Here is a 71,619-nt window from a genome sequence, read left to right on the forward strand (position 1 = left end):
CTTGAGAGGTCACAGCAGTTTTACAGGGTCCCTGCGCACCTGTTCGGCGAAACAGAAGACCTCCCTGCCACTCAGAGGACCGCACGATTTCCCACAGGCCACACTGCCTAGCAGCACCTTCAGCTCCGCACAGACATTGTGCTAAGGACAGACTTGGGTACAGGGGGCGTGGGCGGGGGATTTCCCATGGAACACTCTAAGGGCCCGGTGCCCTGTGTGGCCCGGGGAGTGCCCATGCCATTCCTTGACCCCGCAGGACACTTGCATCCAGCAATAAGCAGCCCTCTGCCTCCACGGGGCTCAAACACCTGCGCCCGGTGTGCGGGCACCTGGCGTACGTGGAGGCAAACCCGCAGACCCCTCTGGCCCGAACCCACCACTGCGAAGATCACCCTTTCTTCCATCCGTAAAAGGGTCACTCTTGAGGAGTGGAGGAACATGGGGAGGCCCCCAGGAGATGGCTTTCCTCCGAGCCGCGGCTGGCTCGTTTCGGGCCTATACGTGGGCCGCGCATGCGCACTCAGGCTCCCAAGCACACACCTCCCTCGGCTCACCTAACCCACCCTTTAGAGGTCACAGCAGTTCCACAGGGTCCCTGGGCACCTGTCTGTGGACACAGGAGCCCCCCTGCCACCTAGAGGACCACGCGATTTCCGCTGGGGAACACTGCCCAGAAACACTCCTAGCCTCGCACAGACACTGTGCGCAGGATAGACTTGTGGACGAGAGGCCTGGGTGGGGAATTTTCCAGGGAACTCTCTAAAGGCCAGGTGCCCTCTGTCGCCCTGGGAGTGCCCACGCCGTCCCTTAACCCTGCAGGACACTATCATCCAGCACTAAGCAGCCCTCTGCCTCCACGGGGCTCGAACACCTGGGCCAGTTGTGAGAGCACCTGGCGTACGTGCAGGCAAACCCACAGACCCCTCTGGCCCGAACCCACCACTGCGAAGATCCCCCTTTTCTTCCATCTGTAAAGGGGTCCTCCTTGAGGAGTGGAGGAACATGGGGAGGCCCCCAGGAGATGGCTTTTCTCCGAGCCGCGGCTGGCTGGTTTCGGGCCTATACGTGGGCCGTGCGTGCGCACTCAGGCTCCCCACCACAACCCTCCCTCGGGTCACGGGACTCACCCTTGAGGTGTCTCCTGACCCACCCTTGAGGGGTCACGTCACCCACCCCTGAGGGGTCACGTCACCCACCCCTGAGGGGTCACATGACCCACCCCAGAGGGGTCACGTGACCCACCCCTGAGGGGTCTCGTGACCCACCCCTGAGGGGTCACGTGACCCACCCCAGAGGGGTCACGTGACCCACCCCTGAGGGGTCTCGTGACCCGCCCCTGAGGGGTCATGTGACCCACCCTTGAGGGGTCTCGTGACCCACGCTTTTCGGGTCACGTGACCCGCCCTTGAGGGGTCCCGTGACCCACCCTTGAGGGGTCTCGTGACCCACCCTTGGGAGGTCACCTGCTCCACCCTTGAGAGGTCACAGCAGTTTTACAGGGTCCCTGCGCACCTGTTCGGGGAAACAGAAGCCCTCCCTGCCACTCAGAGGACCGCACGATTTCCCACAGGCCACACTGCCTAGCAGCACCTTCAGCCCCGCACAGACAGTGTGCTAAGGACAGACTTGGGTACAGGGGGCGTGGGCGGGGGATTTCCCATGGAACTCTCTAAGGGCCCGGTGCCCTGTGTGGCCCGGGGAGTGCCCATGCCGTTCATTGACCCCGCAGGACACTTGCATCCAGCAATAAGCAGCCCTCTGCCTCCACGGGGCTCAAACACCTGCGCCCGGTGTGCGGGCACCTGGCGTACGTGGAGGCAAACCCGCAGACCCCTCTGGCCCGAACCCACCACTGCGAAGATCACCCTTTCTTCCATCCGTAAAGGGGTCACGCTTGAGGAGTGGAAGAACATGGGGAGGCCCCCAGGAGATGGCTTTCCTCCGAGCCGCGGCTGGCTCGTTTCGGGCCTATACGTGGGCCGCGCATGCGCACTCAGGCTCCCAAGCACACACCTCCCTCGGCTCACCTAACCCACCCTTTAGAGGTCACAGCAGTTCCACAGGGTCCCTGGGCACCTGTCTGTGGACACAGGAGCCCCCCTGCCACCTAGAGGACCACGCGATTACCGCTGGGGAACACTGCCCAGAAGCACTCCTAGCCTCGCACAGACACTGTGCGCAGGATAGACTTGTGGACGAGAGGCCTGGGTGGGGAATTTTCCAGGGAACTCTCTAAAGGCCAGGTGCCCTCTGTCGCCCTGGGAGTGCCCACGCCGTCCCTTAACCCTGCAGGACACTATCATCCAGCAATAAGCAGCCCTCTGCCTCCACGGGGCTCGAACACCTGGGCCCGTTGTGAGAGCACCTGGCGTACGTGCAGGCAAACCCACAGACCCCTCTGGCCCGAACCCACCACTGCGAAGATCCCCCTTTTCTTCCATCTGTAAAGGGGTCCTCCTTGAGGAGTGGAGGAACATGCGGAGGCCCCCAGGAGATGGCCTTTCTCCGAGCCGCGGCTGGCTGGTTTCGGGCCTATACGTGGGCCGCGCGTGCGCACTCAGGCTCCCCACCACAACCCTCCCTCGGGTCACGGGACTCACCCTTGAGGTGTCTCCTGACCCACCCTTGAGGGGTCACGTCACCCACCCCTGAGGGGTCACATGACCCACCCAGAGGGGTCACGTGACCCACCCCAGAGGGGTCACGTGACCCACCCCTGAGGGGTCTCGTGACCCACCCCTGAGGAGTCACGTGACCCACCCCTGAGGGGTCTCGTGACCCACCCCAGAGGGGTCACGTGACCCACCCCAGAGGGGTCTGGTGACCCACCCCTGAGGGGTCACGTGACCAACCCTTGAGGGGTCTCGTGACCCACGCTTTTCGGGTCACGTGACCAGCCCTTTAGGGGTCTCGTGACCCACCCTTGAGGGGTCCCGTGACCCACCCTTGAGGGGTCCCGTGACCCACCCTTGAGGGGTCTCGTGACCCACCCTTGGGAGGTCACCTGCTCCACCCTTGAGAGGTCACAGCAGTTTTACAGGGTCCCTGCGCACCTGTTCGGGGAAACAGAAGCCCTCCCTGCCACTCAGAGGACCGCACGATTTCCCACAGGCCACACTGCCTAGCAGCACCTTCAGCCCCGCACAGACAGTGTGCTAAGGACAGACTTGGGTACAGGGGGCGTGGGCGGGGGATTTCCCATGGAACTCTCTAAGGGCCCGGTGCCCTGTGTGGCCCGGGGAGTGCCCATGCCATTCCTTGACCCAGCAGGACACTTGCATCCAGCAATAAGCAGCCCTCTGCCTCCACGGGGCTCAAACACCTGCGCCCGGTGTGCGGGCACCTGGCGTACGTGGAGGCAAACCCGCAGACCCCTCTGGCCCGAACCCACCACTGCGAAGGTCACCCTTTCTTCCATCCGTAAAAGGGTCACTCTTGAGGAGTGGAAGAACATGGGGAGGCCCCCAGGAGATGGCTTTCCTCCGAGCCGCGGCTGGCTCGTTTCGGGCCTATACTTGGGCCGCGCATGCGCACTCAGGCTCCCAAGCACACACCTCCCTCGGCTCACCTAACCCACCCTTTAGAGGTCACAGCAGTTCCACAGGGTCCCTGGGCACCTGTCTGTGGACACAGGAGCCCCCCTGCCACCTAGAGGACCACGCGATTTCCGCTGGGGAACACTGCCCAGAAACACTCCTAGCCTCGCACAGACACTGTGCGCAGGATAGACTTGTGGACGAGAGGCCTGGGTGGGGAATTTTCCAGGGAACTCTCTAAAGGCCAGGTGCCCTCTGTCGCCCTGGGAGTGCCCACGCCGTCCCTTAACCCTGCAGGACACTATCATCCAGCAATAAGCAGCCCTCTGCCTCCACGGGGCTCGAACACCTGGGCCCGTTGTGAGAGCACCTGGCGTACGTGCAGGCAAACCCACAGACCCCTCTGGCCCGAACCCACCACTGCGAAGATCCCCCTTTTCTTCCATCTGTAAAGGGGTCCTCCTTGAGGAGTGGAGGAACATGGGGAGGCCCCCAGGAGATGGCTTTTCTCCGAGCCGCGGCTGGCTGGTTTCGGGCCTATACTTGGGCCGCGCGTGCGCATTCAGGCTCCCCACCACAACCCTCCCTCGGGTCACGGGACTCACCCTTGAGGTGTCTCCTGACCCACCCTTGAGGGGTCACGTCACCCACCCCTGAGGGGTCACGTCACCCACCCCTGAGGGGTCACATGACCCACCCCAGAGGGGTCACGTGACCCACCCCTGAGGGGTCTCGTGACCCACCCCTGAGGGGTCACGTGACCCACCCCTGAGGGGTCACGTGACCCACCCCTGAGGGGTCTCGTGACCCGCCCCTGAGGGGTCATGTGACCCACCCTTGAGGGGTCTCGTGACCCACGCTTTTCGGGTCACGTGACCCGCCCTTGAGGGGTCCCGTGACCCACCCTTGAGGGGTCTCGTGACCCACCCTTGGGAGGTCACCTGCTCCACCCTTGAGAGGTCACAGCAGTTTTACAGGGTCCCTGCGCACCTGTTCGGGGAAACAGAAGCCCTCCCTGCCACTCAGAGGACCGCACGATTTCCCACAGGCCACACTGCCTAGCAGCACCTTCAGCCCCGCACAGACAGTGTGCTAAGGACAGACTTGGGTACAGGGGGCGTGGGCGGGGGATTTCCCATGGAACTCTCTAAGGGCCCGGTGCCCTGTGTGGCCCGGGGAGTGCCCATGCCGTTCCTTGACCCCGCAGGACACTTGCATCCAGCAATAAGCAGCCCTCTGCCTCCACGGGGCTCAAACACCTGCGCCCGGTGTGCGGGCACCTGGCGTACGTGGAGGCAAACCCGCAGACCCCTCTGGCCCGAACCCACCACTGCGAAGATCACCCTTTCTTCCATCCGTAAAGGGGTCACGCTTGAGGAGTGGAAGAACATGGGGAGGCCCCCAGGAGATGGCTTTCCTCCGAGCCGCGGCTGGCTCGTATCGGGCCTATACGTGGGCCGCGCATGCGCACTCAGGCTCCCAAGCACACACCTCCCTCGGCTCACCTAACCCACCCTTTAGAGGTCACAGCAGTTCCACAGGGTCCCTGGGCACCTGTCTGTGGACACAGGAGCCCCCCTGCCACCTAGAGGACCACGCGATTACCGCTGGGGAACACTGCCCAGTAGCACTCCTAGCCTCGCACAGACACTGTGCGCAGGATAGACTTGTGGACGAGAGGCCTGTGTGGGGAATTTTCCAGGGAACTCTCTAAAGGCCAGGTGCCCTCTGTCGCCCTGGGAGTGCCCACGCCGTCCCTTAACCCTGCAGGACACTATCATCCAGCAATAAGCAGCCCTCTGCCTCCACGGGGCTCGAACACCTGGGCCCGTTGTGAGAGCACCTGGCGTACGTGCAGGCAAACCCACAGACCCCTCTGGCCCGAACCCACCACTGCGAAGATCCCCCTTTTCTTCCATCTGTAAAGGGGTCCTCCTTGAGGAGTGGAGGAACATGCGGAGGCCCCCAGGAGATGGCCTTTCTCCGAGCCGCGGCTGGCTGGTTTCGGGCCTATACGTGGGCCGCGCGTACGCACTCAGGCTCCCCACCACAACCCTCCCTCGGGTCACGGGACTCACCCTTGAGGTGTCTCCTGACCCACCCTTGAGGGGTCACGTCACCCACCCCTGAGGGGTCACATGACCCACCCAGAGGTGTCACGTGACCCACCCCAGAGGGGTCACGTGACCCACCCCTGAGGGGTCTCGTGACCCACCCCTGAGGAGTCACGTGACCCACCCCTGAGGGGTCTCGTGACCCACCCCAGAGGGGTCACGTGACCCACCCCAGAGGGGTCTCGTGACCCACCCCTGAGGGGTCACGTGACCAACCCTTGAGGGGTCTCGTGACCCACGCTTTTCGGGTCACGTGACCAGCCCTTTAGGGGTCTCGTGACCCACCCTTGAGGGGTCCCGTGACCCACCCTTGAGGGGTCTCGTGACCCACCCTTGGGAGGTCACCTGCCCCACCCTTGAGGGGTCACATGACCCACCTTGAGAGGTCACAGCAGTTTTACAGGGTCCCTGCGCACCTGTTCGGCGAAACAGAAGACCTCCCTGCCACTCAGAGGACCGCACGATTTCCCACAGGCCACACTGCCTAGCAGCACCTTCAGCCCCGCACAAACAGTGTGCTAAGGACAGACTTGGGTACAGGGGGCATGGGCGGGGGATTTCCCATGGAACTCTCTAAGGGCCCGGTGCCCTGTGTGGCCCGGGGAGTGCCCATGCCGTTCCTTGACCCCGCAGGACACTTGCATCCAGCAATAAGCAGCCCTCTGCCTCCACGGGGCTCAAACACCTGCGCCCGGTGTGCGGGCACCTGGCGTACGTGGAGGCAAACCCGCAGACCCCTCTGGCCCGAACCCACCACTGCGAAGATCACCCTTTCTTCCATCCGTAAAGGGGTCACGCTTGAGGAGTGGAAGAACATGGGGAGGCCCCCAGGAGATGGCTTTCCTCCGAGCCGCGGCTGGCTCGTTTCGGGCCTATACGTGGGCCGCGCATGCGCACTCAGGCTCCCAAGCACACACCTCCCTCGGCTCACCTAACCCACCCTTTAGAGGTCACAGCAGTTCCACAGGGTCCCTGGGCACCTGTCTGTGGACACAGGAGCCCCCCTGCCACCTAGAGGACCACGCGATTTCCGCTGGGGAACACTGCCCAGAAACACTCCTAGCCTCGCACAGACACTGTGCGCAGGATAGACTTGTGGACGAGAGGCCTGGGTGGGGAATTTTCCAGGGAACTCTCTAAAGGCCAGGTGCCCTCTGTCGCCCTGGGAGTGCCCACGCCGTCCCTTAACCCTGCAGGACACTATCATCCTGCAATAAGCAGCCCTCTGCCTCCACGGGGCTCGAACACCTGGGCCCGTTGTGAGAGCACCTGGCGTACGTGCAGGCAAACCCACAGACCCCTCTGGCCCGAACCCACCACTGCGAAGATCCCCCTTTTCTTCCATCTGTAAAGGGGTCCTCCTTGAGGAGTGGGGGAACATGGGGAGGCCCCCAGGAGATGGCTTTTCTCCGAGCCGCGGCTGGCTGGTTTCGGGCCTATACTTGGGCCGCGCGTGCGCACTCAGGCTCCCCACCACAACCCTCCCTCGGGTCACGGGACTCACCCTTGAGGTGTCTCCTGACCCACCCTTGAGGGGTCACGTCACCCACCCCTGAGGGGTCACGTCACCCACCCCTGAGGGGTCACATGACCCACCCCAGAGGGGTCACGTGACCCACCCCTGAGGGGTCTCGTGACCCACCCCTGAGGGGTCACGTGACCCACCCCTGAGGGGTCACGTGACCCACCCCTGAGGGGTCTCGTGACCCGCCCCTGAGGGGTCATGTGACCCACCCTTGAGGGGTCTCGTGACCCACGCTTTTCGGGTCACGTGACCCGCCCTTGAGGGGTCCCGTGACCCACCCTTGAGGGGTCTCGTGACCCACCCTTGGGAGGTCACCTGCTCCACCCTTGAGAGGTCACAGCAGTTTTACAGGGTCCCTGCGCACCTGTTCGGGGAAACAGAAGCCCTCCCTGCCACTCAGAGGACCGCACGATTTCCCACAGGCCACACTGCCTAGCAGCACCTTCAGCCCCGCACAGACAGTGTGCTAAGGACAGACTTGGGTACAGGGGGCGTGGGCGGGCGATTTCCCATGGAACTCTCTAAGGGCCCGGTGCCCTGTGTGGCCCGGGGAGTGCCCATGCCGTTCCTTGACCCCGCAGGACACTTGCATCCAGCAATAAGCAGCCCTCTGCCTCCACGGGGCTCAAACACCTGCGCCCGGTGTGCGGGCACCTGGCGTACGTGGAGGCAAACCCGCAGACCCCTCTGGCCCGAACCCACCACTGCGAAGATCACCCTTTCTTCCATCCGTAAAGGGGTCACGCTTGAGGAGTGGAAGAACATGGGGAGGCCCCCAGGAGATTGCTTTCCTCCGAGCCGCGGCTGGCTTGTATCGGGCCTATACGTGGGCCGCGCATGCGCACTCAGGCTCCCAAGCACACACCTCCCTCGGCTCACCTAACCCACCCTTTAGAGGTCACAGCAGTTCCACAGGGTCCCTGGGCACCTGTCTGTGGACACAGGAGCCCCCCTGCCACCTAGAGGACCACGCGATTACCGCTGGGGAACACTGCCCAGTAGCACTCCTAGCCTCGCACAGACACTGTGCGCAGGATAGACTTGTGGACGAGAGGCCTGTGTGGGGAATTTTCCAGGGAACTCTCTAAAGGCCAGGTGCCCTCTGTCGCCCTGGGAGTGCCCACGCCGTCCCTTAACCCTGCAGGACACTATCATCCAGCAATAAGCAGCCCTCTGCCTCCACGGGGCTCGAACACCTGGGCCCGTTGTGAGAGCACCTGGCGTACGTGCAGGCAAACCCACAGACCCCTCTGGCCCGAACCCACCACTGCGAAGATCCCCCTTTTCTTCCATCTGTAAAGGGGTCCTCCTTGAGGAGTGGAGGAACATGCGGAGGCCCCCAGGAGATGGCCTTTCTCCGAGCCGCGGCTGGCTGGTTTCGGGCCTATACGTGGGCCGCGCGTGCGCACTCAGGCTCCCCACCACAACCCTCCCTCGGGTCACGGGACTCACCCTTGAGGTGTCTCCTGACCCACCCTTGAGGGGTCACGTCACCCACCCCTGAGGGGTCACATGACCCACCCAGAGGGGTCACGTGACCCACCCCAGAGGGGTCACGTGACCCACCCCTGAGGGGTCTCGTGACCCACCCCTGAGGAGTCACGTGACCCACCCCTGAGGGGTCTCGTGACCCACCCCAGAGGGGTCACGTGACCCACCCCAGAGGGGTCTCGTGACCCACCCCTGAGGGGTCACGTGACCAACCCTTGAGGGGTCTCGTGACCCACGCTTTTCGGGTCACGTGACCAGCCCTTTAGGGGTCTCGTGACCCACCCTTGAGGGGTCCCGTGACCCACCCTTGAGGGGTCTCGTGACCCACCCTTGGGAGGTCACCTGCCCCACCCTTGAGGGGTCACATGACCCACCTTGAGAGGTCACAGCAGTTTTACAGGGTCCCTGCGCACCTGTTCGGCGAAACAGAAGACCTCCCTGCCACTCAGAGGACCGCACGATTTCCCACAGGCCACACTGCCTAGCAGCACCTTCAGCTCCGCACAGACATTGTGCTAAGGACAGACTTGGGTACAGGGGGCGTGGGCGGGGGATTTCCCATGGAACACTCTAAGGGCCCGGTGCCCTGTGTGGCCCGGGGAGTGCCCATGCCATTCCTTGACCCCGCAGGACACTTGCATCCAGCAATAAGCAGCCCTCTGCCTCCACGGGGCTCAAACACCTGCGCCCGGTGTGCGGGCACCTGGCGTACGTGGAGGCAAACCCGCAGACCCCTCTGGCCCGAACCCACCACTGCGAAGATCACCCTTTCTTCCATCCGTAAAAGGGTCACTCTTGAGGAGTGGAGGAACATGGGGAGGCCCCCAGGAGATGGCTTTCCTCCGAGCCGCGGCTGGCTCGTTTCGGGCCTATACGTGGGCCGCGCATGCGCACTCAGGCTCCCAAGCACACACCTCCCTCGGCTCACCTAACCCACCCTTTAGAGGTCACAGCAGTTCCACAGGGTCCCTGGGCACCTGTCTGTGGACACAGGAGCCCCCCTGCCACCTAGAGGACCACGCGATTTCCGCTGGGGAACACTGCCCAGAAACACTCCTAGCCTCGCACAGACACTGTGCGCAGGATAGACTTGTGGACGAGAGGCCTGGGTGGGGAATTTTCCAGGGAACTCTCTAAAGGCCAGGTGCCCTCTGTCGCCCTGGGAGTGCCCACGCCGTCCCTTAACCCTGCAGGACACTATCATCCAGCACTAAGCAGCCCTCTGCCTCCACGGGGCTCGAACACCTGGGCCAGTTGTGAGAGCCCCTGGCGTACGTGCAGGCAAACCCACAGACCCCTCTGGCCCGAACCCACCACTGCGAAGATCCCCCTTTTCTTCCATCTGTAAAGGGGTCCTCCTTGAGGAGTGGAGGAACATGGGGAGGCCCCCAGGAGATGGCTTTTCTCCGAGCCGCGGCTGGCTGGTTTCGGGCCTATACGTGGGCCGTGCGTGCGCACTCAGGCTCCCCACCACAACCCTCCCTCGGGTCACGGGACTCACCCTTGAGGTGTCTCCTGACCCACCCTTGAGGGGTCACGTCACCCACCCCTGAGGGGTCACGTCACCCACCCCTGAGGGGTCACATGACCCACCCCAGAGGGGTCACGTGACCCACCCCTGAGGGGTCTCGTGACCCACCCCTGAGGGGTCACGTGACCCACCCCAGAGGGGTCACGTGACCCACCCCTGAGGGGTCTCGTGACCCGCCCCTGAGGGGTCATGTGACCCACCCTTGAGGGGTCTCGTGACCCACGCTTTTCGGGTCACGTGACCCGCCCTTGAGGGGTCCCGTGACCCACCCTTGAGGGGTCTCGTGACCCACCCTTGGGAGGTCACCTGCTCCACCCTTGAGAGGTCACAGCAGTTTTACAGGGTCCCTGCGCACCTGTTCGGGGAAACAGAAGCCCTCCCTGCCACTCAGAGGACCGCACGATTTCCCACAGGCCACACTGCCTAGCAGCACCTTCAGCCCCGCACAGACAGTGTGCTAAGGACAGACTTGGGTACAGGGGGCGTGGGCGGGGGATTTCCCATGGAACTCTCTAAGGGCCCGGTGCCCTGTGTGGCCCGGGGAGTGCCCATGCCGTTCATTGACCCCGCAGGACACTTGCATCCAGCAATAAGCAGCCCTCTGCCTCCACGGGGCTCAAACACCTGCGCCCGGTGTGCGGGCACCTGGCGTACGTGGAGGCAAACCCGCAGACCCCTCTGGCCCGAACCCACCACTGCGAAGATCACCCTTTCTTCCATCCGTAAAGGGGTCACGCTTGAGGAGTGGAAGAACATGGGGAGGCCCCCAGGAGATGGCTTTCCTCCGAGCCGCGGCTGGCTCGTTTCGGGCCTATACGTGGGCCGCGCATGCGCACTCAGGCTCCCAAGCACACACCTCCCTCGGCTCACCTAACCCACCCTTTAGAGGTCACAGCAGTTCCACAGGGTCCCTGGGCACCTGTCTGTGGACACAGGAGCCCCCCTGCCACCTAGAGGACCACGCGATTTCCGCTGGGGAACACTGCCCAGAAGCACTCCTAGCCTCGCACAGACACTGTGCGCAGGATAGACTTGTGGACGAGAGGCCTGGGTGGGGAATTTTCCAGGGAAATCTCTAAAGGCCGGGTGCCCTCTGTCGCCCTGGGAGTGCCCACGCCGTCCCTTAACCCTGCAGGACACTATCATCCAGCACTAAGCAGCCCTCTGCCTCCACGGGGCTCGAACACCTGGGCCAGTTGTGAGAGCACCTGGCGTACGTGCAGGCAAACCCACAGACCCCTCTGGCCCGAACCCACCACTGCGAAGATCCCCCTTTTCTTCCATCTGTAAAGGGGTCCTCCTTGAGGAGTGGAGGAACATGGGGAGGCCCCCAGGAGATGGCTTTTCTCCGAGCCGCGGCTGGCTGGTTTCGGGCCTATACGTGGGCCGTGCGTGCGCACTCAGGCTCCCCACCACAACCCTCCCTCGGGTCACGGGACTCACCCTTGAGGTGTCTCCTGACCCACCCTTGAGGGGTCACGTCACCCACCCCTGAGGGGTCACGTCACCCACACCTGAGGGGTCACATGACCCACCCCAGAGGGGTCACGTGACCCACCCCTGAGGGGTCTCGTGACCCACCCCTGAGGGGTCACGTGACCCACCCCAGAGGGGTCACGTGACCCACCCCTGAGGGGTCTCGTGACCCGCCCCTGAGGGGTCATGTGACCCACCCTTGAGGGGTCTCGTGACCCACGCTTTTCGGGTCCCGTGACCCGCCCTTGAGGGGTCCCGTGACCCACCCTTGAGGGGTCTCGTGACCCACCCTTGGGAGGTCACCTGCTCCACCCTTGAGAGGTCACAGCAGTTTTACAGGGTCCCTGCGCACCTGTTCGGGGAAACAGAAGCCCTCCCTGCCACTCAGAGGACCGCACGATTTCCCACAGGCCACACTGCCTAGCAGCACCTTCAGCCCCGCACAGACAGTGTGCTAAGGACAGACTTGGGTACAGGGGGCGTGGGCGGGGGATTTCCCATGGAACTCTCTAAGGGCCCGGTGCCCTGTGTGGCCCGGGGAGTGCCCATGCCGTTCATTGACCCCGCAGGACACTTGCATCCAGCAATAAGCAGCCCTCTGCCTCCACGGGGCTCAAACACCTGCGCCCGGTGTGCGGGCACCTGGCGTACGTGGAGGCAAACCCGCAGACCCCTCTGGCCCGAACCCACCACTGCGAAGATCACCCTTTCTTCCATCCGTAAAGGGGTCACGCTTGAGGAGTGGAAGAACATGGGGAGGCCCCCAGGAGATGGCTTTCCTCCGAGCCGCGGCTGGCTCGTTTCGGGCCTATACGTGGGCCGCGCATGCGCACTCAGGCTCCCAAGCACACACCTCCCTCGGCTCACCTAACCCACCCTTTAGAGGTCACAGCAGTTCCACAGGGTCCCTGGGCACCTGTCTGTGGACACAGGAGCCCCCCTGCCACCTAGAGGACCACGCGATTACCGCTGGGGAACACTGCCCAGAAGCACTCCTAGCCTCGCACAGACACTGTGCGCAGGATAGACTTGTGGACGAGAGGCCTGGGTGGGGAATTTTCCAGGGAACTCTCTAAAGGCCAGGTGCCCTCTGTCGCCCTGGGAGTGCCCACGCCGTCCCTTAACCCTGCAGGACACTATCATCCAGCAATAAGCAGCCCTCTGCCTCCACGGGGCTCGAACACCTGGGCCCGTTGTGAGAGCACCTGGCGTACGTGCAGGCAAACCCACAGACCCCTCTGGCCCGAACCCACCACTGCGAAGATCCCCCTTTTCTTCCATCTGTAAAGGGGTCCTCCTTGAGGAGTGGAGGAACATGCGGAGGCCCCCAGGAGATGGCCTTTCTCCGAGCCGCGGCTGGCTGGTTTCGGGCCTATACGTGGGCCGCGCGTGCGCACTCAGGCTCCCCACCACAACCCTCCCTCGGGTCACGGGACTCACCCTTGAGGTGTCTCCTGACCCACCCTTGAGGGGTCACGTCACCCACCCCTGAGGGGTCACATGACCCACCCAGAGGGGTCACGTGACCCACCCCAGAGGGGTCACGTGACCCACCCCTGAGGGGTCTCGTGACCCACCCCTGAGGAGTCACGTGACCCACCCCTGAGGGGTCTCGTGACCCACCCCAGAGGGGTCACGTGACCCACCCCAGAGGGGTCTCGTGACCCACCCCTGAGGGGTCACGTGACCAACCCTTGAGGGGTCTCGTGACCCACGCTTTTCGGGTCACGTGACCAGCCCTTTAGGGGTCTCGTGACCCACCCTTGAGGGGTCCCGTGACCCACCCTTGAGGGGTCTCGTGACCCACCCTTGGGAGGTCACCTGCCCCACCCTTGAGGGGTCACATGACCCACCTTGAGAGGTCACAGCAGTTTTACAGGGTCCCTGCGCACCTGTTCGGCGAAACAGAAGACCTCCCTGCCACTCAGAGGACCGCACGATTTCCCACAGGCCACACTGCCTAGCAGCACCTTCAGCCCCGCACAAACAGTGTGCTAAGGACAGACTTGGGTACAGGGGGCATGGGCGGGGGATTTCCCATGGAACTCTCTAAGGGCCCGGTGCCCTGTGTGGCCCGGGGAGTGCCCATGCCGTTCCTTGACCCCGCAGGACACTTGCATCCAGCAATAAGCAGCCCTCTGCCTCCACGGGGCTCAAACACCTGCGCCCGGTGTGCGGGCACCTGGCGTACGTGGAGGCAAACCCGCAGACCCCTCTGGCCCGAACCCACCACTGCGAAGATCACCCTTTCTTCCATCCGTAAAGGGGTCACGCTTGAGGAGTGGAAGAACATGGGGAGGCCCCCAGGAGATGGCTTTCCTCCGAGCCGCGGCTGGCTCGTTTCGGGCCTATACGTGGGCCGCGCATGCGCACTCAGGCTCCCAAGCACACACCTCCCTCGGCTCACCTAACCCACCCTTTAGAGGTCACAGCAGTTCCACAGGGTCCCTGGGCACCTGTCTGTGGACACAGGAGCCCCCCTGCCACCTAGAGGACCACGCGATTTCCGCTGGGGAACACTGCCCAGAAACACTCCTAGCCTCGCACAGACACTGTGCGCAGGATAGACTTGTGGACGAGAGGCCTGGGTGGGGAATTTTCCAGGGAACTCTCTAAAGGCCAGGTGCCCTCTGTCGCCCTGGGAGTGCCCACGCCGTCCCTTAACCCTGCAGGACACTATCATCCAGCAATAAGCAGCCCTCTGCCTCCACGGGGCTCGAACACCTGGGCCCGTTGTGAGAGCACCTGGCGTACGTGCAGGCAAACCCACAGACCCCTCTGGCCCGAACCCACCACTGCGAAGATCCCCCTTTTCTTCCATCTGTAAAGGGGTCCTCCTTGAGGAGTGGAGGAACATGGGGAGGCCCCCAGGAGATGGCTTTTCTCCGAGCCGCGGCTGGCTGGTTTCGGGCCTATACTTGGGCCGCGCGTGCGCATTCAGGCTCCCCACCACAACCCTCCCTCGGGTCACGGGACTCACCCTTGAGGTGTCTCCTGACCCACCCTTGAGGGGTCACGTCACCCACCCCTGAGGGGTCACGTCACCCACCCCTGAGGGGTCACATGACCCACCCCAGAGGGGTCACGTGACCCACCCCTGAGGGGTCTCGTGACCCACCCCTGAGGGGTCACGTGACCCACCCCTGAGGGGTCACGTGACCCACCCCTGAGGGGTCTCGTGACCCGCCCCTGAGGGGTCATGTGACCCACCCTTGAGGGGTCTCGTGACCCACGCTTTTCGGGTCACGTGACCCGCCCTTGAGGGGTCCCGTGACCCACCCTTGAGGGGTCTCGTGACCCACCCTTGGGAGGTCACCTGCTCCACCCTTGAGAGGTCACAGCAGTTTTACAGGGTCCCTGCGCACCTGTTCGGGGAAACAGAAGCCCTCCCTGCCACTCAGAGGACCGCACGATTTCCCACAGGCCACACTGCCTAGCAGCACCTTCAGCCCCGCACAGACAGTGTGCTAAGGACAGACTTGGGTACAGGGGGCGTGGGCGGGGGATTTCCCATGGAACTCTCTAAGGGCCCGGTGCCCTGTGTGGCCCGGGGAGTGCCCATGCCGTTCCTTGACCCCGCAGGACACTTGCATCCAGCAATAAGCAGCCCTCTGCCTCCACGGGGCTCAAACACCTGCGCCCGGTGTGCGGGCACCTGGCGTACGTGGAGGCAAACCCGCAGACCCCTCTGGCCCGAACCCACCACTGCGAAGATCACCCTTTCTTCCATCCGTAAAGGGGTCACGCTTGAGGAGTGGAAGAACATGGGGAGGCCCCCAGGAGATGGCTTTCCTCCGAGCCGCGGCTGGCTCGTATCGGGCCTATACGTGGGCCGCGCATGCGCACTCAGGCTCCCAAGCACACACCTCCCTCGGCTCACCTAACCCACCCTTTAGAGGTCACAGCAGTTCCACAGGGTCCCTGGGCACCTGTCTGTGGACACAGGAGCCCCCCTGCCACCTAGAGGACCACGCGATTACCGCTGGGGAACACTGCCCAGTAGCACTCCTAGCCTCGCACAGACACTGTGCGCAGGATAGACTTGTGGACGAGAGGCCTGTGTGGGGAATTTTCCAGGGAACTCTCTAAAGGCCAGGTGCCCTCTGTCGCCCTGGGAGTGCCCACGCCGTCCCTTAACCCTGCAGGACACTATCATCCAGCAATAAGCAGCCCTCTGCCTCCACGGGGCTCGAACACCTGGGCCCGTTGTGAGAGCACCTGGCGTACGTGCAGGCAAACCCACAGACCCCTCTGGCCCGAACCCACCACTGCGAAGATCCCCCTTTTCTTCCATCTGTAAAGGGGTCCTCCTTGAGGAGTGGAGGAACATGCGGAGGCCCCCAGGAGATGGCCTTTCTCCGAGCCGCGGCTGGCTGGTTTCGGGCCTATACGTGGGCCGCGCGTACGCACTCAGGCTCCCCACCACAACCCTCCCTCGGGTCACGGGACTCACCCTTGAGGTGTCTCCTGACCCACCCTTGAGGGGTCACGTCACCCACCCCTGAGGGGTCACATGACCCACCCAGAGGGGTCACGTGACCCACCCCAGAGGGGTCACGTGACCCACCCCTGAGGGGTCTCGTGACCCACCCCTGAGGAGTCACGTGACCCACCCCTGAGGGGTCTCGTGACCCACCCCAGAGGGGTCACGTGACCCACCCCAGAGGGGTCTCGTGACCCACCCCTGAGGGGTCACGTGACCAACCCTTGAGGGGTCTCGTGACCCACGCTTTTCGGGTCACGTGACCAGCCCTTTAGGGGTCTCGTGACCCACCCTTGAGGGGTCCCGTGACCCACCCTTGAGGGGTCTCGTGACCCACCCTTGGGAGGTCACCTGCCCCACCCTTGAGGGGTCACATGACCCACCTTGAGAGGTCACAGCAGTTTTACAGGGTCCCTGCGCACCTGTTCGGCGAAACAGAAGACCTCCCTGCCACTCAGAGGACCGCACGATTTCCCACAGGCCACACTGCCTAGCAGCACCTTCAGCCCCGCACAAACAGTGTGCTAAGGACAGACTTGGGTACAGGGGGCATGGGCGGGGGATTTCCCATGGAACTCTCTAAGGGCCCGGTGCCCTGTGTGGCCCGGGGAGTGCCCATGCCGTTCCTTGACCCCGCAGGACACTTGCATCCAGCAATAAGCAGCCCTCTGCCTCCACGGGGCTCAAACACCTGCGCCCGGTGTGCGGGCACCTGGCGTACGTGGAGGCAAACCCGCAGACCCCTCTGGCCCGAACCCACCACTGCGAAGATCACCCTTTCTTCCATCCGTAAAGGGGTCACGCTTGAGGAGTGGAAGAACATGGGGAGGCCCCCAGGAGATGGCTTTCCTCCGAGCCGCGGCTGGCTCGTTTCGGGCCTATACGTGGGCCGCGCATGCGCACTCAGGCTCCCAAGCACACACCTCCCTCGGCTCACCTAACCCACCCTTTAGAGGTCACAGCAGTTCCACAGGGTCCCTGGGCACCTGTCTGTGGACACAGGAGCCCCCCTGCCACCTAGAGGACCACGCGATTTCCGCTGGGGAACACTGCCCAGAAACACTCCTAGCCTCGCACAGACACTGTGCGCAGGATAGACTTGTGGACGAGAGGCCTGGGTGGGGAATTTTCCAGGGAACTCTCTAAAGGCCAGGTGCCCTCTGTCGCCCTGGGAGTGCCCACGCCGTCCCTTAACCCTGCAGGACACTATCATCCTGCAATAAGCAGCCCTCTGCCTCCACGGGGCTCGAACACCTGGGCCCGTTGTGAGAGCACCTGGCGTACGTGCAGGCAAACCCACAGACCCCTCTGGCCCGAACCCACCACTGCGAAGATCCCCCTTTTCTTCCATCTGTAAAGGGGTCCTCCTTGAGGAGTGGGGGAACATGGGGAGGCCCCCAGGAGATGGCTTTTCTCCGAGCCGCGGCTGGCTGGTTTCGGGCCTATACTTGGGCCGCGCGTGCGCACTCAGGCTCCCCACCACAACCCTCCCTCGGGTCACGGGACTCACCCTTGAGGTGTCTCCTGACCCACCCTTGAGGGGTCACGTCACCCACCCCTGAGGGGTCACGTCACCCACCCCTGAGGGGTCACATGACCCACCCCAGAGGGGTCACGTGACCCACCCCTGAGGGGTCTCGTGACCCACCCCTGAGGGGTCACGTGACCCACCCCAGAGGGGTCACGTGACCCACCCCTGAGGGGTCTCGTGACCCGCCCCTGAGGGGTCATGTGACCCACCCTTGAGGGGTCTCGTGACCCACGCTTTTCGGGTCACGTGACCCGCCCTTGAGGGGTCCCGTGACCCACCCTTGAGGGGTCTCGTGACCCACCCTTGGGAGGTCACCTGCTCCACCCTTGAGAGGTCACAGCAGTTTTACAGGGTCCCTGCGCACCTGTTCGGGGAAACAGAAGCCCTCCCTGCCACTCAGAGGACCGCACGATTTCCCACAGGCCACACTGCCTAGCAGCACCTTCAGCCCCGCACAGACAGTGTGCTAAGGACAGACTTGGGTACAGGGGGCGTGGGCGGGGGATTTCCCATGGAACTCTCTAAGGGCCCGGTGCCCTGTGTGGCCCGGGGAGTGCCCATGCCGTTCCTTGACCCCGCAGGACACTTGCATCCAGCAATAAGCAGCCCTCTGCCTCCACGGGGCTCAAACACCTGCGCCCGGTGTGCGGGCACCTGGCGTACGTGGAGGCAAACCCGCAGACCCCTCTGGCCCGAACCCACCACTGCGAAGATCACCCTTTCTTCCATCCGTAAAGGGGTCACGCTTGAGGAGTGGAAGAACATGGGGAGGCCCCCAGGAGATGGCTTTCCTCCGAGCCGCGGCTGGCTCGTATCGGGCCTATACGTGGGCCGCGCATGCGCACTCAGGCTCCCAAGCACACACCTCCCTCGGCTCACCTAACCCACCCTTTAGAGGTCACAGCAGTTCCACAGGGTCCCTGGGCACCTGTCTGTGGACACAGGAGCCCCCCTGCCACCTAGAGGACCACGCGATTACCGCTGGGGAACACTGCCCAGTAGCACTCCTAGCCTCGCACAGACACTGTGCGCAGGATAGACTTGTGGACGAGAGGCCTGTGTGGGGAATTTTCCAGGGAACTCTCTAAAGGCCAGGTGCCCTCTGTCGCCCTGGGAGTGCCCACGCCGTCCCTTAACCCTGCAGGACACTATCATCCAGCAATAAGCAGCCCTCTGCCTCCACGGGGCTCGAACACCTGGGCCCGTTGTGAGAGCACCTGGCGTACGTGCAGGCAAACCCACAGACCCCTCTGGCCCGAACCCACCACTGCGAAGATCCCCCTTTTCTTCCATCTGTAAAGGGGTCCTCCTTGAGGAGTGGAGGAACATGCGGAGGCCCCCAGGAGATGGCCTTTCTCCGAGCCGCGGCTGGCTGGTTTCGGGCCTATACGTGGGCCGCGCGTGCGCACTCAGGCTCCCCACCACAACCCTCCCTCGGGTCACGGGACTCACCCTTGAGGTGTCTCCTGACCCACCCTTGAGGGGTCACGTCACCCACCCCTGAGGGGTCACATGACCCACCCAGAGGGGTCACGTGACCCACCCCAGAGGGGTCACGTGACCCACCCCTGAGGGGTCTCGTGACCCACCCCTGAGGAGTCACGTGACCCACCCCTGAGGGGTCTCGTGACCCACCCCAGAGGGGTCACGTGACCCACCCCAGAGGGGTCTCGTGACCCACCCCTGAGGGGTCACGTGACCAACCCTTGAGGGGTCTCGTGACCCACGCTTTTCGGGTCACGTGACCAGCCCTTTAGGGGTCTCGTGACCCACCCTTGAGGGGTCCCGTGACCCACCCTTGAGGGGTCCCGTGACCCACCCTTGAGGGGTCTCGTGACCCACCCTTGGGAGGTCACCTGCTCCACCCTTGAGAGGTCACAGCAGTTTTACAGGGTCCCTGCGCACCTGTTCGGGGAAACAGAAGCCCTCCCTGCCACTCAGAGGACCGCACGATTTCCCACAGGCCACACTGCCTAGCAGCACCTTCAGCCCCGCACAGACAGTGTGCTAAGGACAGACTTGGGTACAGGGGGCGTGGGCGGGGGATTTCCCATGGAACTCTCTAAGGGCCCGGTGCCCTGTGTGGCCCGGGGAGTGCCCATGCCATTCCTTGACCCAGCAGGACACTTGCATCCAGCAATAAGCAGCCCTCTGCCTCCACGGGGCTCAAACACCTGCGCCCGGTGTGCGGGCACCTGGCGTACGTGGAGGCAAACCCGCAGACCCCTCTGGCCCGAACCCACCACTGCGAAGGTCACCCTTTCTTCCATCCGTAAAAGGGTCACTCTTGAGGAGTGGAAGAACATGGGGAGGCCCCCAGGAGATGGCTTTTCTCTGAACCGCGGCTGGCTCGTTTCGGGCCTATACGTGGGCCGCGCATGCGCACTCAGGCTCCCAAGCACACACCTCCCTCGGCTCACCTAACCCACCCTTTAGAGGTCACAGCAGTTCCACAGGGTCCCTGGGCACCTGTCTGTGCACACAGGAGCCCCCCTGCCACCTAGAGGACCACGCGATTTCCGCTGGGGAACACTGCCCAGAAGCACTCCTAGCCTCGCACAGACACTGTGCGCAGGATAGACTTGTGGACGAGAGGCCTGGGTGGGGAATTTTCCAGGGAAATCTCTAAAGGCCGGGTGCCCTCTGTCGCCCTGGGAGTGCCCACGCCGTCCCTTAACCCTGCAGGACACTATCATCCAGCACTAAGCAGCCCTCTGCCTCCACGGGGCTCGAACACCTGGGCCAGTTGTGAGAGCACCTGGCGTACGTGCAGGCAAACCCACAGACCCCTCTGGCCCGAACCCACCACTGCGAAGATCCCCCTTTTCTTCCATCTGTAAAGGGGTCCTCCTTGAGGAGTGGAGGAACATGGGGAGGCCCCCAGGAGATGGCTTTTCTCCGAGCCGCGGCTGGCTGGTTTCGGGCCTATACGTGGGCCGTGCGTGCGCACTCAGGCTCCCCACCACAACCCTCCCTCGGGTCACGGGACTCACCCTTGAGGTGTCTCCTGACCCACCCTTGAGGGGTCACGTCACCCACCCCTGAGGGGTCACGTCACCCACCCCTGAGGGGTCACATGACCCACCCCAGAGGGGTCACGTGACCCACCCCTGAGGGGTCTCGTGACCCACCCCTGAGGGGTCACGTGACCCACCCCAGAGGGGTCACGTGACCCACCCCTGAGGGGTCTCGTGACCCGCCCCTGAGGGGTCATGTGACCCACCCTTGAGGGGTCTCGTGACCCACGCTTTTCGGGTCACGTGACCCGCCCTTGAGGGGTCCCGTGACCCACCCTTGAGGGGTCTCGTGACCCACCCTTGGGAGGTCACCTGCTCCACCCTTGAGAGGTCACAGCAGTTTTACAGGGTCCCTGCGCACCTGTTCGGGGAAACAGAAGCCCTCCCTGCCACTCAGAGGACCGCACGATTTCCCACAGGCCACACTGCCTAGCAGCACCTTCAGCCCCGCACAGACAGTGTGCTAAGGACAGACTTGGGTACAGGGGGCGTGGGCGGGGGATTTCCCATGGAACTCTCTAAGGGCCCGGTGCCCTGTGTGGCCCGGGGAGTGCCCATGCCGTTCATTGACCCCGCAGGACACTTGCATCCAGCAATAAGCAGCCCTCTGCCTCCACGGGGCTCAAACACCTGCGCCCGGTGTGCGGGCACCTGGCGTACGTGGAGGCAAACCCGCAGACCCCTCTGGCCCGAACCCACCACTGCGAAGATCACCCTTTCTTCCATCCGTAAAGGGGTCACGCTTGAGGAGTGGAAGAACATGGGGAGGCCCCCAGGAGATGGCTTTCCTCCGAGCCGCGGCTGGCTCGTTTCGGGCCTATACGTGGGCCGCGCATGCGCACTCAGGCTCCCAAGCACACACCTCCCTCGGCTCACCTAACCCACCCTTTAGAGGTCACAGCAGTTCCACAGGGTCCCTGGGCACCTGTCTGTGGACACAGGAGCCCCCCTGCCACCTAGAGGACCACGCGATTACCGCTGGGGAACACTGCCCAGAAGCACTCCTAGCCTCGCACAGACACTGTGCGCAGGATAGACTTGTGGACGAGAGGCCTGGGTGGGGAATTTTCCAGGGAACTCTCTAAAGGCCAGGTGCCCTCTGTCGCCCTGGGAGTGCCCACGCCGTCCCTTAACCCTGCAGGACACTATCATCCAGCAATAAGCAGCCCTCTGCCTCCACGGGGCTCGAACACCTGGGCCCGTTGTGAGAGCACCTGGCGTACGTGCAGGCAAACCCACAGACCCCTCTGGCCCGAACCCACCACTGCGAAGATCCCCCTTTTCTTCCATCTGTAAAGGGGTCCTCCTTGAGGAGTGGAGGAACATGCGGAGGCCCCCAGGAGATGGCCTTTCTCCGAGCCGCGGCTGGCTGGTTTCGGGCCTATACGTGGGCCGCGCGTGCGCACTCAGGCTCCCCACCACAACCCTCCCTCGGGTCACGGGACTCACCCTTGAGGTGTCTCCTGACCCACCCTTGAGGGGTCACGTCACCCACCCCTGAGGGGTCACATGACCCACCCAGAGGGGTCACGTGACCCACCCCAGAGGGGTCACGTGACCCACCCCTGAGGGGTCTCGTGACCCACCCCTGAGGAGTCACGTGACCCACCCCTGAGGGGTCTCGTGACCCACCCCAGAGGGGTCACGTGACCCACCCCAGAGGGGTCTCGTGACCCACCCCTGAGGGGTCACGTGACCAACCCTTGAGGGGTCTCGTGACCCACGCTTTTCGGGTCACGTGACCAGCCCTTTAGGGGTCTCGTGACCCACCCTTGAGGGGTCCCGTGACCCACCCTTGAGGGGTCTCGTGACCCACCCTTGGGAGGTCACCTGCCCCACCCTTGAGGGGTCACATGACCCACCTTGAGAGGTCACAGCAGTTTTACAGGGTCCCTGCGCACCTGTTCGGCGAAACAGAAGACCTCCCTGCCACTCAGAGGACCGCACGATTTCCCACAGGCCACACTGCCTAGCAGCACCTTCAGCCCCGCACAGACAGTGTGCTAAGGACAGACTTGGGTACAGGGGGCATGGGCGGGGGATTTCCCATGGAACTCTCTAAGGGCCCGGTGCCCTGTGTGGCCCGGGGAGTGCCCATGCCGTTCCTTGACCCCGCAGGACACTTGCATCCAGCAATAAGCAGCCCTCTGCCTCCACGGGGCTCAAACACCTGCGCCCGGTGTGCGGGCACCTGGCGTACGTGGAGGCAAACCCGCAGACCCCTCTGGCCCGAACCCACCACTGCGAAGATCACCCTTTCTTCCATCCGTAAAGGGGTCACGCTTGAGGAGTGGAAGAACATGGGGAGGCCCCCAGGAGATGGCTTTCCTCCGAGCCGCGGCTGGCTCGTTTCGGGCCTATACGTGGGCCGCGCATGCGCACTCAGGCTCCCAAGCACACACCTCCCTCGGCTCACCTAACCCACCCTTTAGAGGTCACAGCAGTTCCACAGGGTCCCTGGGCACCTGTCTGTGGACACAGGAGCCCCCCTGCCACCTAGAGGACCACGCGATTTCCGCTGGGGAACACTGCCCAGAAACACTCCTAGCCTCGCACAGACACTGTGCGCAGGATAGACTTGTGGACGAGAGGCCTGGGTGGGGAATTTTCCAGGGAACTCTCTAAAGGCCAGGTGCCCTCTGTCGCCCTGGGAGTGCCCACGCCGTCCCTTAACCCTGCAGGACACTATCATCCAGCAATAAGCAGCCCTCTGCCTCCACGGGGCTCGAACACCTGGGCCCGTTGTGAGAGCACCTGGCGTACGTGCAGGCAAACCCACAGACCCCTCTGGCCCGAACCCACCACTGCGAAGATCCCCCCTTTCTTCCATCTGTAAAGGGGTCCTCCTTGAGGAGTGGAGGAACATGGGGAGGCCCCCAGGAGATGGCTTTTCTCCGAGCCGCGGCTGGCTGGTTTCGGGCCTATACTTGGGCCGCGCGTGCGCATTCAGGCTCCCCACCACAACCCTCCCTCGGGTCACGGGACTCACCCTTGAGGTGTCTCCTGACCCACCCTTGAGGGGTCACGTCACCCACCCCTGAGGGGTCACGTCACCCACCCCTGAGGGGTCACATGACCCACCCCAGAGGGGTCACGTGACCCACCCCTGAGGGGTCTCGTGACCCACCCCTGAGGGGTCACGTGACCCACCCCTGAGGGGTCACGTGACCCACCCCTGAGGGGTCTCGTGACCCGCCCCTGAGGGGTCATGTGACCCACCCTTGAGGGGTCTCGTGACCCACGCTTTTCGGGTCACGTGACCCGCCCTTGAGGGGTCCCGTGACCCACCCTTGAGGGGTCTCGTGACCCACCCTTGGGAGGTCACCTGCTCCACCCTTGAGAGGTCACAGCAGTTTTACAGGGTCCCTGCGCACCTGTTCGGGGAAACAGAAGCCCTCCCTGCCACTCAGAGGACCGCACGATTTCCCACAGGCCACACTGCCTAGCAGCACCTTCAGCCCCGCACAGACAGTGTGCTAAGGACAGACTTGGGTACAGGGGGCGTGGGCGGGGGATTTCCCATGGAACTCTCTAAGGGCCCGGTGCCCTGTGTGGCCCGGGGAGTGCCCATGCCGTTCCTTGACCCCGCAGGACACTTGCATCCAGCAATAAGCAGCCCTCTGCCTCCACGGGGCTCAAACACCTGCGCCCGGTGTGCGGGCACCTGGCGTACGTGGAGGCAAACCCGCAGACCCCTCTGGCCCGAACCCACCACTGCGAAGATCACCCTTTCTTCCATCCGTAAAGGGGTCACGCTTGAGGAGTGGAAGAACATGGGGAGGCCCCCAGGAGATGGCTTTCCTCCGAGCCGCGGCTGGCTCGTATCGGGCCTATACGTGGGCCGCGCATGCGCACTCAGGCTCCCAAGCACACACCTCCCTCGGCTCACCTAACCCACCCTTTAGAGGTCACAGCAGTTCCACAGGGTCCCTGGGCACCTGTCTGTGGACACAGGAGCCCCCCTGCCACCTAGAGGACCACGCGATTACCGCTGGGGAACACTGCCCAGTAGCACTCCTAGCCTCGCACAGACACTGTGCGCAGGATAGACTTGTGGACGAGAGGCCTGTGTGGGGAATTTTCCAGGGAACTCTCTAAAGGCCAGGTGCCCTCTGTCGCCCTGGGAGTGCCCACGCCGTCCCTTAACCCTGCAGGACACTATCATCCAGCAATAAGCAGCCCTCTGCCTCCACGGGGCTCGAACACCTGGGCCCGTTGTGAGAGCACCTGGCGTACGTGCAGGCAAACCCACAGACCCCTCTGGCCCGAACCCACCACTGCGAAGATCCCCCTTTTCTTCCATCTGTAAAGGGGTCCTCCTTGAGGAGTGGAGGAACATGCGGAGGCCCCCAGGAGATGGCCTTTCTCCGAGCCGCGGCTGGCTGGTTTCGGGCCTATACGTGGGCCGCGCGTGCGCACTCAGGCTCCCCACCACAACCCTCCCTCGGGTCACGGGACTCACCCTTGAGGTGTCTCCTGACCCACCCTTGAGGGGTCACGTCACCCACCCCTGAGGGGTCACATGACCCACCCAGAGGGGTCACGTGACCCACCCCAGAGGGGTCACGTGACCCACCCCTGAGGGGTCTCGTGACCCACCCCTGAGGAGTCACGTGACCCACCCCTGAGGGGTCTCGTGACCCACCCCAGAGGGGTCACGTGACCCACCCCAGAGGGGTCTCGTGACCCACCCCTGAGGGGTCACGTGACCAACCCTTGAGGGGTCTCGTGACCCACGCTTTTCGGGTCACGTGACCAGCCCTTTAGGGGTCTCGTGACCCACCCTTGAGGGGTCCCGTGACCCACCCTTGAGGGGTCTCGTGACCCACCCTTGGGAGGTCACCTGCCCCACCCTTGAGGGGTCACATGACCCACCTTGAGAGGTCACAGCAGTTTTACAGGGTCCCTGCGCACCTGTTCGGCGAAACAGAAGACCTCCCTGCCACTCAGAGGACCGCACGATTTCCCACAGGCCACACTGCCTAGCAGCACCTTCAGCCCCGCACAAACAGTGTGCTAAGGACAGACTTGGGTACAGGGGGCATGGGCGGGGGATTTCCCATGGAACTCTCTAAGGGCCCGGTGCCCTGTGTGGCCCGGGGAGTGCCCATGCCGTTCCTTGACCCCGCAGGACACTTGCATCCAGCAATAAGCAGCCCTCTGCCTCCACGGGGCTCAAACACCTGCGCCCGGTGTGCGGGCACCTGGCGTACGTGGAGGCAAACCCGCAGACCCCTCTGGCCCGAACCCACCACTGCGAAGATCACCCTTTCTTCCATCCGTAAAGGGGTCACGCTTGAGGAGTGGAAGAACATGGGGAGGCCCCCAGGAGATGGCTTTCCTCCGAGCCGCGGCTGGCTCGTTTCGGGCCTATACGTGGGCCGCGCATGCGCACTCAGGCTCCCAAGCACACACCTCCCTCGGCTCACCTAACCCACCCTTTAGAGGTCACAGCAGTTCCACAGGGTCCCTGGGCACCTGTCTGTGGACACAGGAGCCCCCCTGCCACCTAGAGGACCACGCGATTTCCGCTGGGGAACACTGCCCAGAAACACTCCTAGCCTCGCACAGACACTGTGCGCAGGATAGACTTGTGGACGAGAGGCCTGGGTGGGGAATTTTCCAGGGAACTCTCTAAAGGCCAGGTGCCCTCTGTCGCCCTGGGAGTGCCCACGCCGTCCCTTAACCCTGCAGGACACTATCATCCTGCAATAAGCAGCCCTCTGCCTCCACGGGGCTCGAACACCTGGGCCCGTTGTGAGAGCACCTGGCGTACGTGCAGGCAAACCCACAGACCCCTCTGGCCCGAACCCACCACTGCGAAGATCCCCCTTTTCTTCCATCTGTAAAGGGGTCCTCCTTGAGGAGTGGGGGAACATGGGGAGGCCCCCAGGAGATGGCTTTTCTCCGAGCCGCGGCTGGCTGGTTTCGGGCCTATACTTGGGCCGCGCGTGCGCACTCAGGCTCCCCACCACAACCCTCCCTCGGGTCACGGGACTCACCCTTGAGGTGTCTCCTGACCCACCCTTGAGGGGTCACGTCACCCACCCCTGAGGGGTCACGTCACCCACCCCTGAGGGGTCACATGACCCACCCCAGAGGGGTCACGTGACCCACCCCTGAGGGGTCTCGTGACCCACCCCTGAGGGGTCACGTGACCCACCCCTGAGGGGTCACGTGACCCACCCCTGAGGGGTCTCGTGACCCGCCCCTGAGGGGTCATGTGACCCACCCTTGAGGGGTCTCGTGACCCACGCTTTTCGGGTCACGTGACCCGCCCTTGAGGGGTCCCGTGACCCACCCTTGAGGGGTCTCGTGACCCACCCTTGGGAGGTCACCTGCTCCACCCTTGAGAGGTCACAGCAGTTTTACAGGGTCCCTGCGCACCTGTTCGGGGAAACAGAAGCCCTCCCTGCCACTCAGAGGACCGCACGATTTCCCACAGGCCACACTGCCTAGCAGCACCTTCAGCCCCGCACAGACAGTGTGCTAAGGACAGACTTGGGTACAGGGGGCGTGGGCGGGGGATTTCCCATGGAACTCTCTAAGGGCCCGGTGCCCTGTGTGGCCCGGGGAGTGCCCATGCCGTTCCTTGACCCCGCAGGACACTTGCATCCAGCAATAAGCAGCCCTCTGCCTCCACGGGGCTCAAACACCTGCGCCCGGTGTGCGGGCACCTGGCGTACGTGGAGGCAAACCCGCAGACCCCTCTGGCCCGAACCCACCACTGCGAAGATCACCCTTTCTTCCATCCGTAAAGGGGTCACGCTTGAGGAGTGGAAGAACATGGGGAGGCCCCCAGGAGATGGCTTTCCTCCGAGCCGCGGCTGGCTCGTATCGGGCCTATACGTGGGCCGCGCATGCGCACTCAGGCTCCCAAGCACACACCTCCCTCGGCTCACCTAACCCACCCTTTAGAGGTCACAGCAGTTCCACAGGGTCCCTGGGCACCTGTCTGTGGACACAGGAGCCCCCCTGCCACCTAGAGGACCACGCGATTACCGCTGGGGAACACTGCCCAGTAGCACTCCTAGCCTCGCACAGACACTGTGCGCAGGATAGACTTGTGGACGAGAGGCCTGTGTGGGGAATTTTCCAGGGAACTCTCTAAAGGCCAGGTGCCCTCTGTCGCCCTGGGAGTGCCCACGCCGTCCCTTAACCCTGCAGGACACTATCATCCAGCAATAAGCAGCCCTCTGCCTCCACGGGGCTCGAACACCTGGGCCCGTTGTGAGAGCACCTGGCGTACGTGCAGGCAAACCCACAGACCCCTCTGGCCCGAACCCACCACTGCGAAGATCCCCCTTTTCTTCCATCTGTAAAGGGGTCCTCCTTGAGGAGTGGAGGAACATGCGGAGGCCCCCAGGAGATGGCCTTTCTCCGAGCCGCGGCTGGCTGGTTTCGGGCCTATACGTGGGCCGCGCGTGCGCACTCAGGCTCCCCACCACAACCCTCCCTCGGGTCACGGGACTCACCCTTGAGGTGTCTCCTGACCCACCCTTGAGGGGTCACGTCACCCACCCCTGAGGGGTCACATGACCCACCCAGAGGGGTCACGTGACCCACCCCAGAGGGGTCACGTGACCCACCCCTGAGGGGTCTCGTGACCCACCCCTGAGGAGTCACGTGACCCACCCCTGAGGGGTCTCGTGACCCACCCCAGAGGGGTCACGTGACCCACCCCAGAGGGGTCTCGTGACCCACCCCTGAGGGGTCACGTGACCAACCCTTGAGGGGTCTCGTGACCCACGCTTTTCGGGTCACGTGACCAGCCCTTTAGGGGTCTCGTGACCCACCCTTGAGGGGTCCCGTGACCCACCCTTGAGGGGTCTCGTGACCCACCCTTGGGAGGTCACCTGCCCCACCCTTGAGGGGTCACATGACCCACCTTGAGAGGTCACAGCAGTTTTACAGGGTCCCTGCGCACCTGTTCGGCGAAACAGAAGACCTCCCTGCCACTCAGAGGACCGCACGATTTCCCACAGGCCACACTGCCTAGCAGCACCTTCAGCTCCGCACAGACATTGTGCTAAGGACAGACTTGGGTACAGGGGGCGTGGGCGGGGGATTTCCCATGGAACACTCTAAGGGCCCGGTGCCCTGTGTGGCCCGGGGAGTGCCCATGCCATTCCTTGACCCCGCAGGACACTTGCATCCAGCAATAAGCAGCCCTCTGCCTCCACGGGGCTCAAACACCTGCGCCCGGTGTGCGGGCACCTGGCGTACGTGGAGGCAAACCCGCAGACCCCTCTGGCCCGAACCCACCACTGCGAAGATCACCCTTTCTTCCATCCGTAAAAGGGTCACTCTTGAGGAGTGGAGGAACATGGGGAGGCCCCCAGGAGATGGCTTTCCTCCGAGCCGCGGCTGGCTCGTTTCGGGCCTATAAGTGGGCCGCGCATGCGCACTCAGGCTCCCAAGCACACACCTCCCTCGGCTCACCTAACCCACCCTTTAGAGGTCACAGCAGTTCCACAGGGTCCCTGGGCACCTGTCTGTGGACACAGGAGCCCCCCTGCCACCTAGAGGACCACGCGATTTCCGCTGGGGAACACTGCCCAGAAACACTCCTAGCCTCGCACAGACACTGTGCGCAGGATAGACTTGTGGACGAGAGGCCTGGGTGGGGAATTTTCCAGGGAACTCTCTAAAGGCCAGGTGCCCTCTGTCGCCCTGGGAGTGCCCACGCCGTCCCTTAACCCTGCAGGACACTATCATCCAGCACTAAGCAGCCCTCTGCCTCCACGGGGCTCGAACACCTGGGCCAGTTGTGAGAGCACCTGGCGTACGTGCAGGCAAACCCACAGACCCCTCTGGCCCGAACCCACCACTGCGAAGATCCCCCTTTTCTTCCATCTGTAAAGGGGTCCTCCTTGAGGAGTGGAGGAACATGGGGAGGCCCCCAGGAGATGGCTTTTCTCCGAGCCGCGGCTGGCTGGTTTCGGGCCTATACGTGGGCCGTGCGTGCGCACTCAGGCTCCCCACCACAACCCTCCCTCGGGTCACGGGACTCACCCTTGAGGTGTCTCCTGACCCACCCTTGAGGGGTCACGTCACCCACCCCTGAGGGGTCACGTCACCCACCCCTGAGGGGTCACATGACCCACCCCAGAGGGGTCACGTGACCCACCCCTGAGGGGTCTCGTGACCCACCCCTGAGGGGTCACGTGACCCACCCCAGAGGGGTCACGTGACCCACCCCTGAGGGGTCTCGTGACCCGCCCCTGAGGGGTCATGTGACCCACCCTTGAGGGGTCTCGTGACCCACGCTTTTCGGGTCACGTGACCCGCCCTTGAGGGGTCCCGTGACCCACCCTTGAGGGGTCTCGTGACCCACCCTTGGGAGGTCACCTGCTCCACCCTTGAGAGGTCACAGCAGTTTTACAGGGTCCCTGCGCACCTGTTCGGGGAAACAGAAGCCCTCCCTGCCACTCAGAGGACCGCACGATTTCCCACAGGCCACACTGCCTAGCAGCACCTTCAGCCCCGCACAGACAGTGTGCTAAGGACAGACTTGGGTACAGGGGGCGTGGGCGGGGGATTTCCCATGGAACTCTCTAAGGGCCCGGTGCCCTGTGTGGCCCGGGGAGTGCCCATGCCGTTCATTGACCCCGCAGGACACTTGCATCCAGCAATAAGCAGCCCTCTGCCTCCACGGGGCTCAAACACCTGCGCCCGGTGTGCGGGCACCTGGCGTACGTGGAGGCAAACCCGCAGACCCCTCTGGCCCGAACCCACCACTGCGAAGATCACCCTTTCTTCCATCCGTAAAGGGGTCACGCTTGAGGAGTGGAAGAACATGGGGAGGCCCCCAGGAGATGGCTTTCCTCCGAGCCGCGGCTGGCTCGTTTCGGGCCTATACGTGGGCCGCGCATGCGCACTCAGGCTCCCAAGCACACACCTCCCTCGGCTCACCTAACCCACCCTTTAGAGGTCACAGCAGTTCCACAGGGTCCCTGGGCACCTGTCTGTGGACACAGGAGCCCCCCTGCCACCTAGAGGACCACGCGATTACCGCTGGGGAACACTGCCCAGAAGCACTCCTAGCCTCGCACAGACACTGTGCGCAGGATAGACTTGTGGACGAGAGGCCTGGGTGGGGAATTTTCCAGGGAACTCTCTAAAGGCCAGGTGCCCTCTGTCGCCCTGGGAGTGCCCACGCCGTCCCTTAACCCTGCAGGACACTATCATCCAGCAATAAGCAGCCCTCTGCCTCCACGGGGCTCGAACACCTGGGCCCGTTGTGAGAGCACCTGGCGTACGTGCAGGCAAACCCACAGACCCCTCTGGCCCGAACCCACCACTGCGAAGATCCCCCTTTTCTTCCATCTGTAAAGGGGTCCTCCTTGAGGAGTGGAGGAACATGCGGAGGCCCCCAGGAGATGGCCTTTCTCCGAGCCGCGGCTGGCTGGTTTCGGGCCTATACGTGGGCCGCGCGTGCGCACTCAGGCTCCCCACCACAACCCTCCCTCGGGTCACGGGACTCACCCTTGAGGTGTCTCCTGACCCACCCTTGAGGGGTCACGTCACCCACCCCTGAGGGGTCACATGACCCACCCAGAGGGGTCACGTGACCCACCCCAGAGGGGTCACGTGACCCACCCCTGAGGGGTCTCGTGACCCACCCCTGAGGAGTCACGTGACCCACCCCTGAGGGGTCTCGTGACCCACCCCAGAGGGGTCACGTGACCCACCCCAGAGGGGTCTCGTGACCCACCCCTGAGGGGTCACGTGACCAACCCTTGAGGGGTCTCGTGACCCACGCTTTTCGGGTCACGTGACCAGCCCTTTAGGGGTCTCGTGACCCACCCTTGAGGGGTCCCGTGACCCACCCTTGAGGGGTCTCGTGACCCACCCTTGGGAGGTCACCTGCCCCACCCTTGAGGGGTCACATGACCCACCTTGAGAGGTCACAGCAGTTTTACAGGGTCCCTGCGCACCTGTTCGGCGAAACAGAAGACCTCCCTGCCACTCAGAGGACCGCACGATTTCCCACAGGCCACACTGCCTAGCAGCACCTTCAGCCCCGCACAGACAGTGTGCTAAGGACAGACTTGGGTACAGGGGGCATGGGCGGGGGATTTCCCATGGAACTCTCTAAGGGCCCGGTGCCCTGTGTGGCCCGGGGAGTGCCCATGCCGTTCCGTGACCCCGCAGGACACTTGCATCCAGCAATAAGCAGCCCTCTGCCTCCACGGGGCTCAAACACCTGCGCCCGGTGTGCGGGCACCTGGCGTACGTGGAGGCAAACCCGCAGACCCCTCTGGCCCGAACCCACCACTGCGAAGATCACCCTTTCTTCCATCCGTAAAGGGGTCACGCTTGAGGAGTGGAAGAACATGGGGAGGCCCCCAGGAGATGGCTTTCCTCCGAGCCGCGGCTGGCTCGTTTCGGGCCTATACGTGGGCCGCGCATGCGCACTCAGGCTCCCAAGCACACACCTCCCTCGGCTCACCTAACCCACCCTTTAGAGGTCACAGCAGTTCCACAGGGTCCCTGGGCACCTGTCTGTGGACACAGGAGCCCCCCTGCCACCTAGAGGACCACGCGATTTCCGCTGGGGAACACTGCCCAGAAACACTCCTAGCCTCGCACAGACACTGTGCGCAGGATAGACTTGTGGACGAGAGGCCTGGGTGGGGAATTTTCCAGGGAACTCTCTAAAGGCCAGGTGCCCTCTGTCGCCCTGGGAGTGCCCACGCCGTCCCTTAACCCTGCAGGACACTATCATCCAGCAATAAGCAGCCCTCTGCCTCCACGGGGCTCGAACACCTGGGCCCGTTGTGAGAGCACCTGGCGTACGTGCAGGCAAACCCACAGACCCCTCTGGCCCGAACCCACCACTGCGAAGATCCCCCTTTTCTTCCATCTGTAAAGGGGTCCTCCTTGAGGAGTGGAGGAACATGGGGAGGCCCCCAGGAGATGGCTTTTCTCCGAGCCGCGGCTGGCTGGTTTCGGGCCTATACTTGGGCCGCGCGTGCGCATTCAGGCTCCCCACCACAACCCTCCCTCGGGTCACGGGACTCACCCTTGAGGTGTCTCCTGACCCACCCTTGAGGGGTCACGTCACCCACCCCTGAGGGGTCACGTCACCCACCCCTGAGGGGTCACATGACCCACCCCAGAGGGGTCACGTGACCCACCCCTGAGGGGTCTCGTGACCCACCCCTGAGGGGTCACGTGACCCACCCCTGAGGGGTCACGTGACCCACCCCTGAGGGGTCTCGTGACCCGCCCCTGAGGGGTCATGTGACCCACCCTTGAGGGGTCTCGTGACCCACGCTTTTCGGGTCACGTGACCCGCCCTTGAGGGGTCCCGTGACCCACCCTTGAGGGGTCTCGTGACCCACCCTTGGGAGGTCACCTGCTCCACCCTTGAGAGGTCACAGCAGTTTTACAGGGTCCCTGCGCACCTGTTCGGGGAAACAGAAGCCCTCCCTGCCACTCAGAGGACCGCACGATTTCCCACAGGCCACACTGCCTAGCAGCACCTTCAGCCCCGCACAGACAGTGTGCTAAGGACAGACTTGGGTACAGGGGGCGTGGGCGGGGGATTTCCCATGGAACTCTCTAAGGGCCCGGTGCCCTGTGTGGCCCGGGGAGTGCCCATGCCGTTCCTTGACCCCGCAGGACACTTGCATCCAGCAATAAGCAGCCCTCTGCCTCCACGGGGCTCAAACACCTGCGCCCGGTGTGCGGGCACCTGGCGTACGTGGAGGCAAACCCGCAGACCCCTCTGGCCCGAACCCACCACTGCGAAGATCACCCTTTCTTCCATCCGTAAAGGGGTCACGCTTGAGGAGTGGAAGAACATGGGGAGGCCCCCAGGAGATGGCTTTCCTCCGAGCCGCGGCTGGCTCGTATCGGGCCTATACGTGGGCCGCGCATGCGCACTCAGGCTCCCAAGCACACACCTCCCTCGGCTCACCTAACCCACCCTTTAGAGGTCACAGCAGTTCCACAGGGTCCCTGGGCACCTGTCTGTGGACACAGGAGCCCCCCTGCCACCTAGAGGACCACGCGATTACCGCTGGGGAACACTGCCCAGTAGCACTCCTAGCCTCGCACAGACACTGTGCGCAGGATAGACTTGTGGACGAGAGGCCTGTGTGGGGAATTTTCCAGGGAACTCTCTAAAGGCCAGGTGCCCTCTGTCGCCCTGGGAGTGCCCACGCCGTCCCTTAACCCTGCAGGACACTATCATCCAGCAATAAGCAGCCCTCTGCCTCCACGGGGCTCGAACACCTGGGCCCGTTGTGAGAGCACCTGGCGTACGTGCAGGCAAACCCACAGACCCCTCTGGCCCGAACCCACCACTGCGAAGATCCCCCTTTTCTTCCATCTGTAAAGGGGTCCTCCTTGAGGAGTGGAGGAACATGCGGAGGCCCCCAGGAGATGGCCTTTCTCCGAGCCGCGGCTGGCTGGTTTCGGGCCTATACGTGGGCCGCGCGTACGCACTCAGGCTCCCCACCACAACCCTCCCTCGGGTCACGGGACTCACCCTTGAGGTGTCTCCTGACCCACCCTTGAGGGGTCACGTCACCCACCCCTGAGGGGTCACATGACCCACCCAGAGGGGTCACGTGACCCACCCCAGAGGGGTCACGTGACCCACCCCTGAGGGGTCTCGTGACCCACCCCTGAGGAGTCACGTGACCCACCCCTGAGGGGTCTCGTGACCCACCCCAGAGGGGTCACGTGACCCACCCCAGAGGGGTCTCGTGACCCACCCCTGAGGGGTCACGTGACCAACCCTTGAGGGGTCTCGTGACCCACGCTTTTCGGGTCACGTGACCAGCCCTTTAGGGGTCTCGTGACCCACCCTTGAGGGGTCCCGTGACCCACCCTTGAGGGGTCTCGTGACCCACCCTTGGGAGGTCACCTGCCCCACCCTTGAGGGGTCACATGACCCACCTTGAGAGGTCACAGCAGTTTTACAGGGTCCCTGCGCACCTGTTCGGCGAAACAGAAGACCTCCCTGCCACTCAGAGGACCGCACGATTTCCCACAGGCCACACTGCCTAGCAGCACCTTCAGCCCCGCACAGACAGTGTGCTAAGGACAGACTTGGGTACAGGGGGCATGGGCGGGGGATTTCCCATGGAACTCTCTAAGGGCCCGGTGCCCTGTGTGGCCCGGGGAGTGCCCATGCCGTTCCTTGACCCCGCAGGACACTTGCATCCAGCAATAAGCAGCCCTCTGCCTCCACGGGGCTCAAACACCTGCGCCCGGTGTGCGGGCACCTGGCGTACGTGGAGGCAAACCCGCAGACCCCTCTGGCCCGAACCCACCACTGCGAAGATCACCCTTTCTTCCATCCGTAAAGGGGTCACGCTTGAGGAGTGGAAGAACATGGGGAGGCCCCCAGGAGATGGCTTTCCTCCGAGCCGCGGCTGGCTCGTTTCGGGCCTATACGTGGGCCGCGCATGCGCACTCAGGCTCCCAAGCACACACCTCCCTCGGCTCACCTAACCCACCCTTTAGAGGTCACAGCAGTTCCACAGGGTCCCTGGGCACCTGTCTGTGGACACAGGAGCCCCCCTGCCACCTAGAGGACCACGCGATTTCCGCTGGGGAACACTGCCCAGAAACACTCCTAGCCTCGCACAGACACTGTGCGCAGGATAGACTTGTGGACGAGAGGCCTGGGTGGGGAATTTTCCAGGGAACTCTCTAAAGGCCAGGTGCCCTCTGTCGCCCTGGGAGTGCCCACGCCGTCCCTTAACCCTGCAGGACACTATCATCCTGCAATAAGCAGCCCTCTGCCTCCACGGGGCTCGAACACCTGGGCCCGTTGTGAGAGCACCTGGCGTACGTGCAGGCAAACCCACAGACCCCTCTGGCCCGAACCCACCACTGCGAAGATCCCCCTTTTCTTCCATCTGTAAAGGGGTCCTCCTTGAGGAGTGGGGGAACATGGGGAGGCCCCCAGGAGATGGCTTTTCTCCGAGCCGCGGCTGGCTGGTTTCGGGCCTATACTTGGGCCGCGCGTGCGCACTCAGGCTCCCCACCACAACCCTCCCTCGGGTCACGGGACTCACCCTTGAGGTGTCTCCTGACCCACCCTTGAGGGGTCACGTCACCCACCCCTGAGGGGTCACGTCACCCACCCCTGAGGGGTCACATGACCCACCCCAGAGGGGTCACGTGACCCACCCCTGAGGGGTCTCGTGACCCACCCCTGAGGGGTCACGTGACCCACCCCTGAGGGGTCACGTGACCCACCCCTGAGGGGTCTCGTGACCCGCCCCTGAGGGGTCATGTGACCCACCCTTGAGGGGTCTCGTGACCCACGCTTTTCGGGTCACGTGACCCGCCCTTGAGGGGTCCCGTGACCCACCCTTGAGGGGTCTCGTGACCCACCCTTGGGAGGTCACCTGCTCCACCCTTGAGAGGTCACAGCAGTTTTACAGGGTCCCTGCGCACCTGTTCGGGGAAACAGAAGCCCTCCCTGCCACTCAGAGGACCGCACGATTTCCCACAGGCCACACTGCCTAGCAGCACCTTCAGCCCCGCACAGACAGTGTGCTAAGGACAGACTTGGGTACAGGGGGCGTGGGCGGGGGATTTCCCATGGAACTCTCTAAGGGCCCGGTGCCCTGTGTGGCCCGGGGAGTGCCCATGCCGTTCCTTGACCCCGCAGGACACTTGCATCCAGCAATAAGCAGCCCTCTGCCTCCACGGGGCTCAAACACCTGCGCCCGGTGTGCGGGCACCTGGCGTACGTGGAGGCAAACCCGCAGACCCCTCTGGCCCGAACCCACCACTGCGAAGATCACCCTTTCTTCCATCCGTAAAGGGGTCACGCTTGAGGAGTGGAAGAACATGGGGAGGCCCCCAGGAGATGGCTTTCCTCCGAGCCGCGGCTGGCTCGTATCGGGCCTATACGTGGGCCGCGCATGCGCACTCAGGCTCCCAAGCACACACCTCCCTCGGCTCACCTAACCCACCCTTTAGAGGTCACAGCAGTTCCACAGGGTCCCTGGGCACCTGTCTGTGGACACAGGAGCCCCCCTGCCACCTAGAGGACCACGCGATTACCGCTGGGGAACACTGCCCAGTAGCACTCCTAGCCTCGCACAGACACTGTGCGCAGGATAGACTTGTGGACGAGAGGCCTGTGTGGGGAATTTTCCAGGGAACTCTCTAAAGGCCAGGTGCCCTCCGTCGCCCTGGGAGTGCCCACGCCGTCCCTTAACCCTGCAGGACACTATCATCCAGCAATAAGCAGCCCTCTGCCTCCACGGGGCTCGAACACCTGGGCCCGTTGTGAGAGCACCTGGCGTACGTGCAGGCAAACCCACAGACCCCTCTGGCCCGAACCCACCACTGCGAAGATCCCCCTTTTCTTCCATCTGTAAAGGGGTCCTCCTTGAGGAGTGGAGGAACATGCGGAGGCCCCCAGGAGATGGCCTTTCTCCGAGCCGCGGCTGGCTGGTTTCGGGCCTATACGTGGGCCGCGCGTGCGCACTCAGGCTCCCCACCACAACCCTCCCTCGGGTCACGGGACTCACCCTTGAGGTGTCTCCTGACCCACCCTTGAGGGGTCACGTCACCCACCCCTGAGGGGTCACATGACCCACCCAGAGGGGTCACGTGACCCACCCCAGAGGGGTCACGTGACCCACCCCTGAGGGGTCTCGTGACCCACCCCTGAGGAGTCACGTGACCCACCCCTGAGGGGTCTCGTGACCCACCCCAGAGGGGTCACGTGACCCACCCCAGAGGGGTCTCGTGACCCACCCCTGAGGGGTCACGTGACCAACCCTTGAGGGGTCTCGTGACCCACGCTTTTCGGGTCACGTGACCAGCCCTTTAGGGGTCTCGTGACCCACCCTTGAGGGGTCCCGTGACCCACCCTTGAGGGGTCTCGTGACCCACCCTTGGGAGGTCACCTGCCCCACCCTTGAGGGGTCACATGACCCACCTTGAGAGGTCACAGCAGTTTTACAGGGTCCCTGCGCACCTGTTCGGCGAAACAGAAGACCTCCCTGCCACTCAGAGGACCGCACGATTTCCCACAGGCCACACTGCCTAGCAGCACCTTCAGCCCCGCACAGACAGTGTGCTAAGGACAGACTTGGGTACAGGGGGCATGGGCGGGGGATTTCCCATGGAACTCTCTAAGGGCCCGGTGCCCTGTGTGGCCCGGGGTGTGCCCATGCCGTTCCTTGACCCCGCAGGACACTTGCATCCAGCAATAAGCAGCCCTCTGCCTCCACGGGGCTCAAACACCTGCGCCCGGTGTGCGGGCACCTGGCGTACGTGGAGGCAAACCCGCAGACCCCTCTGGCCCGAACCCACCACTGCGAAGATCACCCTTTCTTCCATCCGTAAAGGGGTCACGCTTGAGGAGTGGAAGAACATGGGGAGGCCCCCAGGAGATGGCTTTCCTCCGAGCCGCGGCTGGCTCGTTTCGGGCCTATACGTGGGCCGCGCATGCGCACTCAGGCTCCCAAGCACACACCTCCCTCGGCTCACCTAACCCACCCTTTAGAGGTCACAGCAGTTCCACAGGGTCCCTGGGCACCTGTCTGTGGACACAGGAGCCCCCCTGCCACCTAGAGGACCACGCGATTACCGCTGGGGAACACTGCCCAGTAGCACTCCTAGCCTCGCACAGACACTGTGCGCAGGATAGACTTGTGGACGAGAGGCCTGTGTGGGGAATTTTCCAGGGAACTCTCTAAAGGCCAGGTGCCCTCTGTCGCCCTGGGAGTGCCCACGCCGTCCCTTAACCCTGCAGGACACTATCATCCAGCAATAAGCAGCCCTCTGCCTCCACGGGGCTCGAACACCTGGGCCCGTTGTGAGAGCACCTGGCGTACGTGCAGGCAAACCCACAGACCCCTCTGGCCCGAACCCACCACTGCGAAGATCCCCCTTTTCTTCCATCTGTAAAGGGGTCCTCCTTGAGGAGTGGAGGAACATGCGGAGGCCCCCAGGAGATGGCCTTTCTCCGAGCCGCGGCTGGCTGGTTTCGGGCCTATACGTGGGCCGCGCGTACGCACTCAGGCTCCCCACCACAACCCTCCCTCGGGTCACGGGACTCACCCTTGAGGTGTCTCCTGACCCACCCTTGAGGGGTCACGTCACCCACCCCTGAGGGGTCACATGACCCACCCAGAGGGGTCACGTGACCCACCCCAGAGGGGTCACGTGACCCACCCCTGAGGGGTCTCGTGACCCACCCCTGAGGAGTCACGTGACCCACCCCTGAGGGGTCTCGTGACCCACCCCAGAGGGGTCACGTGACCCACCCCAGAGGGGTCTCGTGACCCACCCCTGAGGGGTCACGTGACCAACCCTTGAGGGGTCTCGTGACCCACGCTTTTCGGGTCACGTGACCAGCCCTTTAGGGGTCTCGTGACCCACCCTTGAGGGGTCCCGTGACCCACCCTTGAGGGGTCTCGTGACCCACCCTTGGGAGGTCACCTGCCCCACCCTTGAGGGGTCACATGACCCACCTTGAGAGGTCACAGCAGTTTTACAGGGTCCCTGCGCACCTGTTCGGCGAAACAGAAGACCTCCCTGCCACTCAGAGGACCGCACGATTTCCCACAGGCCACACTGCCTAGCAGCACCTTCAGCCCCGCACAGACAGTGTGCTAAGGACAGACTTGGGTACAGGGGGCATGGGCGGGGGATTTCCCATGGAACTCTCTAAGGGCCCGGTGCCCTGTGTGGCCCGGGGAGTGCCCATGCCGTTCCTTGACCCCGCAGGACACTTGCATCCAGCAATAAGCAGCCCTCTGCCTCCACGGGGCTCAAACACCTGCGCCCGGTGTGCGGGCACCTGGCGTACGTGGAGGCAAACCCGCAGACCCCTCTGGCCCGAACCCACCACTGCGAAGATCACCCTTTCTTCCATCCGTAAAGGGGTCACGCTTGAGGAGTGGAAGAACATGGGGAGGCCCCCAGGAGATGGCTTTCCTCCGAGCCGCGGCTGGCTCGTTTCGGGCCTATACGTGGGCCGCGCATGCGCACTCAGGCTCCCAAGCACACACCTCCCTCGGCTCACCTAACCCACCCTTTAGAGGTCACAGCAGTTCCACAGGGTCCCTGGGCACCTGTCTGTGGACACAGGAGCCCCCCTGCCACCTAGAGGACCACGCGATTTCCGCTGGGGAACACTGCCCAGAAACACTCCTAGCCTCGCACAGACACTGTGCGCAGGATAGACTTGTGGACGAGAGGCCTGGGTGGGGAATTTTCCAGGGAACTCTCTAAAGGCCAGGTGCCCTCTGTCGCCCTGGGAGTGCCCACGCCGTCCCTTAACCCTGCAGGACACTATCATCCTGCAATAAGCAGCCCTCTGCCTCCACGGGGCTCGAACACCTGGGCCCGTTGTGAGAGCACCTGGCGTACGTGCAGGCAAACCCACAGACCCCTCTGGCCCGAACCCACCACTGCGAAGATCCCCCTTTTCTTCCATCTGTAAAGGGGTCCTCCTTGAGGAGTGGGGGAACATGGGGAGGCCCCCAGGAGATGGCTTTTCTCCGAGCCGCGGCTGGCTGGTTTCGGGCCTATACTTGGGCCGCGCGTGCGCACTCAGGCTCCCCACCACAACCCTCCCTCGGGTCACGGGACTCACCCTTGAGGTGTCTCCTGACCCACCCTTGAGGGGTCACGTCACCCACCCCTGAGGGGTCACGTCACCCACCCCTGAGGGGTCACATGACCCACCCCAGAGGGGTCACGTGACCCACCCCTGAGGGGTCTCGTGACCCACCCCTGAGGGGTCACGTGACCCACCCCTGAGGGGTCACGTGACCCACCCCTGAGGGGTCTCGTGACCCGCCCCTGAGGGGTCATGTGACCCACCCTTGAGGGGTCTCGTGACCCACGCTTTTCGGGTCACGTGACCCGCCCTTGAGGGGTCCCGTGACCCACCCTTGAGGGGTCTCGTGACCCACCCTTGGGAGGTCACCTGCTCCACCCTTGAGAGGTCACAGCAGTTTTACAGGGTCCCTGCGCACCTGTTCGGGGAAACAGAAGCCCTCCCTGCCACTCAGAGGACCGCACGATTTCCCACAGGCCACACTGCCTAGCAGCACCTTCAGCCCCGCACAGACAGTGTGCTAAGGACAGACTTGGGTACAGGGGGCGTGGGCGGGGGATTTCCCATGGAACTCTCTAAGGGCCCGGTGCCCTGTGTGGCCCGGGGAGTGCCCATGCCGTTCCTTGACCCCGCAGGACACTTGCATCCAGCAATAAGCAGCCCTCTGCCTCCACGGGGCTCAAACACCTGCGCCCGGTGTGCGGGCACCTGGCGTACGTGGAGGCAAACCCGCAGACCCCTCTGGCCCGAACCCACCACTGCGAAGATCACCCTTTCTTCCATCCGTAAAGGGGTCACGCTTGAGGAGTGGAAGAACATGGGGAGGCCCCCAGGAGATGGCTTTCCTCCGAGCCGCGGCTGGCTCGTATCGGGCCTATACGTGGGCCGCGCATGCGCACTCAGGCTCCCAAGCACACACCTCCCTCGGCTCACCTAACCCACCCTTTAGAGGTCACAGCAGTTCCACAGGGTCCCTGGGCACCTGTCTGTGGACACAGGAGCCCCCCTGCCACCTAGAGGACCACGCGATTACCGCTGGGGAACACTGCCCAGTAGCACTCCTAGCCTCGCACAGACACTGTGCGCAGGATAGACTTGTGGACGAGAGGCCTGTGTGGGGAATTTTCCAGGGAACTCTCTAAAGGCCAGGTGCCCTCCGTCGCCCTGGGAGTGCCCACGCCGTCCCTTAACCCTGCAGGACACTATCATCCAGCAATAAGCAGCCCTCTGCCTCCACGGGGCTCGAACACCTGGGCCCGTTGTGAGAGCACCTGGCGTACGTGCAGGCAAACCCACAGACCCCTCTGGCCCGAACCCACCACTGCGAAGATCCCCCTTTTCTTCCATCTGTAAAGGGGTCCTCCTTGAGGAGTGGAGGAACATGCGGAGGCCCCCAGGAGATGGCCTTTCTCCGAGCCGCGGCTGGCTGGTTTCGGGCCTATACGTGGGCCGCGCGTGCGCACTCAGGCTCCCCACCACAACCCTCCCTCGGGTCACGGGACTCACCCTTGAGGTGTCTCCTGACCCACCCTTGAGGGGTCACGTCACCCACCCCTGAGGGGTCACATGACCCACCCAGAGGGGTCACGTGACCCACCCCAGAGGGGTCACGTGACCCACCCCTGAGGGGTCTCGTGACCCACCCCTGAGGAGTCACGTGACCCACCCCTGAGGGGTCTCGTGACCCACCCCAGAGGGGTCACGTGACCCACCCCAGAGGGGTCTCGTGACCCACCCCTGAGGGGTCACGTGACCAACCCTTGAGGGGTCTCGTGACCCACGCTTTTCGGGTCACGTGACCAGCCCTTTAGGGGTCTCGTGACCCACCCTTGAGGGGTCCCGTGACCCACCCTTGAGGGGTCTCGTGACCCACCCTTGGGAGGTCACCTGCCCCACCCTTGAGGGGTCACATGACCCACCTTGAGAGGTCACAGCAGTTTTACAGGGTCCCTGCGCACCTGTTCGGCGAAACAGAAGACCTCCCTGCCACTCAGAGGACCGCACGATTTCCCACAGGCCACACTGCCTAGCAGCACCTTCAGCCCCGCACAGACAGTGTGCTAAGGACAGACTTGGGTACAGGGGGCATGGGCGGGGGATTTCCCATGGAACTCTCTAAGGGCCCGGTGCCCTGTGTGGCCCGGGGTGTGCCCATGCCGTTCCTTGACCCCGCAGGACACTTGCATCCAGCAATAAGCAGCCCTCTGCCTCCACGGGGCTCAAACACCTGCGCCCGGTGTGCGGGCACCTGGCGTACGTGGAGGCAAACCCGCAGACCCCTCTGGCCCGAACCCACCACTGCGAAGATCACCCTTTCTTCCATCCGTAAAGGGGTCACGCTTGAGGAGTGGAAGAACATGGGGAGGCCCCCAGGAGATGGCTTTCCTCCGAGCCGCGGCTGGCTCGTTTCGGGCCTATACGTGGGCCGCGCATGCGCACTCAGGCTCCCAAGCACACACCTCCCTCGGCTCACCTAACCCACCCTTTAGAGGTCACAGCAGTTCCACAGGGTCCCTGGGCACCTGTCTGTGGACACAGGAGCCCCCCTGCCACCTAGAGGACCACGCGATTTCCGCTGGGGAACACTGCCCAGAAACACTCCTAGCCTCGCACAGACACTGTGCGCAGGATAGACTTGTGGACGAGAGGCCTGGGTGGGGAATTTTCCAGGGAACTCTCTAAAGGCCAGGTGCCCTCTGTCGCCCTGGGAGTGCCCACGCCGTCCCTTAACCCTGCAGGACACTATCATCCAGCACTAAGCAGCCCTCTGCCTCCACGGGGCTCGAACACCTGGGCCAGTTGTGAGAGCACCTGGCGTACGTGCAGGCAAACCCACAGACCCCTCTGGCCCGAACCCACCACTGCGAAGATCCCCCTTTTCTTCCATCTGTAAAGGGGTCCTCCTTGAGGAGTGGAGGAACATGGGGAGGCCCCCAGGAGATGGCTTTTCTCCGAGCCGCGGCTGGCTGGTTTCGGGCCTATACGTGGGCCGTGCGTGCGCACTCAGGCTCCCCACCACAACCCTCCCTCGGGTCACGGGACTCACCCTTGAGGTGTCTCCTGACCCACCCTTGAGGGGTCACGTCACCCACCCCTGAGGGGTCACGTCACCCACCCCTGAGGGGTCACATGACCCACCCCAGAGGGGTCACGTGACCCACCCCTGAGGGGTCTCGTGACCCACCCCTGAGGGGTCACGTGACCCACCCCAGAGGGGTCACGTGACCCACCCCTGAGGGGTCTCGTGACCCGCCCCTGAGGGGTCATGTGACCCACCCTTGAGGGGTCTCGTGACCCACGCTTTTCGGGTCACGTGACCCGCCCTTGAGGGGTCCCGTGACCCACCCTTGAGGGGTCTCGTGACCCACCCTTGGGAGGTCACCTGCTCCACCCTTGAGAGGTCACAGCAGTTTTACAGGGTCCCTGCGCACCTGTTCGGGGAAACAGAAGCCCTCCCTGCCACTCAGAGGACCGCACGATTTCCCACAGGCCACACTGCCTAGCAGCACCTTCAGCCCCGCACAGACAGTGTGCTAAGGACAGACTTGGGTACAGGGGGCGTGGGCGGGGGATTTCCCATGGAACTCTCTAAGGGCCCGGTGCCCTGTGTGGCCCGGGGAGTGCCCATGCCGTTCATTGACCCCGCAGGACACTTGCATCCAGCAATAAGCAGCCCTCTGCCTCCACGGGGCTCAAACACCTGCGCCCGGTGTGCGGGCACCTGGCGTACGTGGAGGCAAACCCGCAGACCCCTCTGGCCCGAACCCACCACTGCGAAGATCACCCTTTCTTCCATCCGTAAAGGGGTCACGCTTGAGGAGTGGAAGAACATGGGGAGGCCCCCAGGAGATGGCTTTCCTCCGAGCCGCGGCTGGCTCGTTTCGGGCCTATACGTGGGCCGCGCATGCGCACTCAGGCTCCCAAGCACACACCTCCCTCGGCTCACCTAACCCACCCTTTAGAGGTCACAGCAGTTCCACAGGGTCCCTGGGCACCTGTCTGTGGACACAGGAGCCCCCCTGCCACCTAGAGGACCACGCGATTACCGCTGGGGAACACTGCCCAGAAGCACTCCTAGCCTCGCACAGACACTGTGCGCAGGATAGACTTGTGGACGAGAGGCCTGGGTGGGGAATTTTCCAGGGAACTCTCTAAAGGCCAGGTGCCCTCTGTCGCCCTGGGAGTGCCCACGCCGTCCCTTAACCCTGCAGGACACTATCATCCAGCAATAAGCAGCCCTCTGCCTCCACGGGGCTCGAACACCTGGGCCCGTTGTGAGAGCACCTGGCGTACGTGCAGGCAAACCCACAGACCCCTCTGGCCCGAACCCACCACTGCGAAGATCCCCCTTTTCTTCCATCTGTAAAGGGGTCCTCCTTGAGGAGTGGAGGAACATGCGGAGGCCCCCAGGAGATGGCCTTTCTCCGAGCCGCGGCTGGCTGGTTTCGGGCCTATACGTGGGCCGCGCGTGCGCACTCAGGCTCCCCACCACAACCCTCCCTCGGGTCACGGGACTCACCCTTGAGGTGTCTCCTGACCCACCCTTGAGGGGTCACGTCACCCACCCCTGAGGGGTCACATGACCCACCCAGAGGGGTCACGTGACCCACCCCAGAGGGGTCACGTGACCCACCCCTGAGGGGTCTCGTGACCCACCCCTGAGGAGTCACGTGACCCACCCCTGAGGGGTCTCGTGACCCACCCCAGAGGGGTCACGTGACCCACCCCAGAGGGGTCTCGTGACCCACCCCTGAGGGGTCACGTGACCAACCCTTGAGGGGTCTCGTGACCCACGCTTTTCGGGTCACGTGACCAGCCCTTTAGGGGTCTCGTGACCCACCCTTGAGGGGTCCCGTGACCCACCCTTGAGGGGTCTCGTGACCCACCCTTGGGAGGTCACCTGCCCCACCCTTGAGGGGTCACATGACCCACCTTGAGAGGTCACAGCAGTTTTACAGGGTCCCTGCGCACCTGTTCGGCGAAACAGAAGACCTCCCTGCCACTCAGAGGACCGCACGATTTCCCACAGGCCACACTGCCTAGCAGCACCTTCAGCCCCGCACAGACAGTGTGCTAAGGACAGACTTGGGTACAGGGGGCATGGGCGGGGGATTTCCCATGGAACTCTCTAAGGGCCCGGTGCCCTGTGTGGCCCGGGGAGTGCCCATGCCGTTCCTTGACCCCGCAGGACACTTGCATCCAGCAATAAGCAGCCCTCTGCCTCCACGGGGCTCAAACACCTGCGCCCGGTGTGCGGGCACCTGGCGTACGTGGAGGCAAACCCGCAGACCCCTCTGGCCCGAACCCACCACTGCGAAGATCACCCTTTCTTCCATCCGTAAAGGGGTCACGCTTGAGGAGTGGAAGAACATGGGGAGGCCCCCAGGAGATGGCTTTCCTCCGAGCCGCGGCTGGCTCGTTTCGGGCCTATACGTGGGCCGCGCATGCGCACTCAGGCTCCCAAGCACACACCTCCCTCGGCTCACCTAACCCACCCTTTAGAGGTCACAGCAGTTCCACAGGGTCCCTGGGCACCTGTCTGTGGACACAGGAGCCCCCCTGCCACCTAGAGGACCACGCGATTTCCGCTGGGGAACACTGCCCAGAAACACTCCTAGCCTCGCACAGACACTGTGCGCAGGATAGACTTGTGGACGAGAGGCCTGGGTGGGGAATTTTCCAGGGAACTCTCTAAAGGCCAGGTGCCCTCTGTCGCCCTGGGAGTGCCCACGCCGTCCCTTAACCCTGCAGGACACTATCATCCAGCAATAAGCAGCCCTCTGCCTCCACGGGGCTCGAACACCTGGGCCCGTTGTGAGAGCACGTGGCGTACGTGCAGGCAAACCCACAGACCCCTCTGGCCCGAACCCACCACTGCGAAGATCCCCCTTTTCTTCCATCTGTAAAGGGGTCCTCCTTGAGGAGTGGAGGAACATGGGGAGGCCCCCAGGAGATGGCTTTTCTCCGAGCCGCGGCTGGCTGGTTTCGGGCCTATACTTGGGCCGCGCGTGCGCATTCAGGCTCCCCACCACAACCCTCCCTCGGGTCACGGGACTCACCCTTGAGGTGTCTCCTGACCCACCCTTGAGGGGTCACGTCACCCACCCCTGAGGGGTCACGTCACCCACCCCTGAGGGGTCACATGACCCACCCCAGAGGGGTCACGTGACCCACCCCTGAGGGGTCTCGTGACCCACCCCTGAGGGGTCACGTGACCCACCCCTGAGGGGTCACGTGACCCACCCCTGAGGGGTCTCGTGACCCGCCCCTGAGGGGTCATGTGACCCACCCTTGAGGGGTCTCGTGACCCACGCTTTTCGGGTCACGTGACCCGCCCTTGAGGGGTCCCGTGACCCACCCTTGAGGGGTCTCGTGACCCACCCTTGGGAGGTCACCTGCTCCACCCTTGAGAGGTCACAGCAGTTTTACAGGGTCCCTGCGCACCTGTTCGGGGAAACAGAAGCCCTCCCTGCCACTCAGAGGACCGCACGATTTCCCACAGGCCACACTGCCTAGCAGCACCTTCAGCCCCGCACAGACAGTGTGCTAAGGACAGACTTGGGTACAGGGGGCGTGGGCGGGGGATTTCCCATGGAACTCTCTAAGGGCCCGGTGCCCTGTGTGGCCCGGGGAGTGCCCATGCCGTTCCTTGACCCCGCAGGACACTTGCATCCAGCAATAAGCAGCCCTCTGCCTCCACGGGGCTCAAACACCTGCGCCCGGTGTGCGGGCACCTGGCGTACGTGGAGGCAAACCCGCAGACCCCTCTGGCCCGAACCCACCACTGCGAAGATCACCCTTTCTTCCATCCGTAAAGGGGTCACGCTTGAGGAGTGGAAGAACATGGGGAGGCCCCCAGGAGATGGCTTTCCTCCGAGCCGCGGCTGGCTCGTATCGGGCCTATACGTGGGCCGCGCATGCGCACTCAGGCTCCCAAGCACACACCTCCCTCGGCTCACCTAACCCACCCTTTAGAGGTCACAGCAGTTCCACAGGGTCCCTGGGCACCTGTCTGTGGACACAGGAGCCCCCCTGCCACCTAGAGGACCACGCGATTACCGCTGGGGAACACTGCCCAGTAGCACTCCTAGCCTCGCACAGACACTGTGCGCAGGATAGACTTGTGGACGAGAGGCCTGTGTGGGGAATTTTCCAGGGAACTCTCTAAAGGCCAGGTGCCCTCTGTCGCCCTGGGAGTGCCCACGCCGTCCCTTAACCCTGCAGGACACTATCATCCAGCAATAAGCAGCCCTCTGCCTCCACGGGGCTCGAACACCTGGGCCCGTTGTGAGAGCACCTGGCGTACGTGCAGGCAAACCCACAGACCCCTCTGGCCCGAACCCACCACTGCGAAGATCCCCCTTTTCTTCCATCTGTAAAGGGGTCCTCCTTGAGGAGTGGAGGAACATGCGGAGGCCCCCAGGAGATGGCCTTTCTCCGAGCCGCGGCTGGCTGGTTTCGGGCCTATACGTGGGCCGCGCGTACGCACTCAGGCTCCCCACCACAACCCTCCCTCGGGTCACGGGACTCACCCTTGAGGTGTCTCCTGACCCACCCTTGAGGGGTCACGTCACCCACCCCTGAGGGGTCACATGACCCACCCAGAGGGGTCACGTGACCCACCCCAGAGGGGTCACGTGACCCACCCCTGAGGGGTCTCGTGACCCACCCCTGAGGAGTCACGTGACCCACCCCTGAGGGGTCTCGTGACCCACCCCAGAGGGGTCACGTGACCCACCCCAGAGGGGTCTCGTGACCCACCCCTGAGGGGTCACGTGACCAACCCTTGAGGGGTCTCGTGACCCACGCTTTTCGGGTCACGTGACCAGCCCTTTAGGGGTCTCGTGACCCACCCTTGAGGGGTCCCGTGACCCACCCTTGAGGGGTCTCGTGACCCACCCTTGGGAGGTCACCTGCCCCACCCTTGAGGGGTCACATGACCCACCTTGAGAGGTCACAGCAGTTTTACAGGGTCCCTGCGCACCTGTTCGGCGAAACAGAAGACCTCCCTGCCACTCAGAGGACCGCACGATTTCCCACAGGCCACACTGCCTAGCAGCACCTTCAGCCCCGCACAGACAGTGTGCTAAGGACAGACTTGGGTACAGGGGGCATGGGCGGGGGATTTCCCATGGAACTCTCTAAGGGCCCGGTGCCCTGTGTGGCCCGGGGAGTGCCCATGCCGTTCCTTGACCCCGCAGGACACTTGCATCCAGCAATAAGCAGCCCTCTGCCTCCACGGGGCTCAAACACCTGCGCCCGGTGTGCGGGCACCTGGCGTACGTGGAGGCAAACCCGCAGACCCCTCTGGCCCGAACCCACCACTGCGAAGATCACCCTTTCTTCCATCCGTAAAGGGGTCACGCTTGAGGAGTGGAAGAACATGGGGAGGCCCCCAGGAGATGGCTTTCCTCCGAGCCGCGGCTGGCTCGTATCGGGCCTATACGTGGGCCGCGCATGCGCACTCAGGCTCCCAAGCACACACCTCCCTCGGCTCACCTAACCCACCCTTTAGAGGTCACAGCAGTTCCACAGGGTCCCTGGGCACCTGTCTGTGGACACAGGAGCCCCCCTGCCACCTAGAGGACCACGCGATTACCGCTGGGGAACACTGCCCAGTAGCACTCCTAGCCTCGCACAGACACTGTGCGCAGGATAGACTTGTGGACGAGAGGCCTGTGTGGGGAATTTTCCAGGGAACTCTCTAAAGGCCAGGTGCCCTCTGTCGCCCTGGGAGTGCCCACGCCGTCCCTTAACCCTGCAGGACACTATCATCCAGCAATAAGCAGCCCTCTGCCTCCACGGGGCTCGAACACCTGGGCCCGTTGTGAGAGCACCTGGCGTACGTGCAGGCAAACCCACAGACCCCTCTGGCCCGAACCCACCACTGCGAAGATCCCCCTTTTCTTCCATCTGTAAAGGGGTCCTCCTTGAGGAGTGGAGGAACATGCGGAGGCCCCCAGGAGATGGCCTTTCTCCGAGCCGCGGCTGGCTGGTTTCGGGCCTATACGTGGGCCGCGCGTACGCACTCAGGCTCCCCACCACAACCCTCCCTCGGGTCACGGGACTCACCCTTGAGGTGTCTCCTGACCCACCCTTGAGGGGTCACGTCACCCACCCCTGAGGGGTCACATGACCCACCCAGAGGGGTCACGTGACCCACCCCAGAGGGGTCACGTGACCCACCCCTGAGGGGTCTCGTGACCCACCCCTGAGGAGTCACGTGACCCACCCCTGAGGGGTCTCGTGACCCACCCCAGAGGGGTCACGTGACCCACCCCAGAGGGGTCTCGTGACCCACCCCTGAGGGGTCACGTGACCAACCCTTGAGGGGTCTCGTGACCCACGCTTTTCGGGTCACGTGACCAGCCCTTTAGGGGTCTCGTGACCCACCCTTGAGGGGTCCCGTGACCCACCCTTGAGGGGTCTCGTGACCCACCCTTGGGAGGTCACCTGCCCCACCCTTGAGGGGTCACATGACCCACCTTGAGAGGTCACAGCAGTTTTACAGGGTCCCTGCGCACCTGTTCGGCGAAACAGAAGACCTCCCTGCCACTCAGAGGACCGCACGATTTCCCACAGGCCACACTGCCTAGCAGCACCTTCAGCCCCGCACAGACAGTGTGCTAAGGACAGACTTGGGTACAGGGGGCATGGGCGGGGGATTTCCCATGGAACTCTCTAAGGGCCCGGTGCCCTGTGTGGCCCGGGGAGTGCCCATGCCGTTCCTTGACCCCGCAGGACACTTGCATCCAGCAATAAGCAGCCCTCTGCCTCCACGGGGCTCAAACACCTGCGCCCGGTGTGCGGGCACCTGGCGTACGTGGAGGCAAACCCGCAGACCCCTCTGGCCCGAACCCACCACTGCGAAGATCACCCTTTCTTCCATCCGTAAAGGGGTCACGCTTGAGGAGTGGAAGAACATGGGGAGGCCCCCAGGAGATGGCTTTCCTCCGAGCCGCGGCTGGCTCGTTTCGGGCCTATACGTGGGCCGCGCATGCGCACTCAGGCTCCCAAGCACACACCTCCCTCGGCTCACCTAACCCACCCTTTAGAGGTCACAGCAGTTCCACAGGGTCCCTGGGCACCTGTCTGTGGACACAGGAGCCCCCCTGCCACCTAGAGGACCACGCGATTTCCGCTGGGGAACACTGCCCAGAAACACTCCTAGCCTCGCACAGACACTGTGCGCAGGATAGACTTGTGGACGAGAGGCCTGGGTGGGGAATTTTCCAGGGAACTCTCTAAAGGCCAGGTGCCCTCTGTCGCCCTGGGAGTGCCCACGCCGTCCCTTAACCCTGCAGGACACTATCATCCTGCAATAAGCAGCCCTCTGCCTCCACGGGGCTCGAACACCTGGGCCCGTTGTGAGAGCACCTGGCGTACGTGCAGGCAAACCCACAGACCCCTCTGGCCCGAACCCACCACTGCGAAGATCCCCCTTTTCTTCCATCTGTAAAGGGGTCCTCCTTGAGGAGTGGGGGAACATGGGGAGGCCCCCAGGAGATGGCTTTTCTCCGAGCCGCGGCTGGCTGGTTTCGGGCCTATACTTGGGCCGCGCGTGCGCACTCAGGCTCCCCACCACAACCCTCCCTCGGGTCACGGGACTCACCCTTGAGGTGTCTCCTGACCCACCCTTGAGGGGTCACGTCACCCACCCCTGAGGGGTCACGTCACCCACCCCTGAGGGGTCACATGACCCACCCCAGAGGGGTCACGTGACCCACCCCTGAGGGGTCTCGTGACCCACCCCTGAGGGGTCACGTGACCCACCCCTGAGGGGTCACGTGACCCACCCCTGAGGGGTCTCGTGACCCGCCCCTGAGGGGTCATGTGACCCACCCTTGAGGGGTCTCGTGACCCACGCTTTTCGGGTCACGTGACCCGCCCTTGAGGGGTCCCGTGACCCACCCTTGAGGGGTCTCGTGACCCACCCTTGGGAGGTCACCTGCTCCACCCTTGAGAGGTCACAGCAGTTTTACAGGGTCCCTGCGCACCTGTTCGGGGAAACAGAAGCCCTCCCTGCCACTCAGAGGACCGCACGATTTCCCACAGGCCACACTGCCTAGCAGCACCTTCAGCCCCGCACAGACAGTGTGCTAAGGACAGACTTGGGTACAGGGGGCGTGGGCGGGGGATTTCCCATGGAACTCTCTAAGGGCCCAGTGCCCTGTGTGGCCCGGGGAGTGCCCATGCCGTTCCTTGACCCCGCAGGACACTTGCATCCAGCAATAAGCAGCCCTCTGCCTCCACGGGGCTCAAACACCTGCGCCCGGTGTGCGGGCACCTGGCGTACGTGGAGGCAAACCCGCAGACCCCTCTGGCCCGAACCCACCACTGCGAAGATCACCCTTTCTTCCATCCGTAAAGGGGTCACGCTTGAGGAGTGGAAGAACATGGGGAGGCCCCCAGGAGATGGCTTTCCTCCGAGCCGCGGCTGGCTCGTATCGGGCCTATACGTGGGCCGCGCATGCGCACTCAGGCTCCCAAGCACACACCTCCCTCGGCTCACCTAACCCACCCTTTAGAGGTCACAGCAGTTCCACAGGGTCCCTGGGCACCTGTCTGTGGACACAGGAGCCCCCCTGCCACCTAGAGGATCACGCGATTACCGCTGGGGAACACTGCCCAGTAGCACTCCTAGCCTCGCACAGACACTGTGCGCAGGATAGACTTGTGGACGAGAGGCCTGTGTGGGGAATTTTCCAGGGAACTCTCTAAAGGCCAGGTGCCCTCTGTCGCCCTGGGAGTGCCCACGCCGTCCCTTAACCCTGCAGGACACTATCATCCAGCAATAAGCAGCCCTCTGCCTCCACGGGGCTCGAACACCTGGGCCCGTTGTGAGAGCACCTGGCGTACGTGCAGGCAAACCCACAGACCCCTCTGGCCCGAACCCACCACTGCGAAGATCCCCCTTTTCTTCCATCTGTAAAGGGGTCCTCCTTGAGGAGTGGAGGAACATGCGGAGGCCCCCAGGAGATGGCCTTTCTCCGAGCCGCGGCTGGCTGGTTTCGGGCCTATACGTGGGCCGCGCGTGCGCACTCAGGCTCCCCACCACAACCCTCCCTCGGGTCACGGGACTCACCCTTGAGGTGTCTCCTGACCCACCCTTGAGGGGTCACGTCACCCACCCCTGAGGGGTCACATGACCCACCCAGAGGGGTCACGTGACCCACCCCAGAGGGGTCACGTGACCCACCCCTGAGGGGTCTCGTGACCCACCCCTGAGGAGTCACGTGACCCACCCCTGAGGGGTCTCGTGACCCACCCCAGAGGGGTCACGTGACCCACCCCAGAGGGGTCTCGTGACCCACCCCTGAGGGGTCACGTGACCAACCCTTGAGGGGTCTCGTGACCCACGCTTTTCGGGTCACGTGACCAGCCCTTTAGGGGTCTCGTGACCCACCCTTGAGGGGTCCCGTGACCCACCCTTGAGGGGTCTCGTGACCCACCCTTGGGAGGTCACCTGCCCCACCCTTGAGGGGTCACATGACCCACCTTGAGAGGTCACAGCAGTTTTACAGGGTCCCTGCGCACCTGTTCGGCGAAACAGAAGACCTCCCTGCCACTCAGAGGACCGCACGATTTCCCACAGGCCACACTGCCTAGCAGCACCTTCAGCCCCGCACAGACAGTGTGCTAAGGACAGACTTGGGTACAGGGGGCATGGGCGGGGGATTTCCCATGGAACTCTCTAAGGGCCCGGTGCCCTGTGTGGCCCGGGGTGTGCCCATGCCGTTCCTTGACCCCGCAGGACACTTGCATCCAGCAATAAGCAGCCCTCTGCCTCCACGGGGCTCAAACACCTGCGCCCGGTGTGCGGGCACCTGGCGTACGTGGAGGCAAACCCGCAGACCCCTCTGGCCCGAACCCACCACTGCGAAGATCACCCTTTCTTCCATCCGTAAAGGGGTCACGCTTGAGGAGTGGAAGAACATGGGGAGGCCCCCAGGAGATGGCTTTCCTCCGAGCCGCGGCTGGCTCGTTTCGGGCCTATACGTGGGCCGCGCATGCGCACTCAGGCTCCCAAGCACACACCTCCCTCGGCTCACCTAACCCACCCTTTAGAGGTCACAGCAGTTCCACAGGGTCCCTGGGCACCTGTCTGTGGACACAGGAGCCCCCCTGCCACCTAGAGGACCACGCGATTTCCGCTGGGGAACACTGCCCAGAAACACTCCTAGCCTCGCACAGACACTGTGCGCAGGATAGACTTGTGGACGAGAGGCCTGGGTGGGGAATTTTCCAGGGAACTCTCTAAAGGCCAGGTGCCCTCTGTCGCCCTGGGAGTGCCCACGCCGTCCCTTAACCCTGCAGGACACTATCATCCTGCAATAAGCAGCCCTCTGCCTCCACGGGGCTCGAACACCTGGGCCCGTTGTGAGAGCACCTGGCGTACGTGCAGGCAAACCCACAGACCCCTCTGGCCCGAACCCACCACTGCGAAGATCCCCCTTTTCTTCCATCTGTAAAGGGGTCCTCCTTGAGGAGTGGAGGAACATGGGGAGGCCCCCAGGAGATGGCTTTTCTCCGAGCCGCGGCTGGCTGGTTTCGGGCCTATACTTGGGCCGTGCGTGCGCACTCAGGCTCCCCACCACAACCCTCCCTCGGGTCACGGGACTCACCCTTGAGGTGTCTCCTGACCCACCCTTGAGGGGTCACGTCACCCACCCCTGAGGGGTCACGTCACCCACCCCTGAGGGGTCACATGACCCACCCCAGAGGGGTCACGTGACCCACCCCTGAGGGGTCTCGTGACCCACCCCTGAGGGGTCACGTGACCCACCCCAGAGGGGTCACGTGACCCACCCCTGAGGGGTCTCGTGACCCGCCCCTGAGGGGTCATGTGACCCACCCTTGAGGGGTCTCGTGACCCACGCTTTTCGGGTCACGTGACCCGCCCTTGAGGGGTCCCGTGACCCACCCTTGAGGGGTCTTGTGACCCACTCTTGGGAGGTCACCTGCTCCACCCTTGAGAGGTCACAGCAGTTTTACAGGGTCCCTGCGCACCTGTTCGGGGAAACAGAAGCCCTCCCTGCCACTCAGAGGACCGCACGATTTCCCACAGGCCACACTGCCTAGCAGCACCTTCAGCCCCGCACAGACAGTGTGCTAAGGACAGACTTGGGTACAGGGGGCGTGGGCGGGGGATTTCCCATGGAACTCTCTAAGGGCCCGGTGCCCTGTGTGGCCCGGGGAGTGCCCATGCCGTTCCTTGACCCCGCAGGACACTTGCATCCAGCAATAAGCAGCCCTCTGCCTCCACGGGGCTCAAACACCTGCGCCCGGTGTGCGGGCACCTGGCGTACGTGGAGGCAAACCCGCAGACCCCTCTGGCCCGAACCCACCACTGCGAAGATCACCCTTTCTTCCATCCGTAAAGGGGTCACGCTTGAGGAGTGGAAGAACATGGGGAGGCCCCCAGGAGATGGCTTTCCTCCGAGCCGCGGCTGGCTCGTATCGGGCCTATACGTGGGCCGCGCATGCGCACTCAGGCTCCCAAGCACACACCTCCCTCGGCTCACCTAACCCACCCTTTAGAGGTCACAGCAGTTCCACAGGGTCCCTGGGCACCTGTCTGTGGACACAGGAGCCCCCCTGCCACCTAGAGGACCACGCGATTACCGCTGGGGAACACTGCCCAGTAGCACTCCTAGCCTCGCACAGACACTGTGCGCAGGATAGACTTGTGGACGAGAGGCCTGTGTGGGGAATTTTCCAGGGAACTCTCTAAAGGCCAGGTGCCCTCTGTCGCCCTGGGAGTGCCCACGCCGTCCCTTAACCCTGCAGGACACTATCATCCAGCAATAAGCAGCCCTCTGCCTCCACGGGGCTCGAACACCTGGGCCCGTTGTGAGAGCACCTGGCGTACGTGCAGGCAAACCCACAGACCCCTCTGGCCCGAACCCACCACTGCGAAGATCCCCCTTTTCTTCCATCTGTAAAGGGGTCCTCCTTGAGGAGTGGAGGAACATGCGGAGGCCCCCAGGAGATGGCCTTTCTCCGAGCCGCGGCTGGCTGGTTTCGGGCCTATACGTGGGCCGCGCGTGCGCACTCAGGCTCCCCACCACAACCCTCCCTCGGGTCACGGGACTCACCCTTGAGGTGTCTCCTGACCCACCCTTGAGGGGTCACGTCACCCACCCCTGAGGGGTCACATGACCCACCCCAGAGGGGTCACGTGACCCACCCCAGAGGGGTCACGTGACCCACCCCTGAGGAGTCACGTGACCCACCCCTGAGGGGTCTCGTGACCCACCCCAGAGGGGTCACGTGACCCACCCCTGAGGGGTCTCGTGACCCACCCCTGAGGAGTCACGTGACCCACCCCTGAGGGGTCTCGTGACCCACCCCAGAGGGGTCACGTGACCCACCCCTGAGGGGTCTCGTGACCCACCCCTGAGGAGTCACGTGACCCACCCCTGAAGGGGTCTCGTGACCCACCCCAGAGGGGTTACGTGACCCACCCCAGAGGGGTCTCGTGACCCACCCCTGAGGGGTCACGTGACCAACCCTTGAGGGGTCTCGTGACCCACGCTTTTCGGGTCACGTGACCAGCCCTTTAGGGGTCTCGTGACCCACCCTTGAGGGGTCCCGTGACCCACCCTTGAGGGGTCTCGTGACCCACCCTTGGGAGGTCACCTGCCCCACCCTTGAGGGGTCACATGACCCACCTTGAGAGGTCACAGCAGTTTTACAGGGTCCCTGCGCACCTGTTCGGCGAAACAGAAGACCTCCCTGCCACTCAGAGGACCGCACGATTTCCCACAGGCCACACTGCCTAGCAGCACCTTCAGCCCCGCACAGACAGTGTGCTAAGGACAGACTTGGGTACAGGGGGCGTGGGCGGGGGATTTCCCATGGAACTCTCTAAGGGCCCGGTGCCCTGTGTGGCCCGGGGAGTGCCCATGCCGTTCATTGACCCCGCAGGACACTTGCATCCAGCAATAAGCAGCCCTCTGCCTCCACGGGGCTCAAACACCTGCGCCCGGTGTGCGGGCACCTGGCGTACGTGGAGGCAAACCCGCAGACCCCTCTGGCCCGAACCCACCACTGCGAAGATCACCCTTTCTTCCATCCGTAAAGGGGTCACGCTTGAGGAGTGGAAGAACATGGGGAGGCCCCCAGGAGATGGCTTTCCTCCGAGCCGCGGCTGGCTCGTTTCGGGCCTATACGTGGGCCGCGCATGCGCACTCAGGCTCCCAAGCACACACCTCCCTCGGCTCACCTAACCCACCCTTTAGAGGTCACAGCAGTTCCACAGGGTCCCTGGGCACCTGTCTGTGGACACAGGAGCCCCCCTGCCACCTAGAGGACCACGCGATTACCGCTGGGGAACACTGCCCAGAAGCACTCCTAGCCTCGCACAGACACTGTGCGCAGGATAGACTTGTGGACGAGAGGCCTGGGTGGGGAATTTTCCAGGGAACTCTCTAAAGGCCAGGTGCCCTCTGTCACCCTGGGAGTGCCCACGCCGTCCCTTAACCCTGCAGGACACTATCATCCAGCAATAAGCAGGCCTCTGCCTCCACGGGGCTCGAACACCTGGGCCCGTTGTGAGAGCACCTGGCGTACGTGCAGGCAAACCCACAGACCCCTCTGGCCCGAACCCACCACTGCGAAGATCCCCCTTTTCTTCCATCTGTAAAGGGGTCCTCCTTGAGGAGTGGAGGAACATGCGGAGGCCCCCAGGAGATGGCCTTTCTCCGAGCCGCGGCTGGCTGGTTTCGGGCCTATACGTGGGCCGCGCGTGCGCACTCAGGCTCCCCACCACAACCCTCCCTCGGGTCACGGGACTCACCCTTGAGGTGTCTCCTGACCCACCCTTGAGGGGTCACGTCACCCACCCCTGAGGGGTCACATGACCCACCCAGAGGGGTCACGTGACCAACCCCAGAGGGGTCACGTGACCCACCCCTGAGGAGTCACGTGACCCACCCCTGAGGGGTCTCGTGACCCACCCCAGAGGGGTCACGTGACCCACCCCTGAGGGGTCACGTGACCCACCCCAGAGGGGTCTCGTGACCCACCCCTGAGGGGTCACGTGACCAACCCTTGAGGGGTCTCGTGACCCACGCTTTTCGGGTCACGTGACCAGCCCTTTAGGGGTCTCGTGACCCACCCTTGAGGGGTCCCGTGACCCACCCTTGAGGGGTCTCGTGACCCACCCTTGGGAGGTCACCTGCCCCACCCTTGAGGGGTCACATGACCCACCTTGAGAGGTCACAGCAGTTTTACAGGGTCCCTGCGCACCTGTTCGGCGAAACAGAAGACCTCCCTGCCACTCAGAGGACCGCACGATTTCCCACAGGCCACACTGCCTAGCAGCACCTTCAGCCCCGCACAGACAGTGTGCTAAGGACAGACTTGGGTACAGGGGGCATGGGCGGGGGATTTCCCATGGAACTCTCTAAGGGCCCGGTGCCCTGTGTGGCCCGGGGTGTGCCCATGCCGTTCCTTGACCCCGCAGGACACTTGCATCCAGCAATAAGCAGCCCTCTGCCTCCACGGGGCTCAAACACCTGCGCCCGGTGTGCGGGCACCTGGCGTACGTGGAGGCAAACCCGCAGACCCCTCTGGCCCGAACCCACCACTGCGAAGATCACCCTTTCTTCCATCCGTAAAGGGGTCACGCTTGAGGAGTGGAAGAACATGGGGAGCCCCCCAGGAGATGGCTTTCCTCCGAGCCGCGGCTGGCTCGTATCGGGCCTATACGTGGGCCGTGCATGCGCACTCAGGCTCCCAAGCACACACCTCCCTCGGCTCACCTAACCCACCCTTTAGAGGTCACAGCAGTTCCACAGGGTCCCTGGGCACCTGTCTGTGGACACAGGAGCCCCCCTGCCACCTAGAGGACCACGCGATTACCGCTGGGGAACACTGCCCAGAAGCACTCCTAGCCTCGCACAGACACTGTGCGCAGGATAGACTTGTGGACGAGAGGCCTGGGTGGGGAATTTTCCAGGGAACTCTCTAAAGGCCAGGTGCCCTCTGTCGCCCTGGGAGTGCCCACGCCGTCCCTTAACCCTGCAGGACACAATCATCCAGCAATAAGCAGCCCTCTGCCTCCACGGGGCTCGAACACCTGGGCCCGTTGTGAGAGCACCTGGCGTACGTGCAGGCAAACCCACAGACCCCTCTGGCCCGAACCCACCACTGCGAAGATCCCCCTTTTCTTCCATCTGTAAAGGGGTCCTCCTTGAGGAGTGGAGGAACATGCGGAGGCCCCCAGGAGATGGCCTTTCTCCGAGCCGCGGCTGGCTGGTTTCGGGCCTATACGTGGGCCGCGCGTGCGCACTCAGGCTCCCCACCACAACCCTCCCTCGGGTCACGGGACTCACCCTTGAGGTGTCTCCTGACCCACCCTTGAGGGGTCACATCACCCACCCCTGAGGGGTCACGTGACCCACCCCAGAGGGGTCACGTGACCCACCCCTGAGGGGTCTCGTGACCCGCCCCTGAGGGGTCATGTGACCCACCCTTGAGGGGTCTCGTGACCCACGCTTTTCGGGTCACGTGACCCGCCCTTTAGGGGTCTCGTGACCCACCCTTGAGGGGTCCCGTGACCCACCCTTGAGGGGTCTCGTGACCCACCCTTGGGAGGTCACCTGCTCCACCCTTGAGAGGTCACAGCAGTTTTACAGGGTCCCTGCGCACCTGTTCGGGGAAACAGAAGCCCTCCCTGCCACTCAGAGGACCGCACGATTTCCCACAGGCCACACTGCCTAGCAGCACCTTCAGCCCCGCACAGACAGTGTGCTAAGGACAGACTTGGGTACAGGGGGCGTGGGCGGGGGATTTCCCATGGAACTCTCTAAGGGCCCGGTGCCCTGTGTGGCCCGGGGAGTGCCCATGCCATTCCTTGACCCCGCAGGACACTTGCATCCAGCAATAAGCAGCCCTCTGCCTCCACGGGGCTCAAACACCTGCGCCCGGTGTGCGGGCACCTGGCGTACGTGGAGGCAAACCCGCAGACCCCTCTGGCCCGAACCCACCACTGCGAAGATCACCCTTTCTTCCATCCGTAAAAGGGTCACTCTTGAGGAGTGGAGGAACATGGGGAGGCCCCCAGGAGATGGCTTTTCTCTGAGCCGCGGCTGGCTCCTTTCGGGCCTATACGTGGGCCGCGCATGCGCACTCAGGCTCCCAAGCACACACCTCCCTCGGCTCACCTAACCCACCCTTTAGAGGTCACAGCAGTTCCACAGGGTCCCTGGGCACCTGTCTGTGGACACAGGAGCCCCCCTGCCACCTAGAGGACCACGCGATTTCCGCTGGGGAACACTGCCCAGAAGCACTCCTAGCCTCGCACAGACACTGTGCGCAGGATAGACTTGTGGACGAGAGGCCTGGGTGGGGAATTTTCCAGGGAACTCTCTAAAGGCCGGGTGCCCTCTGTCGCCCTGGGAGTGCCCACGCCGTCCGTTAACCCTGCAGGACACTATCATCCAGCACTAAGCAGCCCTCTGCCTCCACGGGGCTCGAACACCTGGGCCCGTTGTGAGAGCACCTGGCGTACGTGCAGGCAAACCCACAGACCCCTCTGGCCCGAACCCACCACTGCGAAGATCCCCCTTTTCTTCCATCTGTAAAGGGGTCCTCCTTGAGGAGTGGAGGAACATGGGGAGGCCCCCAGGAGATGGCTTTTCTCCGAGCCGCGGCTGGCTGGTTTCGGGCCTATACGTGGGCCGTGCGTGCGCACTCAGGCTCCCCACCACAACCCTCCCTCGGGTCACGGGACTCACCCTTGAGGTGTCTCCTGACCCACCCTTGAGGGGTCACGTCACCCACCCCTGAGGGGTCACATGACCCACCCCAGAGGGGTCACGTGACCCACCCCTGAGGGGTCTCGTGACCCACCCCTGAGGAGTCACGTGACCCACCCCTGAGGGGTCTCGTGACCCACCCCAGAGGGGTCACGTGACCCACCCCTGAGGGGTCACGTGACCCACCCCAGAGGGGTCTCGTGACCCACCCCTGAGGGGTCACGTGACCAAACCTTGAGGGGTCTCGTGACCCACGCTTTTCGGGTCACGTGACCAGCCCTTTAGGGGTCTCGTGACCCACCCTTGAGGGGTCCCGTGACCCACCCTTGAGGGGTCTCGTGACCCACCCTTGGGAGGTCACCTGCCCCACCCTTGAGGGGTCACATGACCCACCTTGAGAGGTCACAGCAGTTTTACAGGGTCCCTGCGCACCTGTTCGGCGAAACAGAAGACCTCCCTGCCACTCAGAGGACCGCACTATTTCCCACAGGCCACACTGCCTAGCAGAACCTTCAGCCCCGCACAGACAGTGTGCTAAGGACAGACTTGGGTACAGGGGGCGTGGGCGGGGGATTTCCCATGGAACTCTCTAAGGGCCCGGTGCCCTGTGTGGCCCGGGGAGTGCCCATGCCGTTCCTTGACCCCGCAGGACACTTGCATCCAGCAATAAGCAGCCCTCTGCCTCCACGGGGCTCAAACACCTGCGCCCGGTGTGCGGGCACCTGGCGTACGTGGAGGCAAACCCGCAGACCCCTCTGGCCCGAACCCACCACTGCGAAGATCACCCTTTCTTCCATCCGTAAAGGGGTCACGCTTGAGGAGTGGAAGAACATGGGGAGGCCCCCAGGAGATGGCTTTCCTCCGAGCCGCGGCTGGCTCGTTTCGGGCCTATACGTGGGCCGCGCATGCGCACTCAGGCTCCCAAGCACACACCTCCCTCGGCTCACCTAACCCACCCTTTATAGGTCACAGCAGTTCCACAGGGTCCCTGGGCACCTGTCTGTGGACACAGGAGCCCCCCTGCCACCTAGAGGACCTCGCGATTACCGCTGGGGAACACTGCCCAGAAGCACTCCTAGCCTCGCACAGACACTGTGCGCAGGATAGACTTGTGGACGAGAGGCCTGGGTGGGGAATTTTCCAGGGAACTCTCTAAAGTCCAGGTGCCCTCTGTTGCCCTGGGAGTGCCCACGCCGTCCCTTAACCCTGCAGGACACTATCATCCAGCAATAAGCAGCCCTCTGCCTCCACGGGGCTCGAACACCTGGGCCCGTTGTGAGAGCACCTGGCGTACGTGCAGGCAAACCCACAGACCCCTCTGGCCCGAACCCACCACTGCGAAGATCCCCCTTTTCTTCCATCTGTAAAGGGGTCCTCCTTGAGGAGTGGAGGAACATGCGGAGGCCCCCAGGAGATGGCCTTTCTCCGAGCCGCGGCTGGCTGGTTTCGGGCCTATACGTGGGCCGCGCGTGCGCACTCAGGCTCCCCACCACAACCCTCCCTCGGGTCACGGGACTCACCCTTGAGGTGTCTCCTGACCCACCCTTGAGGGGTCACATCACCCACCCCTGAGGGGTCACGTGACCCACCCCAGAGGGGTCACGTGACCCAACCCAGAGGGGTCACGTGACCCACCCCTGAGGGGTCTGGTGACCCACCCCTGAGGGGTCACGTGACCCACCCCAGAGGGGTCACGTGACCCACCCCTGAGGGGTCTCGTGACCCGCCCCTGAGGGGTCATGTGACCCACCCTTGAGGGGTCTCGTGACCCACGCTTTTCGGGTCACGTGACCCGCCCTTTAGGGGTCTCGTGACCCACCCTTGAGGGGTCCCGTGACCCACCCTTGAGGGGTCTCGTGACCCACCCTTGGGAGGTCACCTGCTCCACCCTTGAGAGGTCACAGCAGTTTTACAGGGTCCCTGCGCACCTGTTCGGGGAAACAGAAGCCCTCCCTGCCACTCAGAGGACCGCACGATTTCCCACAGGCCACACTGCCTAGCAGCACCTTCAGCCCCGCACAGACAGTGTGCTAAGGACAGACTTGGGTACAGGGGGCGTGGGCGGGGGATTTCCCATGGAACTCTCTAAGGGCCCGGTGCCCTGTGTGGCCCGGGGAGTGCCCATGCCATTCCTTGACCCCGCAGGACACTTGCATCCAGCAATAAGCAGCCCTCTGCCTCCACGGGGCTCAAACACCTGCGCCCGGTGTGCGGGCACCTGGCGTACGTGGAGGCAAACCCGCAGACCCCTCTGGCCCGAACCCACCACTGCGAAGATCACCCTTTCTTCCATCCGTAAAAGGGTCACTCTTGAGGAGTGGAGGAACATGGGGAGGCCCCCAGGAGATGGCTTTTCTCTGAGCCGCGGCTGGCTCCTTTCGGGCCTATACGTGGGCCGCGCATGCGCACTCAGGCTCCCAAGCACACACCTCCCTCGGCTCACCTAACCCACCCTTTAGAGGTCACAGCAGTTCCACAGGGTCCCTGGGCACCTGTCTGTGGACACAGGAGCCCCCCTGCCACCTAGAGGACCACGCGATTTCCGCTGGGGAACACTGCCCAGAAGCACTCCTAGCCTCGCACAGACACTGTGCGCAGGATAGACTTGTGGACGAGAGGCCTGGGTGGGGAATTTTCCAGGGAACTCTCTAAAGGCCGGGTGCCCTCTGTCGCCCTGGGAGTGCCCACGCCGTCCCTTAACCCTGCAGGACACTATCATCCAGCACTAAGCAGCCCTCTGCCTCTACGGGGCTCGAACACCTGGGCCCGTTGTGAGAGCACCTGGCGTACGTGCAGGCAAACCCACAGACCCCTCTGGCCCGAACCCACCACTGCGAAGATCCCCCTTTTCTTCCATCTGTAAAGGGGTCCTCCTTGAGGAGTGGAGGAACATGGGGAGGCCCCCAGGAGATGGCTTTTCTCCGAGCCGCGGCTGGCTGGTTTCGGGCCTATACGTGGGCCGTGCGTGCGCACTCAGGCTCCCCACCACAACCCTCCCTCGGGTCACGGGACTCACCCTTGAGGTGTCTCCTGACCCACCCTTGAGGGGTCACGTCACCCACCCATGAGGGGTCACATGACCCACCCCAGAGGGGTCACGTGACCCACCCCTGAGGGGTCTCGTGACCCACCCCTGAGGAGTCACGTGACACACCCCTGAGGGGTCACGTGACCCACACCAGAGGGGTCTCGTGACCCACCCCTGAGGGGTCACGTGACCAACCCTTGAGGGGTCTCCTGACCCACGCTTTTCGGGTCACGTGACCAGCCCTTTAGGGGTCTCGTGACCCACCCTTGAGGGGTCCCGTGACCCACCCTTGAGGGGTCTCGTGACCCACCCTTGGGAGGTCACCTGCCCCACCCTTGAGGGGTCACATGACCCACCTTGAGAGGTCACAGCAGTTTTACAGGGTCCCTGCGCACCTGTTCGGCGAAACAGAAGAACTCCCTGCCACTCAGAGGACCGCACGATTTCCCACAGGCCACACTGCCTAGCAGCACCTTCAGCCCCGCACAGACAGTGTGCTAAGGACAGACTTGGGTACAGGGGGCGTGGGCGGGGGATTTCCCATGGAACTCTCTAAGGGCCCGGTGCCCTGTGTGGCCCGGGGAGTGCCCATGCCGTTCCTTGACCCCGCAGGACACTTGCATCCAGCAATAAGCAGCCCTCTGCCTCCACGGGGCTCAAACACCTGCGCCCGGTGTGCGGGCACCTGGCGTACGTGGAGGCAAACCCGCAGACCCCTCTGGCCCGAACCCACCACTGCGAAGATCACCCTTTCTTCCATCCATAAAGGGGTCACGCTTGAGGAGTGGAAGAACATGGGGAGGCCCCCAGGAGATGGCTTTCCTCCGAGCCGCGGCTGGCTCGTTTCGGGCCTATACGTGGGCCGCGCATGCGCACTCAGGCTCCCAAGCACACACCTCCCTCGGCTCACCTAACCCACCCTTTAGAGGTCACAGCAGTTCCACAGGGTCCCTGGGCACCTGTCTGTGGACACAGGAGCCCCCCTGCCACCTAGAGGACCACGCGATTTCCGCTGGGGAACACTGCCCAGAAACACTCCTAGCCTCGCACAGACACTGTGCGCAGGATAGACTTGTGGACGAGAGGCCTGGGTGGGGAATTTTCCAGGGAACTCTCTAAAGGCCAGGTGCCCTCTGTCGCCCTGGGAGTGCCCACGCCGTCCCTTAACCCTGCAGGACACTATCATCCTGCAATAAGCAGCCCTCTGCCTCCACGGGGCTCGAACACCTGGGCCCGTTGTGAGAGCACCTGGCGTACGTGCAGGCAAACCCACAGACCCCTCTGGCCCGAACCCACCACTGCGAAGATCCCCCTTTTCTTCCATCTGTAAAGGGGTCCTCCTTGAGGAGTGGAGGAACATGGGGAGGCCCCCAGGAGATGGCTTTTCTCCGAGCCGCGGCTGGCTGGTTTCGGGCCTATACTTGGGCCGCGCGTGCGCACTCAGGCTCCCCACCACAACCCTCCCTCGGGTCACGGGACTCACCCTTGAGGTGTCTCCTGACCCACCCTTGAGGGGTCACGTCACCCACCCCTGAGTGGTCACGTCACCCACCCCTGAGGGGTCACGTGACCCACCCCAGAGGGGTCTCGTGACCCACCCCTGAGGGGTCTCGTGACCCACCCCTGAGGGGTCACGTGACCCACCCCAGAGGGGTCACGTGACCCACCCCTGAGGGGTCACGTGACCCACCCCAGAGGGGTCTCGTGACCCACCCCTGAGGGGTCACGTGACCAACCCTTGAGGGGTCTCGTGACCCACGCTTTTCGGGTCACGTGACCAGCCCTTTAGGGGTCTCGTGACCCACCCTTGAGGGGTCCCGTGACCCACCCTTGAGGGGTCTCGTGACCCACCCTTGGGAGGTCACCTGCCCCACCCTTGAGGGGTCACATGACCCACCTTGAGAGGTCACAGCAGTTTTACAGGGTCCCTGCGCACCTGTTCGGCGAAACAGAAGACCTCCCTGCCACTCAGAGGACCGCACGATTTCCCACAGGCCACACTGCCTAGCAGCACCTTCAGCCCCGCACAGACAGTGTGCTAAGGACAGACTTGGGTACAGGGGGCGTGGGCGGGGGATTTCCCATGGAACTCTCTAAGGGCCCGGTGCCCTGTGTGGCCCGGGGAGTGCCCATGCCGTTCCTTGACCCCGCAGGACACTTGCATCCAGCAATAAGCAGCCCTCTGCCTCCACGGGGCTCAAACACCTGCGCCCGGTGTGCGGGCACCTGGCGTACGTGGAGGCAAACCCGCAGACCCCTCTGGCCCGAACCCACCACTGCGAAGATCACCCTTTCTTCCATCCGTAAAGGGGTCACGCTTGAGGAGTGGAAGAACATGGGGAGGCCCCCAGGAGATGGCTTTCCTCCGAGCCGCGGCTGGCTCCTTTCGGGCCTATACGTGGGCCGCGCATGCGCACTCAGGCTCCCAAGCACACACCTCCCTCGGCTCACCTAACCCACCCTTTAGAGGTCACAGCAGTTCCACAGGGTCCCTGGGCACCTGTCTGTGGACACAGGAGCCCCCCTGCCACCTAGAGGACCACGCGATTACCGCTGGGGAACACTGCCCAGAAGCACTCCTAGCCTCGCACAGACACTGTGCGCAGGATAGACTTGTGGACGAGAGGCCTGGGTGGGGAATTTTCCAGGGAACTCTCTAAAGGCCAGGTGCCCTCTGTCGCCCTGGGAGTGCCCACGCCGTCCCTTAACCCTGCAGGACACTATCATCCAGCAATAAGCAGCCCTCTGCCTCCACGGGGCTCGAACACCTGGGCCCGTTGTGAGAGCACCTGGCGTACGTGCAGGCAAACACACAGACCCCACTGGCCCGAACCCACCACTGCGAAGATCCCCCTTTTCTTCCATCTGTAAAGGGGTCCTCCTTGAGGAGTGGAGGAACATGCGGAGGCCCCCAGGAGATGGCCTTTCTCCGAGCCGCGGCTGGCTGGTTTCGGGCCTATACGTGGGCCGCGCGTGCGCACTCAGGCTCCCCACCACAACCCTCCCTCGGGTCACGGGACTCACCCTTGAGGTGTCTCCTGACCCACACTTGAGGGGTCACATCACCCACCCCTGAGGGGTCACGTGACCCACCCCAGAGGGGTCACGTGACCCACCCCAGAGGGGTCACGTGACGCACCCCTGAGGGGTCTGGTGACCCACCCTTGAGGGGTCTTGTGACCCACGCTTTTTGGGTCACGTGACCCGCCCTTTAGGGGTCTCGTGACCCACCCTTGAGGGGTCCCGTGACCCACCCTTGAGGGGTCTCGTGACCCACCCTTGGGAGGTCACCTGCTCCACCCTTGAGAGGTCACAGCAGTTTTACAGGGTCCCTGCGCACCTGTTCGGGGAAACAGAAGCCCTCCCTGCCACTCAGAGGACCGCACGATTTCCCACAGGCCACACTGCCTAGCAGCACCTTCAGCCCCGCACAGACAGTGTGCTAAGGACAGACTTGGGTACAGGGGGCGTGGGCGGGGGATTTCCCATGGAACTCTCTAAGGGCCCGGTGCCCTGTGTGGCCCGGGGAGTGCCCATGCCATTCCTTGACCCCGCAGGACACTTGCATCCAGCAATAAGCAGCCCTCTGCCTCCACGGGGCTCAAACACCTGCGCCCGGTGTGCGGGCACCTGGCGTACGTGGAGGCAAACCCGCAGACCCCTCTGGCCCGAACCCACCACTGCGAAGATCACCCTTTCTTCCATCCGTAAAAGGGTCACTCTTGAGGAGTGGAGGAACATGGGGAGGCCCCCAGGAGATGGCTTTTCTCTGAGCCGCGGCTGGCTCCTTTCGGGCCTATACGTGGGCCGCGCATGCGCACTCAGGCTCCCAAGCACACACCTCCCTCGGCTCACCTAACCCACCCTTTAGAGGTCACAGCAGTTCCACAGGGTCCCTGGGCACCTGTCTGTGGACACAGGAGCCCCCCTGCCACCTAGAGGACCACGCGATTTCCGCTGGGGAACACTGCCCAGAAGCACTCCTAGCCTCGCACAGACACTGTGCGCAGGATAGACTTGTGGACGAGAGGCCTGGGTGGGGAATTTTCCAGGGAACTCTCTAAAGGCCGGGTGCCCTCTGTCGCCCTGGGAGTGCCCACGCCGTCCCTTAACCCTGCAGGACACTATCATCCAGCACTAAGCAGCCCTCTGCCTCCACGGGGCTCGAACACCTGGGCCCGTTGTGAGAGCACCTGGCGTACGTGCAGGCAAACCCACAGACCCCTCTGGCCCGAACCCACCACTGCGAAGATCCCCCTTTTCTTCCATCTGTAAAGGGGTCCTCCTTGAGGAGTGGAGGAACATGGGGAGGCCCCCAGGAGATGGCTTTTCTCCGAGCCGCGGCTGGCTGGTTTCGGGCCTATACGTGGGCCGTGCGTGCGCACTCAGGCTCCCCACCACAACCCTCCCTCGGGTCACGGGACTCACCCTTGAGGTGTCTCCTGACCCACCCTTGAGGGGTCACGTCACCCACCCCTGAGGGGTCTCGTGACCCACCCCAGAGGGGTCACGTGACCCACCCCTGAGGGGTCACGTGACCCACCCCAGAGGGGTCTCGTGACCCACCCCTGAGGGGTCACGTGACCAACCCTTGAGGGGTCTCGTGACCCACGCTTTTCGGGTCACGTGACCAGCCCTTTAGGGGTCTCGTGACCCACCCTTGAGGGGTCCCGTGACCCACCCTTGAGGGGTCTCGTGACCCACCCTTGGGAGGTCACCTGCCCCACCCTTGAGGGGTCACATGACCCACCTTGAGAGGTCACAGCAGTTTTACAGGGTCCCTGCGCACCTGTTCGGGGAAACAGAAGACCTCCCTGCCACTCAGAGGACCGCACGATTTCCCACAGGCCACACTGCCTAGCAGCACCTTCAGCCCCGCACAGACAGTGTGCTAAGGACAGACTTGGGTACAGGGGGCGTGGGCGGGGGATTTCCCATGGAACACTCTAAGGGCCCGGTGCCCTGTGTGGCCCGGGGAGTGCCCATGCCGTTCCTTGAACCCGCAGGACACTTGCATCCAGCAATAAGCAGCCTTCTGCCTCCACGGGGCTCAAACACCTGCGCCCGGTGTGCGGGCACCTGGCGTACGTAGAGGCAAACCCGCAGACCCCTCTGGCCCGAACCCACCACTGCGAAGATCACCCTTTCTTCCATACGTAAAGGGGTCACGCTTGAGGAGTGGAAGAACATGGGGAGGCCCCCAGGAGATGGCTTTTCTCCGAGCCGCGGCTGGCTCGTTTCGGGCCTATACGTGGGCCGCGCATGCGCACTCAGGCTCCCAAGCACACACCTCCCTCGGCTCACCTAACCCACCCTTTAGAGGTCACAGCAGTTCCACAGGGTCCCTGGGCACCTGTCTGTGGACACAGGAGCCCCCTTGCCACCTAGAGGACCACGCGATTACCGCTGGGGAACACTGCCCAGAAGCACTCCTAGCCTCGCACAGACACTGTGCGCAGGATAGACTTGTGGACGAGAGGCCTGGGTGGGGAATTTTCCAGGGAACTCTCTAAAGGCCAGGTGCCCTCTGTCGCCCTGGGAGTGCCCACGCCGTCCCTTAACCCTGCAGGACACTATCATCCAGCAATAAGCAGCCCTCTGCCTCCACGGGGCTCGAACACCTGGGCCCGTTGTGAGAGCACCTGGCGTACGTGCAGGCAAACCCACAGACCCCTCTGGCCCGAACCCACCACTGCGAAGATCCCCCTTTTTTTCCATCTGTAAAGGGGTCCTCCTTGAGGAGTGGAGGAACATGGGGAGGCCCCCAGGAGATGGCTTTTCTCCGAGCCGCGGCTGGCTGGTTTCGGGCCTATACGTGGGCCGCGCGTGCGCACTCAGGCTCCCCACCACAACCCTCCCTCGGGTCACGGGACTCACCCTTGAGGTGTCTCCTGACCCACCCTTGAGGGGTCACGTCACCCACCCCTGAGGGGTCACATGACCCACCCCAGAGGGGTCACGTGACCCACCCCAGAGGGGTCACATGACCCACCCCTGAGGGGTCTCGTGACCCACCCCTGAGGAGTCACGTGACCCACCCCTGAGGGGTCTCGTGACCCACCCCAGAGGGGTCACGTGACCCACCCCAGAGGGGTCTCGTGACCCACCCCTGAGGGGTCACGTGACCAACCCTTGAGGGGTCTCGTGACCCACGCTTTTCGGGTCACGTGACCAGCCCTTTAGGGGTCTCGTGACCCACCCTTGAGGGGTCACGTGACCCACCCCTGAGGGGTCTCGTGACCCACCCCTGAGGGGTCACGTGACCCACCCCTGAGGGGTCTCGTGACCCGCCCCTGAGGGGTCATGTGACCCACCCTTGAGGGGTCTCGTGACCCACGCTTTTCGGGTCACGTGACCCGCCCTTGAGGGGTCCCGTGACCCACCCTTGAGGGGTCTCGTGACCCACCCTTGGGAGGTCACCTGCTCCACCCTTGAGAGGTCACAGCAGTTTTACAGGGTCCCTGCGCACCTGTTCGGGGAAACAGAAGCCCTCCCTGCCACTCAGAGGACCGCACGATTTCCCACAGGCCACACTGCCTAGCAGCACCTTCAGCCCCGCACAGACAGTGTGCTAAGGACAGACTTGGGTACAGGGGGCGTGGGCGGGGGATTTCCCATGGAACTCTCTAAGGGCCCGGTGCCCTGTGTGGCCCGGGGAGTGCCCATGCCGTTCCTTGACCCCGCAGGACACTTGCATCCAGCAATAAGCAGCCCTCTGCCTCCACGGGGCTCAAACACCTGCGCCCGGTGTGCGGGCACCTGGCGTACGTGGAGGCAAACCCGCAGACCCCTCTGGCCCGAACCCACCACTGCGAAGATCACCCTTTCTTCCATCCGTAAAGGGGTCACGCTTGAGGAGTGGAAGAACATGGGGAGGCCCCCAGGAGATGGCTTTCCTCCGAGCCGCGGCTGGCTCGTATCGGGCCTATACGTGGGCCGCGCATGCGCACTCAGGCTCCCAAGCACACACCTCCCTCGGCTCACCTAACCCACCCTTTAGAGGTCACAGCAGTTCCACAGGGTCCCTGGGCACCTGTCTGTGGACACAGGAGCCCCCCTGCCACCTAGAGGACCACGCGATTACCGCTGGGGAACACTGCCCAGTAGCACTCCTAGCCTCGCACAGACACTGTGCGCAGGATAGACTTGTGGACGAGAGGCCTGGGTGGGGAATTTTCCAGGGAACTCTCTAAAGGCCAGGTGCCCTCTGTCGCCCTGGGAGTGCCCACGCCGTCCCTTAACCCTGCAGGACACTATCATCCAGCAATAAGCAGCCCTCTGCCTCCACGGGGCTCGAACACCTGGGCCCGTTGTGAGAGCACCTGGCGTACGTGCAGGCAAACCCACAGACCCCTCTGGCCCGAACCCACCACTGCGAAGATCCCCCTTTTCTTCCATCTGTAAAGGGGTCCTACTTGAGGAGTGGAGGAACATAGGGAGGCCCCCAGGAGATGGCTTTTCTCTGAGCCGCGGCTGGCTCCTTTCGGGCCTATACGTGGGCCGCGCATGCGCACTCAGGCTCCCAAGCACACACCTCCCTCGGCTCACCTAACCCACCCTTTAGAGGTCACAGCAGTTCCACAGGGTCCCTGGGCACCTGTCTGTGGACACAGGAGCCCCCCTGCCACCTAGAGGACCACGCGATTTCCGCTGGGGAACACTGCCCAGTAGCACTCCTAGCCTCGCACAGACACTGTGCGCAGGATAGACTTGTGGACGAGAGGCCTGGGTGGGGAATTTTCCAGGGAACTCTCTAAAGGCCAGGTGCCCTCTGTCGCCCTGGGAGTGCCCACGCCGTCCCTTAACCCTGCAGGACACTATCATCCAGCAATAAGCAGCCCTCTGCCTCCACGGGGCTCGAACACCTGGGCCCGTTGTGAGAGCACCTGGCGTACGTGCAGGCAAACCCACAGACCCCTCTGGCCCGAACCCACCACTGCGAAGATCCCCCTTTTCTTCCATCTGTAAAGGGGTCCTACTTGAGGAGTGGAGGAACATGGGGAGGCCCCCAGGAGATGGCTTTTCTCCGAGCCGCGGCTGGCTGGTTTCGGGCCTATACGTGGGCCGTGCGTGCGCACTCAGGCTCCCCACCACAACCCTCCCTCGGGTCACGGGACTCACCCTTGAGGTGTCTCCTGACCCACCCTTGAGGGGTCACGTCACCCACCCCTGAGGGGTCACATGACCCACCCCAGAGGGGTCACGTGACCCACCCCAGAGGGGTCACGTGACCCACCCCTGAGGAGTCACGTGACCCACCCCTGAGGGGTCTCGTGACCCACCCCAGAGGGGTCACGTGACCCACCCCTGAGGGGTCACGTGACCCACCCCAGAGGGGTCTCGTGACCCACCCCTGAGGGGTCACGTGACCAACCCTTGAGGGGTCTCGTGACCCACGCTTTTCGGGTCACGTGACCAGCCCTTTAGGGGTCTCGTGACCCACCCTTGAGGGGTCCCGTGACCCACCCTTGAGGGGTCCCGTGACCCACCCTTGAGGGGTCTCGTGACCCACCCTTGGGAGGTCACCTGCTCCACCCTTGAGAGGTCACAGCAGTTTTAC

This window comes from Desmodus rotundus, chromosome 11, assembly GCF_022682495.2.
Source record: "Desmodus rotundus isolate HL8 chromosome 11, HLdesRot8A.1, whole genome shotgun sequence".
In the NCBI taxonomy this organism is placed as follows: Eukaryota; Metazoa; Chordata; class Mammalia; order Chiroptera; family Phyllostomidae; genus Desmodus; species Desmodus rotundus.